This window comes from Hordeum vulgare, chromosome 7H (genome assembly GCF_904849725.1).
Source record: "Hordeum vulgare subsp. vulgare chromosome 7H, MorexV3_pseudomolecules_assembly, whole genome shotgun sequence".
NCBI lineage: Eukaryota > Viridiplantae > Streptophyta > Magnoliopsida > Poales > Poaceae > Hordeum > Hordeum vulgare.
In genome coordinates, this window is record NC_058524.1 from 12051582 (window position 1) to 12123670 (window position 72089).

General features: G+C 43.7%; 3 protein-coding genes across 3 annotated transcripts; 2 read left to right on the forward strand and 1 right to left on the reverse strand.

Annotated features, from left to right (window-relative positions):
- The first annotated feature begins 16784 nt into the window (after window positions 1-16784).
- On the forward strand, window positions 16785-24768 carry LOC123407651 (protein ENHANCED DISEASE RESISTANCE 2-like). The gene is made up of 22 exons (XM_045100833.1): window positions 16785-17290; window positions 18112-18186; window positions 18716-18769; window positions 19265-19330; window positions 19680-19780; window positions 19864-19922; window positions 20011-20127; window positions 20228-20268; window positions 20371-20471; window positions 20550-20645; window positions 21294-21358; window positions 21440-21511; window positions 21612-21767; window positions 21908-22128; window positions 22219-22255; window positions 22362-22495; window positions 22575-22676; window positions 23164-23208; window positions 23608-23748; window positions 23824-23919; window positions 24089-24190; window positions 24278-24768. Exons 1-22 carry the CDS (start codon window positions 16997-16999, stop codon window positions 24392-24394), a joined length of 2292 nt encoding a protein of 763 aa, XP_044956768.1. The 5' UTR covers window positions 16785-16996; the 3' UTR covers window positions 24395-24768.
- Window positions 24769-27074: 2306 nt separating this feature from the next.
- On the reverse strand, window positions 27075-30324 carry LOC123410941 (multiple organellar RNA editing factor 2, chloroplastic-like). The gene is made up of 4 exons (XM_045103865.1): window positions 29847-30324; window positions 29602-29699; window positions 29443-29508; window positions 27075-27546 (listed from the first exon to the last, which is right to left on the reverse strand). The coding sequence occupies exons 1-4, from the start codon at window positions 30245-30247 to the stop codon at window positions 27401-27403; spliced, it is 711 nt and encodes a 236-aa protein (XP_044959800.1). The 5' UTR covers window positions 30248-30324; the 3' UTR covers window positions 27075-27400.
- Window positions 30325-67445: 37121 nt separating this feature from the next.
- Window positions 67446-69590, forward strand: LOC123412474 (chaperone protein ClpB1-like). The gene is made up of 6 exons (XM_045105421.1): window positions 67446-67863; window positions 67931-68037; window positions 68176-68513; window positions 68597-68864; window positions 68949-69146; window positions 69242-69590. The coding sequence occupies exons 1-6, from the start codon at window positions 67446-67448 to the stop codon at window positions 69395-69397; spliced, it is 1485 nt and encodes a 494-aa protein (XP_044961356.1). The 3' UTR covers window positions 69398-69590.
- Window positions 69591-72089: the final 2499 nt, after the last annotated feature.

Consider the following 72089-nt stretch of genomic DNA (forward strand, 5'->3'; position numbering starts at 1 on the left):
CTTGAAGATCCATTTATTTTCTATGGCTTGCCGGTCATCGGGCAAGTCCACCAAAGTCCATACTTTGTTCTCATACATGGATCCCATCTCGGATTTCATAGCTTCAAGCCATTTGTTGGAATCCGGGCCCGCCATCGCTTCTTCATAGTTTGAAGGTTCACCGTTGTCTAACAACATGATTTCCATCACACGGTTGCCGTACCACTCTGGTGCGGAGCGTGTCCTTGTGGACCTTCGCGGTTCAGTAGTAACTTGATCCGAAACTTCTTGATCATCATCATTAACTTCCTCTTCAGTTGGTGTAGGCGCCACAGGAACAACTTCCCGCGCTGCGCTACTATCCTGTTCGAGAGGGGGTGTAATTACCTCATCGAGTTCTACCTTCCTCCCACTTACTTCTTTCGAGAGAAACCCTTTCTCTAGAAAGGATCCGTTCTTGGCAACAAAGGTTTTACCTTCGGATCTAAGATAGAAGGTATACCCAATAGTTTCCTTAGGGTATCCTATGAATACACATTTCTCCGCTTTGGGTTCGAGCTTTTCTGGTTGAAGTTTCTTCACATAAGCATCGCAGCCCCAAACTTTGAGAAACGACAACTTAGGTTTCTTGCCAAACCATAGTTCATACGGTGTCGTCTCAACGGATTTAGACGGTGCCCTATTTAAAGTGAATGCTGCAGTTTCTAATGTGTATCCCCAAAATGATAGCAGTAAGTCGGTAAGAGACATCATAGATCGTACCATATCTAATAAAGTGCGATTACGACGTTCAGACACTCCGTTGCGTTGCGGTGTGCCAGGCGGCGTCAGTTGTGAAACGATTCCACACTTCCTTAGGTGTGTGCCAAACTCGTGACTCAAATATTCTCCTCCACGATCAGATCGTAGACACTTAATTTTTCTGTCACGTTGATTCTCGACCTCACTCTGAAATTCCTTAAACTTTTCAAATGTCTCAGATTTATGCTTCATCAAGTAGATATACCCATACCTACTCAAATCATCGGTGAGAGTGAGAACATAACGATAGCCACCGCGAGCTTCAATGTTCATTGGACCACACACACCAGTATGTATTATTTCCAATAAGTCGGTTGCTCTCTCCATTATTCCTGAGAATGGAGTCTTAGTCATCTTGCCCATGAGGCACGGTTCGCATGTGTCAAATGATTCAAAGTCAAGAGACTCTAATAGTCCATCAGTATGGAGCTTCTTCATGCGCTTAACGCCTGACCAAGGCGGCAGTGCCACAAGTATGTGGGACTATCATTATCAACTTTACATCTTTTGGTACTCACACTATGAATATGTGTAACATCACGATCGAGATTCATCAAGAATAAACCATTCACCAGCGGAGCATGACCATAAAACATATCACTCATATAAATAGAACAACCATTATTCTCTGACTTAAATGAGTAGCCGTCTCGCATTAAGCAAAACCCTGATACAATGTTCATGCTTAAAGCTGGTACTAAATAACAATTATTAAGGTTTAAGACTAATCCCGACAGTAGATGTAGAGGTAGCGTGCCGACGGCGATCACATCGACCTTTGAACCATTCCCGACGCGCATCGTCACCTCGTCCTTGGCCAGTCTCCGCTTATTCCGCAGTTCCTGCTTTGAGTTGCAAATGTGAGTAACAACACCGGTATCAAATACCCAGGAGCTACTACGAGCGCTGGTAAGGTACACATCAATAACATGTATATCACATATACCTTTAACGTTGCCGGCTTTCTTGTCCGCTAAGTATTTGGGGCAGTTCCGCTTCCAGTGACCCTTTCCCTTGCAATAGAAGCACTCAGTCTCAGGCTTGGGTCCATTCCTTTTCTTCTTCCCGGCATCTGGCTTACTGGGCGCGGCAACAACTTTGTCGTCTTTCTTTAAGTTCTTCTTACCCTTGCCCTTCTTGAAACTAGTGGTCTTGTTGACCATCAACACTTGATGCTCTTTCTTGATTTCTACTTCTGCAGACTTGAGCATCGAGTACAACTCGGGAATGGTCTTCTCCATCCCTTGCATGTTGTAGTTAAGCACAAAGCCTTTGTAGCTTGGTGGGAGAGACTCGAGGATTCTGTCAATTATAGCATCATCCGGAAGTTTGACTCCAAGTGAAGTCAGACGACCGTGTCACCCAGACATTTTGAGTATGTGCTCACTGACAGAACTATTCTCCTCCATCTTACAGCTAGAGAACTTGTCGGAGACTTCATATCACTCGACACGGGCATGAGCTTGAAAAACTAGCTTCAGCTCTTGGAACATCTCATATGCTTCGTGTTGCTCAAAACGCCTTTGGAGCCTCGTTTCTAAACTGTATAACATGTCACACCTAACCAGAGAGTAGTCATCACTCCGTGTTTGCGAGACGTTCAGAATGTCCTGGGCTGCTGCGGGAGCGGGAGGGTCACCTAGCGGCGCATCAAGGACATAAGCCTTTTCAGCTGCTTCAAGGATGAGCTTCAAGTTGCGAACCCAGTCCGCATAGTTGCTACCATCATCTTTCAGCTTGTTTTTCTCTAGGAATGCGTTGAAATTGAGGTTGACGTTGGCCATCTACAATATTTATAAAGACAAACCTTTTAGACTAAGTTCATGACAATTAAGTGTTGGGGAACGTCGCATGGGAAACAAAAAATTTCCTAAGCGCACGAAGACCTATCATGGTGCTGTCCATCTACGAGAGGGGATGAGTGATCTACGTACCCTTGTAGATCGTACAGCAGAAGCGTTAGTGAACGCGGTTGATGTAGTGGAACGTCCTCACGTCCCTCGATCCGCCCCGCGAACAATCCCGCGATCAGTCCCACGATCTAGTACCGAACGGACGGCACCTCCGCGTTCAGATAATTAGAGTTTAACTTAATCAAATTATTTGCTAAACTCCCACTCAAAAAATACATCTCTCTAGTCATTTGAGTGGTTCATGATCCACTTACACTAGCTCAAGTCCGATCATCACGTGAGTTGAGTATAGTTTCAGTGGTAAGCATCCCTATGCTAATCATATCATCTATATGATTCATGATTGACCTTTCGGTCTCATGTGTTCCGAGGCCATGTCTGCACATGCTAGGCTCGTCAAGCTTAACCCGAGTGTTCCGCGTGCGCAACTGTTTTGCACCCGTTGTATGTGAACGTTGAGTCTATCACACCCGATCATCACGTGGTGTCTCGAAACGACGAACTGTAGCAACGGTGCACAGTCGGGGAGAACACAATTTCGTCTTGAAATTTTAGTGAGAGATCACCTCATAATGCTACCGTCGCTCTAAGCAAAATAAGGTGCATAAAAGGATTAACATCACATGCAATTCATAAGTGACATGATATGGCCATCATCACGTGCTTCTTGATCTCCATCACCAAAGCACCGGCACGATCTTCTTGTCACCGGCGCCACGCCATGATCTCCATCAACGTGTTGCCATCGGGGTTGTCGTGCTACTCATGCTATTACTACTAAAGCTACATCCTAGCAAAATAGTAAACGCATCTGCAAGCACAAACGTTAGTATAAAGACAACCCTATGGCTCCTGCCGGTTGCCGTACCATCGACGTGCAAGTCGATATTTTCTATTACAACATGATCATCTCATACATCCAATATATCACATCACATCGTTGGCCATATCACATCACAAGCATACCCTGCAAAAACAAGTTAGACGTCCTCTAATTTGTTGTTGCATGTTTTACGTGGTGACCAAGGGTATCTAGTAGGATCGCATCTTACTTATGCAAACACCACAACGGAGATATATGAGTTGCTATTTAACCTCATCCAAGGACCTCCTCGGTCAAATCCGATTCAACTAAAGTTGGAGAAACCGACACTTGCCAGTCATCTTTGAGCAACGGGGTTACTCGTAACGATGAAACCAGTCTCTCGTAAGCGTACGAGTAATGTCGGTCCAAGCCGCTTCAATCCAACAATACCGCGGAATCAAGAAAAGACTAAGGAGGGCAGCAAAACGCACATCACCGCCCACAAAAACTTTTGTGTTCTACTCGAGAAGACATCTACGCATGAACCTAGCTCATGATGCCACTGATGGGGAACGTCGCATGGGAAACAAAAATTTTCCTACGCGCACGAAGACCTATCATGGTGATGTCCATCTACGAGAGGGGATGAGTGATCTACGTACCCTTGTAGATCGTACAGCAGAAGCGTTAGTGAACGCGGTTGATGTAGTGGAACGTCCTCACGTCCCTCGATCCGCCCCGCGAACAATCCCGCGATCAGTCCCACGATCTAGTACCGAACGGACGGCACCTCCGCGTTCAGCACACGTACAGCTCGACGATGATCTCGGCCTTCTTGATCCAGCAAGAGAGACGAAGAGGTAGAAGAGTTCTCCGGCAGCGTGACGGCGCTCCGGAGGATGGTGATGACCTTGTCTCAGCAGGGCTCCGTCCGAGCTCCGCAGAAAACGCGATCTAGAGGAAAAACCGTGGAGGTATGTGGTCGGGCTGCCGTGGAAAAGTCGTCTCAAATCAGCCCCAATACCTCCGTATAATAGGTGGGAGGGAGGGGACGTTGCCAAGGGGGTCGGCCGAGTCCAAGGGGGGAAGGCTCCCCCCCCCCAAACCGAGTTGGACTTGGTTTGGTGGGTGGGAGTCCTTCCCTTCCTTCCCACCTCCCTTTTTTTTCTTTCTCTTTGATTTTTCTTTGTATGGCGCATAGGGCCCTTTTGGGCTGTCCCACCAGCCCACTAAGGGCTGGTGCGCCACCCTTATGTCCTATGGGCTTCCCCGGGGTGGGTTGCCCCCCCCCCCCCCGGTGAACTCCCGGAACCCATTCGTCATTCCCGGTACATTCCCGGTAACTCCGAAAACCTTCCGGTAATCAAATGAGGTCATCCTATATATCAATCTTCGTTTCCGGACCATTCCGGAAACCCTCGTGACGTCTGTGATCTCATCCGGGACTCCGAACAACATTCGGTAACCAACCATATAACTCAAATACGCATAAAACAACGTCGAACCTTAAGTGTGCAGACCCTGCGGGTTCGAGAACTATGTAGACATGACCCGAGAGACTCCTCGGCCAATATCCAATAGCGGGACCTGGATGCCCATATTGGATCCTACATATTCTACGAAGATCTTATCGTTTGAACCTCAGTGCCAAGGATTCATATAATCCCGTATGTCATTCCCTTTGTCCTTCGGTATGTTACTTGCCCGAGATTCGATCGTCAGTATCCGTATACCTATTTCAATCTCGTTTACCGGCAAGTCTCTTTACTTGTTCCGTAATACAAGATCCCGCAACTTACACTAAGTTACATTGCTTGCAAGGCTTGTGTGTGATGTTGTATTACCGAGTGGGCCCCGAGATACCTCTCCGTCACACGGAGTGACAAATCCCAGTCTTGATCCATACTAACTCAACTAACACCTTCGGAGATACCTGTAGAGCATCTTTATAGTCACCCAGTTACGTTGCGACGTTTGATACACACAAAGCATTCCTCCGGTGTCAGTGAGTTATATGATCTCATGGTCATAGGAATAAATACTTGACACGCAGAAAACAGTAGCAACAAAATGACACGATCAACATGCTACGTCTATTAGTTTGGGTCTAGTCCATCACGTGATTCTCCTAATGACGTGATCCAGTTATCAAGCAACAACACCTTGTTCATAATCAGAAGACACTGACTATCTTTGATCAACTGGCTAGCCAACTAGAGGCTTGCTAGGGACGGTGTTTTGTCTATGTATCCACACATGTAAATGAGTCTTCATTCAATACAATTATAGCATGGATAATAAACGACTATCTTGATACAGAAATTATAATAATAACTATATTTATTATTGCCTCTAGGGCATAATTCCAACATTAAGTTCATTTAATCATATTAAGTATGAACTCCCACTTAAATCGACATCCCTCTAGTCATCTAAGTGATACATGATCCATGTTAACTAACCCGTGTCCGATCATCACGTGAGACGGACTAGTCACCATGGTGAGCAACTTCATGCTGATCGTATTCAACCATACGACTCATGTTCGACCTTTCGTGTATTCGAGGTCATGTCTGTACATGCTAAGCTCGTCGAGTCAACCTAGGTGTTTCGCGTGTGTAAATCTGGCTTACACTCGTTGTATGCGAACGTTAGAATCTATCAAACCCGATCATCACGTGGTGCTTCGAGACAACGAACCTTCGCAACGGTGCACACTTAGGGGAATACGTTCTCAAAATTTTAAGAGGGATCATCTTATTATGCTACCGTCGTTCTAAGCAATAAGATGAAAAACATGATAAACATCACAATGCAATCATATAGTGACATGATATGGCCATTATCATCTTTGCCCTTTCGATCTCCATCTTCAGGCATCACATGATCATCATCGTCACCGGCGTGACACCATGATCTCCATCATCGTGTCTTCGTGAAGTCGTCACGCCAACTACTACTATCACTACTACTATAGCTAACCGTTAGCAATGAAGTAAAAGTAGTAAGCACATGGCGTTGCATCTCATACAATAAATTAAGACAACTCCTATGGCTCCTGCCGGTTGTCATACTCATCGACATGCAAGTCGTGAAACCTATTACAATAACATGATCATCTCATACATCATACATGCAACATCACAACTTTGGCCATATCACATCACATGTCAAACCCTGCAAAAACAAGTTAGACGTCCTCTAATTGTTGTTGCAAGTTTTACGTGGCTGATTTGGGTTTCTAGCAAGAACGCCTTCTTACCTACGTGACAGCCACAACGATGATATTCCAAAGCTATTTACCCTTCATAAGGACCCTTTTCATCAAATCCAATCCGACTAGAGTAGGAGAGACAAACACCCACTAGCCACCTTTATGCACGGTGTGCACGTCTGTCGGTGGAACCAGTCTCACGTAAGCGTACGTGTAAAGTTGGTCCGGGCCGCTTCATCCCACAATACCGCCGGAAAAGAATAAGACTAGTAGCGGCAAGCAAATTGACAAATCATCGCCCACAACTTTTGTGTTCTACTCGTGCATAGAATCTACGCATAAAAACCTGGCTCGGATACCACTGTTGGGTAACGTAGCATAAATTCAAAAAAATTCTACGCATATTCAGATCTTCCTATGGAGAGACCAGCAACGAGAGAGGGGTAAGAACATCTTCACACCTTTGAAGATCGCTAAGCGGAAGCGTTGCTAGAACGCGGTTGATGGAGTCGTACTCGCAGCGATTCAGATCTAGTGCCGAACTACGACACCTCCGCGTTCAACACACGTGCAACCCGGTGACGTCTCCCGCACCTTGATCCAGCAAGGAGGAGGGAGAGGTTGGGGAAGAACTCCATCAGCACGACGGCATGGTGTCGATGGAGAGACGAGGTCTCCCGGCAGGGCTTTGCCAAGCACCGGCAGAGAGGAGGAGGAAGAAGGGCAGGGCTGCGCCGAGGGAGAGGGAGAAGTCTATCTCCCAAGGGCCAAAACCCCCTCTCTATTTATAGGAGGAGGGGGAGGGGGTTGCGCCACCCCTAGGGTTCCCCCCTAGGTGGTACGGCAGCCACCAGATGGGAAAGGGGGGCAGCGGCTAGGGTGGGAGGGGGTGGCGCACCACCTGGTGGCCTAAGGCCCACCTGCGCCTAGGTTGCCCCCTCTCCCCACCACTTGCGCATTGGGCTGGTGTGGGAGGCGCACCAGCCACCTAGGGGTTGGTTCCCTCCCGCACTAGGCCCATCTAGCCTTTTGGGGGTCGTTGCCCCCCTTCGGTGGGACACCCGGGGCCACCTCCGGTGGTCATCGGTACGTTACCGGTGACGCCCGAAACACTTCCGGTGTCCAAAACCATCCGTCCTATATATCAATCTTTACCTCCGGACCATTCCGGAATCTCCTCGTGATGTCCGGGATCTCATCCGGGACTCTGAACAACTTTCGGTAACCTCATATAACAATTTCCTATGACCCTAGCGTCATCGAACCTTAAGTGTGTAGACCCCTACGGGTTCGGGAGACAGGCAGACATGACCGAGACACCTCTCCGGCCAATAACCATCAGCGGGGTCTGGATACCCATGGTAGCTCCCACTTGCTCCACGATGATCTCATCGGATGAACCACGATGTCAAGGATTCAATCAAACCCGTATACGAATCCCTTTGTCTGTCGGTATAGAACTTGTCCGAGATTCGATCGTCGGTATACCTACACCTTGTTCAATCTCGTTACCGTAAGTCTCTTTACTCGTTCCGTAGCACGTCATCGTGTGACTACTCCTTAGTCACATTGAGCTCATGTTGATGTTCTACCGAGTGGGCCCAGAGATACCTCTCCGTCACACGGAGTGACAAATCCCGATCTCAATTCGTACCAACCCAACAGACACTTTCGGAGATACCCGTAGTGCACATTTATAGTCACCCAGTTACGTTGTGACGTTTGATACACCCAAAGCACTCCTACGGTATCCGGGAGTTGCACAATCTCATGGTCGAAGGAAAAGACACTTGACATTAGAAAAGCTTAGCATACGAACAATACGATCTAATGCTATGCTTAGGATTGGGTCTTGTCCATCACATCATTCTCCCAATGATGTAATCCCGTTATCACATGACATCTAAATGCCCATGACCAGGAAACCATGATCATCTATTGACTAACGAGCTAGCCAACTAGAGGCTTGCTAGGGACACATTGTGATCTATTCATTCACACATGTATTACTGTTTCCTGTTAATACAATTATAGCATGAACAATAGACGATTATCATGAACAAGGAAATATGATAATAACCATTTTATTATTGCCTCTAGGGCATATTTCCAACAGCGACCGGGGCGCGGAGGGGCGGCGGGGCGGCGGCCGGGGCGCGGAGGGGCGGTGGGCTGGCGGGGCGGCGGCGGATTCCTCCTGCGCGGGGAAGCAACTTCCTCCCGCGCCAAGGTGGAAATGGAGTGCGGGTTGGGGGAGTTTTTCCTCCCAACGCTCACTTCTACATGGTGGGAAGGCGTTTGAGGGTTGGATCTCTAATTTTTTTTACGGGTTTAAGGGTTCTAGTCTACGCCGTTTTTTCGACAAAAACTGTAAAAAAACGGTTATTTTTAAAGGTTTGAGGGTTTGAGGGCTCTACTAGAGATGCTCTTAGCAGTACCCTACCAATACTTGCAGTGAGCAGTTAGAAAATTGGTTGCCATGACACCATCTTACGTAGCTCTACGATTGTCTCTCTGTCTGTGTCGAAATGTATAACAGTTAGCACTTAGCAGTTAGGATGCTGGTTATATTTGCAGTCAGCAGTTAGGATATTGGTTTTCAACTTTACATACATCTATCTATGACTGTCTGTCTGTCTGTCGAAATGTGTTCCTCTTTGTTTCTTTATCTAGGATAGCTAGGAATCATGCTCAGAACTTGTCCCTCTGCTTCGATTTCAGTTGTATTGCTCTGCTTCAATTTCACTTCACCTACTCATTCAGTTGCTTGTTTCTCAATTATTTCTACTACTATGAATACGAATATGAATATGAATGTGCTAGCTAGCTAGCTTATGTAGGTTGGTACGATTTGCAGTCAGTCGCCACATATATATACAGGGCATACTTGTTGGCAGGATGAATATGAATATGTGTTCCAATGTAGTATATAGCTTAGCTTAGCTTAGCTTGATGAATATGAGAATATCCATTGTGCAGCCAATCAGTTCTTTACAGGAATAGGATTCCGTTGGAAATTGTTTGTCATAACACCATGCATGTATAACAATAGGACGACAGTACATACTTGCGAGATGATGGAACACGATGCCTATCCAAATGTCTTCTTGTTAATTTGTTTCTTCAGGATAGCTTCATCCTCTACCGCCTCATCAACAAACAGGACGAAGAAACCCCAGCAACCGTTTCAGAAGCCCCGTCCACACGTCGCCTCCAGCCAATCCGCCGCTACACGCCGCCGACGACGACACGGCCAGCGCCTCCATGGTGGAAGACAAGGCCTCGCCGTCTGATTCCAGCCAGCTGACTCCGACGACCAATGTCACTAATGATCACTCCTCCACCGCCCGTCTTCTTGAAGCCGCCGGTGACGCATGCAGATCAGACATCGGCTTTCCCCCCCCCCCCCCCCCCCCTTTCCTGCATACAGTACATTTTATCTTGAGCCTGTTCCATCTTTCGTTCTGAATGAGAAATGTTTGTGTTTTTTGTTATCCATAAATTGCAGGTTCTGAGTTGTGATTGAGATGGCCAACCTTCCAGACTACAGGCTGAGCAGCAAAGATACGATGAATTCCCTAGATTCGATTCTCCTATGCACGGATTTCCTTTTCATTGGCAACATGGGTGATGAGCAGCAAGACTTGTGCATGTATTCCGGACGGTAATATGGTGAATTTTTCTGCTGACCTTTTTATTTGTCTCAGCAAGTCATCCATCGAGTCGGGTCCTTCTTTTTTTTTAGGAAACAAGAACTTTATTCATTAAAGATAATCAAAACATCGTTTAAGAGTAACGTTACAATTTCAACTGGTGGTTCTTCAAACCAGTCAGAAGCCCGAGAAAATCTAACTAATCTAGCGAGTTCATGAGCTACTTTGTTTGCTTCTCTATTACAGTGTTCAAATCTGGTAGCTACAAAGTCACAAGCATAATGGAAACAGTCATAAAAAATTGCCGCCGCCGCACCGGCCGATCGTCCTCCATCCTTCATTGTCTCGATAGCATCCATATTGTCCGAGTTGATAATTAGACGATTACAACCCACTTTTTACGTCAGAGTTAAGCCAAATTTAAGCGTCATTGCTTCAGTTATTAATATATCCGCACAGTGGTCAATTTTGCTATTTCTCCCTGCAATGAAACTTCCTTTACCATCTCGAAGGACCGTCCCATCGTGCCCAGTAACAGACCATAATCAAAAGACGCATCAAACGTTAAGTTTCACAAAACCTCTAAAAGGATAAGACCATCCCTCCCTTCACATCGGGTCGGGTCCTAGTAAGTAGTAACGCAGCACACGTACGCCCGGTCGGTAAACAACGGTAAACGACAAACCCAGCAGTTTGTTAATCAACACGACCAGCATGGCAGCATGCATGCTTTTTCGACACCACACATTATCCGAAATTAAACGTGAAGCTTATCGTCCATTGCTTTTCCTTGCATGGCATCGCCGTCACCGGCCACCGGCCACCACCCGGGTGTCTGCTTGACTGCTTTGATGCTTTCCTCTAGCTCGTCTCTCTCATCCACTCACCGCATGACCAAGTAGCAGCGCACGCCCAGACCAAGAAACGCATCCATCGTTTCGTCCATCCAAATCCACACACGCACGCATCGGTGGCCAATCATTTTTTCTTTTTTGAAAAAGATGGATCGTCCCCTCACTTCTACATCAATTGATGTATGTAGTCATTTTATTAACTAAGTAAGCAGCCGAGGTTTTAAGTCCTTAAATACAAAGCAAACTATGATAAAAATCGCACACAAGCGGGATATGAGTGTCACATCTGGCGAACTGAAACAAATAGACCACGATATCTATATACCTAGTCTATTAATACCTCGTCATCCAAACCGGCTGAAGACAACCGTAAATTCCTTAAATTTCACATGAATGAGTAATATAAATCTTTGAATCATACTTCCTTCGCTCCTAAACATAAATCTTTTTAAAAAATTTATTACAACCCACTTTGTACGCCAGAGTTAGGCCAAATTTATTACTCATGTACAAGTAAGGAGAAGCTTCCGCGGCAAAAGCAGACCGCCAAGTGCGCACGTGACAGCAGTAGCACTTCCTGTTCATAGCTAGTCCGACCGTAATGGCCGGCCGGCTCCGCACGTGCGCGCTCATGCATGCACGTTGTGAGCCTCGACGAGACTCGAGAAACAGAATCTTCCAGAAAAAAAAAGAGAGAGAGAAACAGAATCCATGGCAGGTTTAAAAAAGAAAAAGAAAAGGAGAAAAAAAGAAGGACAGAAAGACTGCATGCATGATTGGCCAGCACGTATGTACGTGGACGCTCGGCCAGCACTCCACCTGTCGGCATCGGATTATCATTCCGATGATCAACCATTATTCGTTGCCTCCGGTCGGATTTTCTGCTCGTCTTCTATCCATCTCTCAGCATTAATCCATACTATACGTACTCACAAACTACTACGCCAGTAGTAGCCAAAATCATCGTGCGCCCAGCAGCACCGTCACGGTTAATGGCGTTTGACCGCGACGCGATTGAAACCGTGGCCGGCCCGGAGAATCACTGCGGCGATCGCGACCGTCCTCGCGCCCGCATCCACGGCCCCGCGCGCGAGTAGCTTTCCACCGCCTTCTGGCTTGGAACGGACGGGCGATGCCCAGACACACTCATCATCCCACCACTCTTCCTTGCCTGTTTGTCTTTCTTTTTGTCCTTTGTCATCAGACATCCTATCTATGCCGTGTCGAAAAGTACGACAATTGCCTTGTCAGACATGTTTCTTTCCTTACCTTCGCATTGATGCCAATTGAACCGTTCGGCTTGTTTTTACCGTGAGACGGAGTGCTCGGAATGTAAAATGTGGGACACGTCATGGCCAAGATGACCTCAATCTTTTTCGTCGCCAAAAATGCATCGAACTAAGCCATGCACGGTCGGCACCGTTAATTAACCATCATCGAAATATTGAGTTTTTTTTTTCCTTGGTGGCACGACATGCCATCCAAAGTGCAATACACGATAAGATACGTGTGTTTCTTTCTTTCTTTCTTTCTTTGAAGTTGAGATGCACGTTTCAATGGACATACTTGTTTGACGCCTGTGCTTTTTATATATACGCAAACACATTTGCCGCGTAAGTTATGTTCCCCATTTTTCTCAAATGAGAAACGTGGATATCAGGTCGAAGCCACCCCCACCCCATTGATTAATGCTATTTTCTTGTAGGTGACTTTTGCATATATTCTTCCTTACTCTTTTCCCTTCATCTCGTGATCTAGTCCAAATGAGGATAAGTATCATGGTTCTAGTCCAATTTTGAACGAAAACCACGACACTTATTTTCGATCAAAGGAAGTAGTTTATAGGGCGATACACTCATGTGGGCGTATATACATGTAACAATGCACACTTTACAGTTTGCAATGGAAAAAGAAGAATTCAAAGAATTTTTTTCTCTGAAAAAAAGACCCAAACGGGCGGACTTTACAGCGAGTAATTTGGCTTAAACACGAGGTGTGACGGAGAAAGTAGTAACAAAAGAAAAGGAAGGGGAGAAGAAATGGAAACAGAATCACACACAATTAGTAGTTTAGTGGCTTTTACCACTGCAATATGTAATCTTCATATCTACTCTAGCTATGTCCGCCTCGATTTACGAGAGAAACAAAAACAATATTCTTCTCGTCGTCCTCTCCCGCGGCTTTGGCCATCGGGCCTGAAGCAACTTCGAGAGGCTCGACCGCATCTCCTCGCCCGCGGTCAAGCATTTCCGAACGACGGAAAAATCATGGTTTGTCGCGAAGTAGATCGCCGTCGTCGGAGACAAAGCTGCAACGGCACGGGTGGAGGCGTTGACGCAGGAGTACCGACTCGCCCTCGTCCTCTACAACCCCCTCATGGAGTACCGCCTCCACTACAAGCATCCTGGCGGCGACGACGATGATGGGTAGATCTAGTTTTATTTCGTTCTTACGCATTGTTTTTGCACGAACCCTCTTTTGTTTCGTTAAACTCCGGTCATGTAATAATATGTGGCGTGAACTCTAGTTTAAATATATGGCATGTGTATACGTGGTCTGTTCTTTTTCGACGTTCTCCGTCCCATACATTGATGCGGCGTCCCATGGCTTTTGGACGCCGTAGTTATCTGAAAGGAAAAACGCGAAGCTTATCGTTGGTGGCGGCTCCCTCTCATGGCATCGCCGTCACAGGGAGGCCACCGGCCACCACCCGGCGTCTGCATGCTTTGATGCTTTCCTCCGGCTCGTCTCATCCACTCACCGCATGACCAAGTAGCACTCCTAGCCCAAGGAAAGCACCCATCGTCGTCGTCCATGCAGATCCACACACGCTGACACGCACGCACGCTTCCGTGGGCAATCATTGAACCAAAACAGACGGCCAAGTGCGGGCACGTGACAGCGGTAGCGCTTGGTGCTCATAGCCCGACCGTAATGGTCGGCACGGCACGGCACGTGAGCGCTCATGCATGCACGTTGTGAGAGCCAGCTGCCTCGCCGGGATCCGTGCGTCGTCGCGTGCATGCCGGCAACGGCCGGGAGACCCATGTCCATGTCCATGTCCATGTGAGGAAGACACGGAGACCCCGCCATCGCCATGCATGATCCGACGATGGCTAGATACAGTGCTCACTGCTCAGGAGCCAGGACAAGGTGCGTGCGTGGTAGGTTCCAACTTCCAAAAGAAAACAAGATAAAAGAAAAAGGAGGACAAGACATGCATGATTGGCCAGCGCGTGCGTACGTGGACGCCCGGCAAGCACTCCATCCATGATCCATCGGCATCGATGCATTATTTTTTTCTCATGGAAGACAACACACGTATGATTGTATTGGAGTATATTGTTGCGCACTCACCCTGCCGCCTACCCCCTCTCACAATTCGTTGACTCCGATCGAATTGTTGTCACGACAGCGGTCAGATTTTTCTGCTCATCTTCCGTCGACCCCTCAGCATTTGGCGAGTCGTCGAGCGTGCGATTTCCCTCCTGCCGTCACCAACCGCGTCTACTCCTCCTACCAGTTAATTATTAATCAACCAACGCGCGCAGGGAAAATAGCAAACTAAGAGCAATTCCAAAAGGGCGACCCGGATTTTATCCGTTTGAGTCGGTATGCCCGCTTCTTTTTTTAGTTTGGGTTGATCGTGTGTCTAACACGTTGATCTATTTTTGTTCTTGCGACGGGTTTATGATCATTTTTTATCTTTTTTGTTATACATGTTCAAATAAAAAATATAACAACCGTGTTGTATATATCAGCATTCATCGTTAGCAATCGTGCTATGTTAGCAACAGTTGGCTCTCTCAATTACTTCAGGCCAAACCCAGCTATGGCAGATTTACAAAATCTATACATGGACTCAGTGCATGTGGACTCACTCAGAACACCGGGAACTTCGTATGCAAGCATCCGAATGGCATCAATGCATTTCTGATAAAAGGAGGAGCCAATCTTTCCAAGGGCATCCCTCTCGCACTCGAAATAGTTATCGTATTCGACCACCCCCTCTCGAATACGGTTGGACACATGTCCAGCCATACAAAAACGACGTCGAAACATGTGATGTCTGAAGAGCGGGTTTGGGGTCTCGAAGTAGTCCTTCCAGAGTAGGAAATGACCATTCTCCCGGTTGCGGTTCAGTGTCGGACTCGAAACATGTGATGTCTAAAGAGCGGGTTTGGGGTCTCAACGTAGTCCTTCCAGAGTAGGACATGACCACTCTCCCGATTGTGATTCAGTGCCAACGTCGAAACATGTGATGTTTGAAGAGCGGGTTTGAGGTCTCGAAGTAGTCCTTCCAGAGTAGGAAATGACCACTCTCCCAATTGCAATTCAGTGCCGGCGTCGAAACATGTGATGTTTGAAGAGCGAGTTTGAGGTCTCGAATAGTCCTTTTAGAGTAGGAAATGCCACTCTCTCGATTGCGATTCAGTGTCCACGTCGAAACATGTGATGTTTGAAGAGTGGGTTTGGGGTCTCGAATTAGCTCTTCCAAAGTATGAATTAGCCTTGTTAAATGCGAGATGATCACGGCTTGTTAATTAACCTTCATCCAAATATCATGTCTTTTTCACGGTGGCATGACATGCCATCCAAAATGGAACGGGTGATAATGGTTTAATGGTTTTCAGTGCATAAACTTGATCCACATCAATATTGTTTTACTATACAAACACAAATTACTATTGGGCAAGTTAAGTTACTTTTGCGCAAAAGAACTAGGAGGCAACCTAATGGCAAAGGGTCGCAGCGGCGAACCATGTGCCCGGAGTTCGACTCCCGAGAGGAGCAAATTTCTTCCTCATGCGTAGGCGCTAGGGCAAAGTTCTTCTTCCGCTAAGCTCCACCAGCCCGTCCTTGGATTCTGTTCCTTCTATTTGCCTCTCCGATGGATGGTGGTGGAAATGGGAATTCGAGTGGTTTAAATCCGGCCAGTAGTTTTGTTCAGGGCTTTTTAATCTTCACAGCGACGAGGCTTCATCTTTGAGTTGGTCTTCTCGAAACCAATCCTCCTAGTATTTGTCTGCGAGGAAGGGTCAACAAGAAATCGATGAAGATTCCCGCTGCCTTCGTGGAGCGGCAATGTGTCTCTTGTCGGCTTGTCACACATGTGCGAAGATGAAATTTAGTGTCAGACACTTTAGATTGATTCAAGGGTTTCAGAAGCTACATTACAGGAGCGATGACAACATCATATCAACGACTCGTTTCGGTGACAACCGAGGTCGTTCGACGGTCCATGAACCTCATTGTAAATCTCATTATTATTTTGCGTGGACTTGTACTTTCATTTTTATAGTAGAGCCATGGTTTTCTTTAGGTACACTTTTTTTTTGAATGTTTTTTTTTCAGGCACACTTTGTAACTAGAAAAGGAAGAATTCGAAAAACCTTTGCAAAGGGCACAAACGGGTGGACACCACAGCAAGTAATTTGACTTATACACGAGGTGTTACAGAGAAAGTAGCAAAAGGAGGAAAGCTGGAGTAATTTAGTGGATTTAATGACTATAGAATAATTAATTCCGATCTACTCTAGCTATGTCCGCCTCGATTTCCGAAAGAAACAAAAACAAAACTCTCGCCGCCGCCCTCTCCCCGCTCCCCACGCCTCGAGGCCCTCTCCCCACCTCCTCCGCCGCGCCTCGCCGGACTCCGGCCGCCGCCGCGCTTCGCCGGCCTAGCCCAGGCCTCCCCGTATCCTCCTCCCTCCCGCCCGCCTGGGCAATGGCTCACTGACGAGGCCGCCGAGGCGAGAGAACCGCGCGGGGGGGCGATGAGCTCGTCGGCTTCGAGGAGGGAGGCGGCGAGGAGCGGGGAGCTCGGGCGGACGTGCGGAGCGGATGGCCCTCCCCCTAGGCCTGCCCCCGCCCCGGCGCGGAGCGGGGAGCTGCTGCCCAAGGGCGGCTGCCCCGACGCCGCGGCTGCGGCGGTGCCGGTGCGGCACGAGGGGTGGATGGTGCGGTACGGGCGGCGCAAGATCGGGAGGTCCTTCTTCCACACCCGCTACTTCGTGCTCGACAACAAGCTCCTCGCATACTACAAGAAGCAGCCCAAGGACAACAACATGGTAGGTGCCTCAGACCTTCAGAGCTCCGTACCGGAGTTTCTGGTCAGAGTCGGATCGTTTGACCTGTTAGGGCCGCGGTCCACCTTCCGGGGAGACCTCCCGTTGCTCCCCGGCGAGTTTTCAGCGGGGATTCCCCCCGTTCGCGGCGCGCTCTGGCCAATTTGGGCCGAGCGGGGGATGGCGATCGGATGATTCTGTATCGGTTGTAGTTCTACTACTTGCGATGAATAAACTTTGGGCGGAGAGCAGTTTGGTTGCCACAGTTAGGCCGGGATCTGCTGGGTCGAACTGAATGTTTCCTTCGTGCAGTGAGAATCTCATGAGATGGTGTCAATCAGTTGTAAACTCTGAATCTGAGCGAATCTGTTCATTATAATTTGCAAGTGCTCTGTTGGGCCGGGGCTGTTGACTAAGTGCTTTTGATTGAACCTGGGGAGTGCTAACAAATGGCAGCCTCGTGAATTAGCGGGGTTCCTGTGAATCATGTGAGCACCTTGCTTGATCTGCTTGGAGCCCTGGACCTCTTTTAGTGTTCCAATAATTGAGCCTACTGTTCTCTTGTAAGGTGCTGTTTTCATAGATGGACAGCACATAGATGGGGGGTAAGAAGTAAGAGTGCTTGGAACAACTTCCCCTGTTTCTGTGGGAACCGACAAGTTTCAGTTAGCTGCATTCCTCTTTGTTCGAGCCTTAGCAAGAGGGTTCCAGTGCAATGAAAAACATGGCAATTTGATGCCAGTACATTATTCAAGTGGTATATTCCGCAACAGGGGCATGCTACTTGTATTTAACTTTCTGAAGCAAATCTTGTGGATGTGCAGGTGCCACTTAAGTCTCTTCTAGTAGATGGGAACTGCAGAGTGGAGGATAGAGGGCTTAAAACACATCATGGACAAGTAAGTTTGCTCTTCCCTTTTGTTTAGTTCATCAAATAGTAATATGCGTTATAGAATGAGCGTGGCATTTAATGCTGGTCGAGAGTACTAGGTGTATTAGTTCCTTGCACATGAAATTCACTTGTCGTTAGCTTTTAATCTTGAATAAAATTTCTGTTGTGTTAGTTTCCGAAAAAAATGGTATCCTTACTTTTGGGGATTGTACTTCTGAGCAGAACAGGATTGCCAACAAATAGTGTGGCATGTATTTCACCTACAAACTGACGCATTATAGTTTTGATCACTCGTGTAAACTGTTCTGTTAACAGGTAAACCGTACGAAATGAACACAGAACATATCAAATTGAAATTTTTAAAATGGTAATATATTGTGTCTATTTTGGCACAGTTGATCAACTTAGACAAATTATCAGACATTGCTGTCAGGTTAATATCTATATGTGCATATTCCAGCATATGCATGAATTTTGACGTGTATTACGATGTTGCACTGTCATCTACACATTTACTCATTATCTTGCTCTCGCAGATGGTTTACGTTCTGTGTGTCTACAACAAGAAAGAAAAGGACAATCCAATCTCGGTTCGTTACAAATCCGAGCTCTTAAATGTTATCAAAATTTAGAACCATCTGACTATATCCATATTAATTCATGTGTCTTTGCCTACATTTGGAAGATATTTTTCTTTGCTGGATATTGTTGTGACCGCTACAATATATTGCAACGGCAAATAGCAAGGCAGACTAGTACCACCATTTTCCTGAGTATAATTTAGTTGCAAATGAAATGATATACTTCTTTTAGTCTCAAAAGGCAATAATATCCTCATTACGTGGGCCTGCTTATATAGTAAATAATGTTTCCTTTGTTCTAGCTTTTGAAAATGGGACTTAGTATTACTTCTGCTTGATAATGAAGTGAATGTTATGCAATTTATGTGCTGAAGTTTAGCAATTTTGATATGGGGGGCTCCCTTTTTTGGCAATCTTCTTAGTCCAGTATTTTTTCTCATGAGTATATAGTAAACCATTTGCTATTACTGTCCATCATTCATGTTGCTATCATTCTTCAAGCAGATGGGTGCACGTAATATCGAGGAGGCCCTAGTGTGGAAAAAGAAGATAGAGCTCCTTATCGATCTGGTAATCAGGTGTAGTAGGTCCGAAAAACTGTAACTGCATATGTCAATTGCTGTATAAACATTATAGAATCAGACATCATGGGCGTTATTATTATTATTATTTGCTTGTTTGGATTGTGTGCAAGTGAATAACATTTAGTTAGCTAGACTGTAAATACACTCCATTGTTCTTCCCTCTTAGATTCCATAAAGCATTGCCAACTGGTAAATTTTCGGAGTGTGCAATGCACCAACGAATATGTATTAATGCACATTCTGGATAATTTCCCAGAAGAATTCAGTGCCAAATTGCGTAGAACTAAAACAGGCGAACAACACACTCCACTCTGATAAAGATCTTCATTATGCAGCAACAGGACACTATGACAGCTAAAAACCGTAAAGCTTTTGCATCACTGGACTTCGACATGGATCTTGGAGGACCGCTTTCGTTCTCTGACCCTGATAGTGGGCAAGTGAATCTTCGTACCTGTAATTGTAAATTAGTTCTTCCGGTTAATACCTCTATTAATTGGAAATGATATTCTATTGTAGACCTGAAGACGAAGAGGAACCCCGTCCCTTGCTGCTTCGTAGGACAACTATAGGGAAGGGTAGGAAGTTTGGTTACACATTTTCTGCCAAATTCTATTATTTCATATTAATGATTTTTACATCTAAATATGTCATTTCTTCTTCTAGGCCTTCCTGATTCTGTACATGACTGGACCAAAGAGCCTGATATTGGTCTGTCAAATCAGAACGACACCAATCAAGCTAATTCTAGAAAGAACTGGCGGCTGCTTAGATGCCAAAATGGCAAGTTTTTTAGTTCCTTGCATTGATCCGTTACATCCGTAAGAAACCATACCTGGTTCATATGGAATTAAATTTAGTATCTTGTTCTTATCGTTGGCAGGGTTGCGCATCTTTGAAGAACTTGTGGAGGTCGAATACCTTGTATGTACTTTCTTTTATACCGATTTAATGTTGGAGAGGTGCTGAAACCCCTGCTAATTGCTAACCAGAGGATATATTTACAAAAAAAAATGTCATGTGCAGGCAAGAAGCTGTAGCCGATCAATGAGAGCTGTTGGTGTCGTGGAAGCCACATGTGAAGCCATTTTTGGGCTGATAATGAGTATGGATGTAACAAGATATGAGTACGTGTGTGTTCCTTTACTTTCTGTATATTGATATATATGTATGTTGATCTAGGTTTTCTTTACACTCAAATGTAGGTGGGATTGTAGCTTCCAATATGGGAGTTTAGTTGAAGAGGTTGATGGTCACACTGCAATACTATATCATCGGCTACAGCTGAACTGGTGTTCAATGTAAGTACCTTTTCGTTGTATCAACAAATTGGATGATGGTTGAATTGCAAGTCTTTTACCTTGTGCTGGCTTGCTTCTACAACTTGCAACTCCTATTAAAATAACAAGAGTAGGCTGGATAACCCTGGCAGGTCAATGAACTATCTGAGCATGGACCTTGACTCGTTTAAATCTGAATTTGAGACTTCAAAATTTGGCATATAGTCATATACTGTAACATTGTAAGATTAGCATTAATCTGGACTCAGTAGCAAATTCAGTATTTTGCACTGTTTGGTGTCTGGATACTCCACTATCTGGCAATAAGCAGCAATGCTGTATAGTTTACGCCAAGCATATATGTCCGCCGCACTTAAGCCTGCTGCGTAAACCTAAAAGTGAAATGAATGGCATTCCATTGCACAAAAAAGAAATGAATGGCATTGAAGCGGAACCAACTTGCCGGAGGAGCTGGCAGCAGGGGTGAGATATAAAACATACCACATGACATCAATGAATAGGCGACTCGTCTGCTTACTTTGGTAGACGACTGCAATGCTGCATGACTATGTGGCAGAATCATAAGGCCGTGGATTCTAAGATTTTAATATGTAAATCACATTGCATTAGCTCAGATTTTCCGCCTTGTGTAAACAAATGAGCCTGCAGGGTTGTTTGGCCACGAGATCTTTGTTATGTACGATATTGGCGGCGCAACGACGATGGAAGTTATGGTAAGCTTTGGAGTGATTTTATTTCTGGTTACATCATCCGTTTAAAGCATCTTGTTTGATGCTTCATGTTTAAACTTGCAGTTGTGCTGTTTCGATCTACTGAACACCCGAACTGTGGTCCCCAACCAGGGTTTGCGAGGGCTTCTATTGAAAGTAATTTGCCTTCTGCTTGTTAGAAATCCTACTCTTCTTGAGATATTTAAAAGCAGGTTTTGTCACTTCTATCTTTTTCCTGAACTTTCTATTAGTTCAGGTGGAGGTTTCAAGATCACTCCTCTCAAACCCGTGAATGGAAGACCTCGCACTCAAGTTCAACACCTTATGCAAATTGATCTCAAAGGATGGGGTGTGAATTATGTCACATCATTCCAGTACCACTCTGTGCTGCAGATGCTGAACTGCGTTGCTGGTAACAACTCTTGTAACTTTTTATGGCATGAATTGAATACCTGTTAATAAAAATAAAAATCTTGTAAGTCATAACCGCTCATTTCAGTATTTCCTTTTCTTAATAGTCTGTGATTGTTCGACATTTGCATGTATTTACAGGATTGCGTGAATACTTTTCCCAAAATGATGACGTTCACACAATTCCGAGGATTCCTGTGATGAATACTATGGCTAGTGTGGCCACCGTTAAAAAGGATCAGAAACATCAAAAGGCTGACTCAAAGACCAAACAAGCAGACTCGGCTAACGAAAATTCAGATATGATAGATGATGAGTCAGAAGATGATGATGACTTTCAAGCTCCTGAATCTAGCTTGGAGGTGATAACCCTAGACTAGAGCCATTCCTTTGTTTACAAGAAGTTATTTGTTGGTATACTGCACTAAAATCTCATTGCAATTCATGTACAGGAAGATGGCGATGTTGACAGTGACGCAAAGTGCTCTGGTTTGTTTCTTATCTAACTGCATCTTCTATTGTACTATCTTCACAAATTACCTGTATGACCACCCAACTCTAATCTCACGCCTTTGCATCATATTGGGTGATCCAGATCCAATAGATCTGTCCTGCTTTTCGGGCATTATTCGTCAGGATGCAAATGAGAAAAGCCGTAACAGTTGGTCAGTACCTGATAGCAATATCTTCAAAGTCCGTAGCAAGAACTTTTCACATGACAAATCAAAGGTCCAAATGTTCAATGTCTTTTCATGTTTTCGAAGAAGCAGATTATCAAAAGCTTATTATGTTGTTATTTGAGTTTCAGGTATCTGCAGGGAAGTACCTTATGGAGCTTGTCGCAGCCGACTGGTTTAAGGATACCAAGCGCATGGATCATGTTGCCAAGCGTAAAGGATGTGCTGCTCAGGTAAGTAAATTAATATGGTTATAATTAACTGTCTATTTGTATCTCAGAGGATTTTTTTCGTACTTGCAATATGATTGTGTCGACGCATGAACCACCTATTGTCTTAACCTGCAAAGCAGCATTTGGAATACTTTAGTATTACTGTTTTATGTGTGTGCAGAACTACAAGTAAATAAATAGATATTCGTTTTCTCTATTTTCTTAAACCTCACACTATCATTTTCTCTATTAGAAGCTTGATATAGCTTGTGGAACCGTGGAAGCTTGACATAGTTGTACTTTGCACACCAATAGCTAGCTCTTTTATCAAGTAAAATATACTGAATGTCTGTGAAAGCTCGGAACCACATTATTGTGCTAGCATGAGAACCCCGGCACGTTGTTAGCACTGAAAATTTATGCCTCAATGCATGAACATAAGGGAGGTCCTAAATCGCCCAGTTCTACTCTTATGTATTGATTTTTCCTGAACCTTGTACTACTGTAGGTTGCTGCTGAGAAGGGGATGTTCAGCTTTGTAGTAAACATACAAGTAAGCTCCAGTTCTTTCACTCCTCGCATGGTTCATTTCTTTCTGCCCTCTTCTTGGGCTTTTTCTACAGAACAACAGTGACCATACACAGTGCAGAAAGTATCAGTCACTTCCATTTGCACTACAGTTTCTAAATTTTTGGTTTTGACTTTGACGAAATGCTTGCTCAGGAATCTGCATCTGTTTGTAGCTTCCTAGTGGTGATAGTCCCATAAAATATTACAAATGAGAACAGATGCAAAATACTGTTCTGCAATTTTTGTATGGTTTAACATCATACACTGCATGGTTTAAACCTCTATTTAACATCATACACTGCATGGTTTTAATGTGACCATTGTGCGCCCTCTGAAAATAATAATTCTCTTCCGTGTATATTAAGTCAGCATGCTTTTGCAGATTCCCGGGTCAACTCATCACAGTTTGATCCTCTACTTTGTCACAAATTCCTTGAAAAAAGGATCGCTCTTGCAGCGTTTTGCCGATGGTGACGATGATTTCCGGAACAGCAGACTGAAGCTTATCCCATCTGTTCCAAAGGTGTTAATTTTTAATGTATTAGTCGTTCGAGTGCGTTGTTGTTAGCTTTGCTCACCTCTAGCATGTTGTCCTCAGGGATCTTGGATAGTTCGACAAAGTGTTGGAAGTACCCCTTGCTTATTGGGAAAGGCTGTTGATTGCAGCTATATTCGTGGCCCGGAGTACATTGAAGTAAGGCTCTAATTTTACTGACAAAAAATTACTTCCATTGGAAAAATAAATAAATTCAGTACATTGTACCTGGAACAGTTGAAGTTATAACTGAGGCATAAACACTGGGTTCTTCTGGTCATCTATGGCACACCGTGTCTACATTCCTAATGCAGCCATCCTTGTGCAGGTTGATGTAGACATTGGATCCTCAGCAGTAGCCAATGGTGTTCTAGGCTTGGTCTTCGGTGTAGTTACCAGTTTGGTAGTCGATATGGCTTTTCTCATACAGGTAAAAGCACCCCCATCATAGTTGCCAATGTTTCCAAGATTCCCACTCCAAAGGAAATATTTCTCTGACAATCGGCTACACCTGCAGGCAAACACATACGACGAGCTCCCGGAGCAACTCATAGGCGCCGCACGGTTCTCGCACATCGAGCCCTCCGCCGCAGTAGTTCCCGTGCTTGATGACACTTCCTCAGCTGTGGAGTGAATCATTTGTGGCTCTGTGCAGATTCTTTAGTTCTTTCCCCCCCAAAGTCCTTCCATGTCGAGCCGCTGCAGCAATTTGCAGTTTGTAAAGCATCATTGGTGGAGTTCATACGGCAGCCTGCATACAGTTTTCGCTTTTACCATTTCATCCACATCAATGGGTTGCTACTAGTTGGTAGGTGACTATACGGTGCAGTTCTTGTATGTACATACTGCAGGCCTAGCTTAACTGCCGGCTTCTTCAGTTTCTTCCGTTGTAGTGGTGGTAATGTAGCCCCATTATTCATGGATGATACCTCGGACTTGATTCTTTATTGTGTATACTATGCAGCAGAACATTATATGCTACACATTCAGCAAAATTGGTTTAATTCATTGCTTGACAGGGCTGTGAGCTTTCTCTCTTGCGGAGTTGAAGAATTTCACTAGATTCGTACAAGAACTGTTCTGTGCGAATTTGTGTTCATGAAACGGTTATGCAAAGAATTTCTAGTGAAGGCATGTACGGTTTTAGTCCATGAACCTATATATAGCCATATAGGACAGGTTCCGTGATTCAGATGTCTGAATTTTCACTCACAAGGACAATTCAGTTCCGTGGGATTTTAATTTTACAAGTGATTGTTTGCTTGGAACTTGCTTAAAACCAGTCCCATTTCTATGCATCTGAATTCCCAATCTTCTATATCTAAATAGACTTCTCCCACTACCTAATTTTCCTGGCTCCTCGTGAGTCCATGTCATCATCCTCCGCTGGCAACAGAGCTACGCGATGGAACTCTCACTGCCTCCGTGGCCCGAGCTTGCCCGTATGCACTAACTTGCTGCCACTAACCTTCGGCTGCTTCCAGGACGCACTAACTTCACTTGGGATTATTGATTTGTCTTCCATGCTGCTGCTTTTATTGTTGGCGATGTATCTTCCGCCTCCACGATGGAAGCTGAAACGCTCGCACGGCAGCGACTTAATACACATGAAACGGCAGCATTCATACCGTCCATTACCTTGGAAATGCAAGTAGTCGCCGCCTTAGTCTTTAAAAAGACGTCATCAACCACACAAGATTGCTCGCGTCCTCCTACTCTTTGATCCAACCTCCATCCCTGAATTCTCGTAGGTCTGTGCACCTATTTTCAGGCGTTGTTTGTTTTTCTTATTCTGCTCAGTTTGCTCTCTGGGTCGAATTTTTGACAGGTATAATCTAACGAAGCTAGCTAGAGCGTAATCTCTCAAATCTGACATATGCAGTTTGTTGAAAATGGGAACAGAAAATAGTAGCTCTGCCTACTAGATGAGGAAAGAGACCAAGGTGAGGTTAATTTATTTTTGCATGCTGTTGTAGAGTATCTTGGAATTTGATATGTACTTTCCTCAAGTTGTGAAACCCCAGATTAGAAAATCACTTATTCTCTAGAAAACTGACTTTGCCCCTTGCATGTTGTTGAATAGTATACTCTGTAAAACATATTTTTTTCCCCTTGCATGCTGTTAAAGACACTACTCAGCCGATATTCCAATTGTTAATCTATATATAACATCGCTTGATATAAGATATGTGGCAGTTTTAATATAGAAGTTTATTTTGGCTTGAACAGACTACGCAGCAGATATTCCAATTGTTAATCTATAGATAACACCGCTTGATATAATATATGTGGTAGTTTTACTATAGAAGTTTATTTTGGCTTGAAGAGACTACTCAGTAGATATTCCAATTCAGCTTGCAGCAAAATAAGTGTGCATTTTATTTAGCCTCATTCCATAAGCAGCAAGTAAAATGCATTTTATTTAGCCTCAGTTGGTAAGCAGCAATCCAACTTACCACTATAAAACACACATCTATATAACATCATCCTATCGCATTTTGAGCTTACTACTTATCTTTTCAACTACGGGTGGACAAACGAGTTCAAATGGACAATCGAGACAGAAATTAGTCTGCTCTATATTTTCATTTCATTTCTTTCCCTTATTGACAACATACACATTACTTTCTTACCCTTATTGACAACATACACATATCTTCTCCAGGATACCACCTAATTCTGCAAACAATAATTTTCCATGTTCTACCGTTGGTTCAATAAGAGAAGCTCAGAAGAAATACATGAGTGCAATTGTAAATATGACGAGCACAGAAGACCCAATATTTATAACTTGCAAACCCGAGTCCAAGCCTCAACACAACACAAACCCATTCTTATCTGTTGGATACATTGTTGAATATGAAAAGAATGGGATGTCATATATCCATGTCACACTAACTGAGGAAGGCAAACCTACAAACAATATCCAACAGATCCTGTAATAATATGGTTCATGCTACAAACTACTATAGTTGTTACTATTCATGCTTTGACTGATATAGATTTTTATCACATGTTACATATTTGTCCCAACAATAAAAATTTCATTGCCTATGTATGAAATCTACCTATCATTTTATTAATTCAAATTATTTTCTTCTTTGAGATTTCCATGTTACTCCGATAATCTGCAACAAATTTCCGCAGCAACGCGCGGGGCATCAACTAGTTCAACAATGCCCATCTCCAACCACTCAACAGGCAACATACATACCTTTCAAAGAAGATACCTGCATTTCTCTGAAGTTGTATGATTTTAGGGGTGCAAATTTAGCTACGCAGTATGCAGTTTAGGTGACAAAGATTTACAAAAATTCCAGGCAAAAGTAGCAGTTTATCCATCAAACCAGATTTACAAGCGCACAATACTGCAGAGTTGACGGTAACGCACATGACTGCAGAGTTGACGGTAACGCACATGACTGCAGAGTTGACGGTAACGTGCAATTCCAAATAGTTCCAAGCTCCCTAACAACTAGTTTGATACATCCAAGACGCGCGATCACCAACTTGAAGAAAAGAAAACACCTTGCGTTGGCATACAGTGAACATGCAGTTCTTCTATTCCGTAGATGATATTTATACCCGGCGGAAACCACCAGGGCTTGTTATTTGATCTTCAATCGGGCACCTCGGCTCATCACCGTTGCTGGTTCTCCCTCCTCCGCTGGTAGCGGGTTCTGTCGTTATACCTCGGCCTGTCTGATGCTCTCTGCGGCACAGGCTCCACCCTTCTCTGCCTCTCCGGAGACCTCTGAACAATCTCTCCATTCACAAAAAGCTCAGCTGCAAAATTAAATAGATCGCACACCATGAGTACATTACTTTCACAGAGTGATCAGCTCAGCTGCAAATCAAGTAGATCGCACAACATGAGTACATTACTTCATATGAGGAACAACCTAATTTATCCAAATATATGGAAATACCATACAGGCTAGGCAGGAAAAAATAATAGCCGTGAAGGCATTATTCAAGAAGTTCAGCCTACCTACCAAAGTACAGATCAATATCAGAGATTTGCTTACAAGTCCATTAGCATCTAAAACAAGGTATTGCCTAAATCAACGAAGTACAGAAATAATTACCATCCCTTAGGCAGAACCCACAACAAAGGTACACTAAGCTGGTGTTAGCCACCTTTCAATTCAGTGAAATGTTACACCTACTGACTTGTGCTCCTTTCATTGAGGACACACCCGTTAGAGCAAGACATTGCCAATTAAGATGGACCACAAAACAACTTTGGTAAATAATGACCACTGATTCAACTCAAAACAGGAAAAAGGTAGCATATATGTTGACTGTCTCATCTCCTCTGATCAGAACCCCATTTTTCCAAGGTGCTGAACAGTCAGAGAGACGTTTATTCTTAGTCCATAAGCAATCAAAGCAGGACATTGCCTTTGAGACATCACAGCTTTGCCAAGATGGACTAAAGAAACTTCATAAAGAATGACTATTAGTTAAACTCAAAAGAGATCAAAAGGAAGTAAAATGAGTTACTTAATGTTTCGTCTCCACTCATCAGAACCCCATCTATTTTGCCAAGGTGCTGAACAGTTAAGAGTGACAATTATTTTTAGTCCATTAACATTCAAAGCAATACATCGCCAAGTAGGCTTCAACGCTTTGCCAAGATGGACTACTAAGCCACATTTGGTGAAGAATGGTAATGAACCAAACTAAAAAATGGATAGATATCTTTAAATAAGCAACAACCCTAGAGGCGGTAAATGTGTGACCAATGTCTCATCTGAAATGATCAGAATCTCATCTCGCTGAGGAGCTGAACCATCAGAGAGACATCTTTTCTTAGCCTTTAAGACCTCACAACTTTGCAAAAATGGATTAAACAGCATTTGTAAAGAATGACTAGTTAAACTTAAAAGAGATTAAAAGACAGTAAATGAGCTATCCAATGTCTCATCTCCACTGATTAGAACCCCATTTCGCTAAGGTGCTAAACTGTAAGAGATATGTTGTTCTGAGTCCATTAGCATTCAAAGCAAGGCATCGTCGAGTAGGCTTCCTTACTTTGCCAAGATGGACTGCAGTACAAATTTGTTGAAAAGAATGATGACTGGCCAAAACTCCAAAAAAAGATTAATGGTTCAAATAAGCAACACCCCAACATGCGGTAAATGTGCTAGCAGTGTCTAATCCCCACTGATCTGAATGAGATTTTACCGTGGTGCTAATCAAGAGACGTTTTTAACTTAGTTCATCAAACATCCAAAGCAGAGCATTGCACGTAAGACGTCATAATTTTCGAATATGAACTAGAAGAAACATCATTGTAATCAACTGAATATCCTAGCCCAATAGATAGGCCCTTCCATTTCGGAGGTGCATTACTCCCTGACAGACACTGGGTATCTGGGATTCATTCGCATTGCCGACAGACATAGGTGACACTGTCTGTAGTACTCCCTCCGTCCCAAAATTCTTGTCTTAGATTTGTCTATACATGAATGTATCTAGTCACATTTTAGTATTTAGATACATTCATTTCTAGACAAACCTAAGACAAGAATTTTGGGACTGAGGGAGTATATAGGATTCTAAGAATCATTTTGTGCTAGAACTAATCATGTGGAACACCTAAAATGCTATCGATATGACAAGTTGCCGAACTGATCTCCTGAAGGTAATATACAGTGGTTGAGGAAGAACACCTACCTCCATAGTCCTTGTGCTCGGGATCAACATAAGAATCAGGAAGCACGAACAGAACACCAGGAATTCCTGCAACACACCAGACGGGGCATTAGACATATTATTACTTTTCTAGAGAAACGAGAGGGTGAGGCATGATGTACACAGGGAGGACAACCAAACCTTCCAGTTTGTTGGATGTTTCCTCATCGATCTCACACCCGAAACCAAAGTACCGCTCACAGGAGACATTGTAAATCTTCTTCCTGGCTTCCTCCTCGCTGCATCGGCGACAGGACAAAACCAAAGTAAGATTTAGCTACAGAACTACACTACCCTGTCTCACAGCAAGCAGCAAACATGCGTGTGTGTGTGAAAGTTGGAACAGAAATGAGGGGGAACACATCGGGATCGGGTGGGGGTGGTACCTGCCGAGGACCTTGGCGAGGGTCTGGATGTAGCAGTCGATCATCTGCTGCTTGGTGGCGCCCTCGCCGCCGGGCTTGTCCATGACGATGAGCCAGTGCTCGTAGTCGCACCCGGGGAACAGCGGCGCCATCTCGGTGGGCGCGCGGTCCCCTCCTCCGCCCCCACCGGAGCGCGCCGGAGAGTACCCGTCGCCGCCCGGCCGGCGCGCCATCCCGCGGAGGAAGCCGAGGCGGGAGGCGACGGCCGCGAGCGCCGCCGGGCGCAGCAGCGGCTCGTGGGGCGCTGCCGCTGCCGCAGCGCCGCCGCCGCGGCGGAGGAGGGCGGAGATGGAGACGGGGGAGGAGGACGCGCGGCGGGCGAGGAGCCTCCGGGCTCCGGCGGCTGCGGCGGCGGCGGCCATCTGCGTAAAACCCTAGCGGCGGCAGTGGATTCCGGGTGGTGCGAGAGGGGCGTGTGTGTGTGTGTGTGTGTGTGAGGGTGTTGGGTTTTGGGTAGTTGACGACGGGTTTGTTCTTGCTCAGATGGGCCTGTGCTGGGCCAAAAATGGGCTGCTTGTGCGAGCTACACCGGTGGTTAATAAATGAAAATATTTCCCTCATTCTACACCGGTCAATAATCATTAAGGGTTTACTAGGAATATATATGGTGTAGATAAAACTTAGATGGACAGATTATATATGGTGTAGATTATAAAACTTAGATGGACAGATTATTAAAAACTCACAATCTACTCTACCCAGCTAAAATCAGATTATGGATTGCTAATAACCTATTACCTTTGTAAAGCTGGAGATAATTACATTTCTGCCACCGTCATCCTCCTCTTTTAAAAAATAGAGGGCAGACATGCCATTATGCAATTTAAAAACTAGGATTACGGTTTATATAATCCAGCCTCCAAATATGCCCACCTAGATTATCTATATAAACCAGGTTATATAATCTATCTTCATAATTCAGATTATCATAATTTATTGTAGTTTCAAATAGGGCCTTACTAAGATGTTGTACCAATTAGCGACATTTATTTTGGAGGGAGGGAGTACATTTTAGTACTCAATTATAATATGCGCATAAGATCACATATTAGCCATCTCGACCAAAAATAATTAATCCGTAAGGACATTCGTAACAAATGTTTAGGGTTGCATATCACCTTTGATACTTTAAAAAAAATCTTTATAGGCAAGACTTAAAATAATATAAAAACAACATTAAACCAATCATATACATAAAGCTTGTATTAGTACTTTCGTGTACGTCATCATATATGGGTTGGTTATTGTGCAACGGCCAATATGCAAGGGGCGACGAGCACATCTGCGGTAAACCCTAGCCGTTACACTGGATTCCGGGTTTATTTTTTGTTTGTTTGAGTGGGACACTGGATTCCGGGTGGTTCGAGGGGCGTGTGTGAGGGTGATGTATTTTGTGTAGTAGATGACGGGTTTCTTCTTGCTCAGATGGCCCTGGGCTGGGCCAACATTCGGCCGGATATGCAAGCTATTTAAGACATGTTACATTCTGCGGCGTAATCTGAGCATTACTTACAAAATTGTGAACACCTTATTGAAATTATCAATACTTTTTGACAAACACGATCAATTTTTTAGATTTCTGAAAAATCTATGAACTTCTAAGAAAATTTGAACAATGGTAAATCTTTTGAAAAATAAAACAATTTTCTATAACTCGAACATTTTTAAAAATTTCTGAACATTTTATTGTAAAACGCGAACATGTTTTCAGATTCCAGAACATTTTTTGAAGATGCAATTTTTTTTCAAATTGGTGATTTATTTTTGAAAACGGGTACTATTGAATTGCAGAAAAAAAAAATTAAATCTGAGAACAATATGAAAATCTCAAAGATTTTTTTTATAGTTGGCAATTTGTTTTTTCTTAAATGGTTACATTATAGTAAAAATATATTTTTTGTAAAAAGAACACATTTTCATATTCCAGAAGATTTTTTGAAAATACAATTATTTTTAAAATTGGTGAATGAAATTTGAAAAAGGGTACATATTTGAAATGCAGAATACAATTTTGAACCTGAGAACAGTATTAAAATCCCAAATATTTTTTGAATAAGTGAAAACAAATTGAAAATAGATTTTTTCTAAAACTTCTTTCGTTAGAAAAACATAATAATTTTAAATACCAATTTTTTTTTAAAAAATGCAAACATTTTATAAATGAGAAAATTCCTTATCTAACACTATGTTAAATATTGGTTCCCTATTTAACACTAAGAAATATTTTTTCCTTATGTAGCACCGAATGTAAACATTATGCCTTATCTAACATTTTCCCTCTGGGCGTGGCTTGGAGAGAGCACATGCATGCCCAAAGTCCCCCTCTTCTGCTATATGATGTGTTTTGACTTAGAAAATTTTAAAAATATACTTTCGGGATGAAGCGTCGCTGTCTTGAGGCAGATACATAGGCAGAGGCCCGTTTGCTCTCAGGTAGAGTGTTTCTGTCGTGGAAACTCCCCCCAGGGGGAAATCAAAGTCATCGTCATCACCAACGCTTCCTCCTTCATGGGAGGATCAATCTTCACCAACATATTCACCAACACAATCTCAAATCAAATCCTAGTTCATCCCTTGTATGCAATATTTGTCTCAAAACCTCAGATTGGTACCTGGAGGCTACTAGTAGTGTTGATTACATCTTGTAGTTAATGCTTGTTGGTTTACTTAGTGGAAGATTATATACTTAGATCCTTTATTATATTTATTATACCTCTGATCTTGAACATGGTGATGATTTGTGGGTAGTTACTTTTTTTCTTGAGGACATAGAAGGAGTCTTGTTATAACTAATCATGTGAAGTTGGTAATTGTTTGATATTTTGATGGCATGTATGCTGTTGCCTCCTTTAGTGGTGTCATGTGAACGTCGACTACATGATACTTCACCATATTTGGATTGGATCTAAGGGAAACAATGTAGAGTAATAAGTAGATAATGGGTTGCTAGAGTAACATAAGCTTAAATCCTAGTTCATGCGTTATTTCATAACAAGTTAATTTGGATCCACATGTTTCATGCTATGGTTACCTTAATGGAGAAATGGCTAGCCACAACTTATGTTAGTGGCGCCCAAATTTTACGCGATGTTGGGACTATTTTTTTCAAATAGCGAAGGCGTTGGACGAATTGGTTCGCCGGTTTTTTCTAGTTAGTGCTGGCGTGGACTTAGGGCAGAACGCCACCAAAATATGGGCCCTGCTTAGCTGACTAGCTAGAATATATTGGTGACGTCGAAGGTGCTGCGATGCCACATATATACTATATAGTGCTATCGTTTTTTAGTCGTGAACGCCAGCACTAAGTTTGGCCTATATAAACTAGTGTCTATGGGTTTTCAAAATACATTTACTTTCAATTCTTCTTCCTAACTAATTATAGGTCTTCTTAGTTATGGACCCGTTGGCAAAGCGTATTGAAAGTTTGGGACTCCGTCGCCCTAGCCGAGCTTCCGTCTGGCCTTGTTGGCTACATCATGATCTCCCCATGGCCAATGCATCTGGCCCTGTTTGACAAATCATTCCGCCGCATCATGGCGAATTCCATTAATTCCGGTAGCTATGCCACCAGCGTCAAAGATATCAGCCCTGTGCTGCTTTGCGGCTGTCGACGCCGTGTTGATAAGCATATATCGCACACAGAATGGAATCCAGAGTGAGAGTTCTACATCTGCGTCAACCGTGAAAAGGTACATATATGACCAAAAATACATCTTAATCTATTTTCAGATAATTTGCATAATTCAACTCCTCTAGTGTCGCTCACATCAGTATGGGTATATATATATATATATATATATATATATATATGAAAAATATATCCTACCACCCATGGGTAGGACCATAGAAAACAAAGGGAAAATATTGCTTCACATGGATATGGGTTGATCTCTTCCAGAAATACGTAAGCGACTTGCTCGACTCTTCTGACAAGTACCTACTTTGACAGCCCGCAATAGAGGCATACAAACTCCTGTGAACAAAACAAAGACACCAAGTTGTAGAGGGGTTCACCCACTACAGCCACATCAAGGAATCACCCTTATAGGCTCAACACTCCACTTAATATGAGGACCTAAACATGGCATCAAGTCAGAAAATGACATTTCCAGAAAGTGCTCCAAAGTTAAATATGATTCCACCAATGGATTCCTTGGAAGATTCTACCTCAAAAACATATATAATACCTAGGTACTTGCATACAACATGTAGGCACAAAATTGAAGGGAAAAACAACATTGTACCACATAGGCTCAAATAGTGCCATATCACATGTGGTTTTAACTATATCAATCAACTACACTTGCATATGTCACCCCCATAATTCCTATGGTGAACATGAGGGTTAGATCTCATGTATGTGTGCCTTAACACACACCACACACACACACACTTGCAAACATGCAAGCATAACTATGCACCTACACATGCTAGAACACCTACACACACATACACACCTACACATACTAGATCAACCACCACACAAGTATGCACCACATTCAACCCAAAGGTAGGAATAACACCACACTTAACTTATGTGTGTATGTGGCACACACACATGCTACCTCACATATACACACACTTACACATCATGTCTACACCAATCTCCCTAGGCATAAAAGGAAAATATCTACACTGTTTAACCCAAATCAAAGCACTCACTAGTTGCAACAAATAAAGGAAAAGGAAAGAAATAAAGAAAAGAAAGCAAAAGAAATAAAAACAGTAAAGGGGATGACCCTGGGATCGAACCCACGTCTTTTCCCTTCCTTGTCAAACAAGCAGGTTGACTTGCTCCTGTCGAGCTATTGCACCACAAAACACAAAACAATAAAAAGGGGGCCTCTGGGACTCCAACCCACGACCACCTGCGCCAAAACCAACCTATGCACCACTACGCTACCGATCGGATCTTAACAGAGAGGGGGGCGTTGCTCTTTTGAGCATCCCCCTCTGAACCTACCACAGGTCACGGCGGCCAGAACAGGGGATGGCCACCGGCGACACTATGACCTAAATTGACGATGGGGCTCTCTCTGGGAGGAAGAGGGATCCACCAGGGATCCATTCCCGTGCCTACCGCAGCAGGAGGAGGCCCGCTACGGCGGCGCAACAGAGCACTGCACACGGCGGCGACGGCAATAGACACGGCGACGCTACGGCCCTGGTGCTCTACGCGCGAGGGGGAGAGGAAGGAGATGACGAGCTGCTCACCCTGGAGTTCTCGGGGACGACCTGCTACGACGTAGAGGAAGAAGAGGAAGCAGAGGCACGGCTTGACGGCGCTCTGCTCTGGCCCGATGGAGTCGCCGTGGAGGAAGCTCCAGAGAGGGGGATCCACCACTCTAGCGACGGGAATGGGACGCGGAAGCAACCCCATGCTCGCGGACGACTCTGACGCTGCGGGGAGAGGCTGCCATCGACGAGAGGGACGCGGATCGACGGCGGCGACACTCCGAAACTCCCTGAAGCAGGAACTTACCTGACGGGGGAGAGAGGGAGAGAGATGGTAAGAGAGGTGGCGGCGGCTAGGAGGAACCCTAGAGGCCCAGACATTGAGGAGGCTTTATAGGGGAAGGAGGAGGAGAGGGACGCGCTCGAGGCGCCCATGTGCGTCGAGGAGAAGCTACAGTGGAAAGGGGAACGAGAGAGAGAGGCTGACGCGTGGGGCCGGTGCCTCGCTGGAAAGGAGGAAGAAGACGGACGCGGGAGGAGATGGGCTGTCGCGCGAAGGAAAGAAGAAGTTTGGCCGGCAAGGGGAGAAGGCCCACTCGGTAGGCGCCAAATAGAAGAAAAGGAAAAACCCTTTGGGTTTTTCCATTTAAAACAAAGCCACAGCAAAATAAAACTCCTAGGGAAATCTATGGTCCTAAAAATAAAAACAAAATGACCCTGGGCATAAGGCAATTATGCCCCAAATAATAAAAATGAAAAGGGAAATTTTGGAGCAACAAAAATAATTACAAAACAGATCTATCAAATCTGTTTTGCAGTTATTTTCACAAATAATAAAGTTTTTCCAAAACTCTAAACCACCTTTCTAAACTCACAAGAATTATATCTAAAGGCACAACATTTAAAATCAGGGTTTCAAACATGTTTCAACATGGGCCTTTTTTCCAAATAAAAGGAGAAGGAGCTATTTTGGAAATCTGGTTTTGAAAACAAGCATGGTTTGAACCCAAGGTTGCAACCACCACATCATCAGTTCACATCACATCAAACCATCACATCACATCATGGAACAACCACACAAGGAAAAGAGACAAGCATGCAAGGGAAGGCATGAGTACAAGAAATGGCATGGAAACCAACATGAAATAACATATGAAATGATGACTCCAATCACCATGACATCATGGACCCAAACATGAAGGTTCCAAATATGGAAAGTTACATACGGGGCATTACAGGTTTGTGGGACAGATCGTGAAGACGTACCACTACATCAACCGCGTTTATTAACACTTCCACTTAGCAATCTACAAGGGTATGTGGATCCGATCTCCCTCTCGTAGATGATCATCACCATGATAGGTCTTTGTGTGCGTAGGAAATTTTTTGTTTCCCATGCAACGTTCCCCAACAGTGGCATCATGAGTTAGGTTCATGCGTAGATGTAATCTTGAGTAGAACACAAATTTTTTTGTGGGCATTGATGTTCTATTTGCTGCCCTCCTTAGTCTTTTCTAAATTGGTGGTATTGTTAAATTGAAGCGGCCCGGACCAACCTTACTCGTACGCTTACGAGAGACCGGTTTCATTAACTAACATGCAACTTGTTGCATAAAGATGACTGGCGGGTGTCTGTTTCTTCAACTTTAGTTGAATTGGATTTGACGATGCGGTCCTTGGAGAAAGGTAAAATAGCAATTTGCATATCACCATTGTGGCTTTGCGTAAGTAAGATGTGATCATACTAGATACCAATAGCAGCCACGTAAAACACGCAACAACAAATTAGAGGACGCCCAACTTGTTTTTGCAAGGTATGCATGTGATGTGATATGGCCAAAGACATGATGTGATATATTGGATGTATGAGATGATCATGTTGTAATAGTTAAATATCGACTTGCACGTCGATGCTACGGCAACCCGCAAGAGCCATAGGGTTGTCTTTAAACTAACGTTTGTGCTTGCAGATGCGTTTACTATATTGCTAGATTGTAGCTTTAGTAGTAATAGCATAGACAGCATGACAACCTCGATGGCGGCACATTGATGGAGATCATGATGATGTAAATCATGGTGTGGCGCTGGTGGCGATGAAGATCATGCCGGTGCTTTGGTGATGGAGATCAAGAAGCACAAGATCATGGCCATATCATGTCACTTATGAATTGCATGTGATGTTAATCCTTTTATGCACCTTATCTTGCTTAGAACGACGGTAGCATTATAAGGTGATCCCTCACTTAAATTTCAAGATAAAATTGTGTTCTCCCCGACTGTGCACCATTGCGACAGTTCGTCGTTTCTAGACACCACATGATGATCAGGTGCGATAGACTCAACGTTCACATACAACGGCTGCAAAACAGTTGCACACGCGGAACACTCGGGTTAAACTTGACGAGCCTAGCAGGTGCAGACATGGCCTCTGAACACAAGAGACCGAATGTCGAGCAGGAATCATATAGTTGATATGATCAACATGGAGATGTTCACCACTGAAACTATACTCAACTCACGTGATGATCGGACTTGAGTTCATGGATTTGGATCATGCGCCACTCGAATGACTAGAGGGATGTCTATTTGAGTGGGAGTTCTTAAAGTAATATGATTAATTGAACTAATTATCATGAACATAGTCAAAAGGTCTTTGCAAATTATGTTGTAGCTTGTGTTGTAGCTCTACTATTTTTATATGTTCCTAGAGAAAATTTTGTTGAAAGATGATAGTAGCAATTTTGTGGACTGAGTCTATAAAACCGAGGATTGTCCTCATTCCTGCGCAGAACGCTTATGTCTTTAATGCACCGATCGGTGTGCTGAACCTCGAGCATCGTTTGTGGATGTTGCGAACATATGACATACACGTTTTTGATGACTACGTGATAGTTCAGTGCATAATACTTAACGGCTTAGAATTGAGGCACTGAAGACGTTTTGAACGTCACGGAACATATGAGATGTTCTAAGAGATGAAATTGGGATTTCATGCTCGTGCCCTTGTTAAGAGGTATGAGACCTCCGACAATATTCTTTATCTACAAAGTAGGGAGAAAAGCTCAATCGTTGAGCATGTGCTCAGATTGTCTGAGTGCTACAATCGCTTGAATCGAGTGGGAGTTGATCTTCCAGATGAGATAGTGATGGTTCTCCAAAGTCACTGCCACCAAGCTAGTAGAGCTTCGTGATGAACTTTAACATATCAAGGATACATATGATGATCCTTGAGCTATTCGCAATGTTTGACACTGCGAAAGTAGAAATCAAGTAGGAGCATCAATTGTTGATGTTTAGTAAAACCACTAGTTTCAAGAAAGGGCAAGGGTAAGAAGGGATACTTTATGAAACGACAAAACAGTTGCTGCTCTAGTGAAGAAACCCAGGGTTGAACCCAAACCCGAGACTAAATGCTTCTGTTATGAGGGAAACGGTCAAGAGGCGGAACTACCCTAGATACTTGGTAGGTGAGAAGGCTGGCAAAGTCGAAAAAAGTATATTAGATATACCTGATATTGATGTGTACCTTACTAGTATTCCTATTAGCACCAGGGTATTAGATACCGGTTCAGTCGCTAAGTGTTAGTAACTCGAAGTTATAGCTATGTTTTAAAAGGATACTAGCAAGGGTGAGGTGACGATGTGTGTTGGAAGTAATTCTAAGGTTGATGTGATCAAACATCGCATGCTCCCTGTACCATCGGGATTGGTGTTAAACCTAAATAATAGTTATTTGGTGTTTGCATTGAGCATGAACATGATTGGATCGTGTTTATTGAAAAACAATTATTCATTTAAAGAGAATAATGGTTATTCTATTTGCTTGAATAGTTACCTTCAATGGTTTATTGAATCTCGATCGTAGTGCTACACATGTTCGTAATATTGATGCCAAAAGATACAAAGTAGTAATGATAGTACCACTTACTTGTGGCACTGCCACTTAAGTCATGTTGGTATAAAATGCATGAAGAAGCTTCATGTTGATGGATCTTTGTACTAACTCATTTTTGAAACGTTTGAGACATGCAAACCATACCTATTTGAATAAACGCATGAAGAAACTTCATGCAAATGGATCGTTTGGACTCACTTCATTTTGAATCGCTTGAGACATGCAAATCATACCACATGGGCAAGATGACTGAAGGCCTCGTTTTCCAGTGAGATGGAACAAGAAAGTAACTTGTTGAAAGTAATACATTTTTTATGTGTGGAGTCCAATGAGTGCTGAGGCACACAGTGGATATCGTTATGTTCTTACTTCACTGACGATTTGAGTAGATATAGGAGTATTTACTTGATGAATCACAAGTCTGAAATATTGAAAAGTTCAAAGCTATTTCAGAGTGAAGATCGTCGTGACAAGAGGATAAACTGTCTGCGATATGATCATAGAGATGAATATCTGAGTTGCGATTTTTGGGACACAGTTAAGACAATGTGGAAATTGTTTCGCAATTCATGCTACCTAGAAACACCATAGTGTGATGGTGTGTCCGAACGTCATAGCCGCGCCCTATTGGATATAACGCATACTATGATGTCTCTGATCTAAATACCACTATCGTTTTGGGTTAGGCATTAGAGACAACCAGATTCACTTTAAATAGGGCACCACGTAATTCCGTTGAGATGACACCGTATGAACTATGGTTTGGAGAAACCTAAGCTGTCGTTTCTTGAAAGTTTCGGGCTACGACGCTTATGTGAAAAAGTTTCAGTCTGATAAGCTCGAACGCAAAGAGGATAAATGCATCTTCATAGGATATCCAAAATAATTGGGTATACATCCTATCTCAGATCCAGAAGCAAAGTGTTTGTTTCTAAAAACGGGTTCTTTCTCGAGGAAAAGTTTCTCTTGAAAGAATTGAGTGGGAGGGTGGTGGAACTTGATGAGGTTATTGAACCTTCACTTTAACCAGTGTGTAGCAGGGCGCAAAATTTGTTCCTGTGGCGCCTAAGCCAATTGAAGTGGAAACTGATGATAGTGATCATTAAGCTTCAGATCAAGTTACTAAAAACCTCGTAGGTCGACAAGGTCGCTTACTGCTATAGAGTGGTATGGTAACCCTGTCTTAGAGGTCATGTTGTTGAACAAGAATGAATCTACGAGCTATGGAGAAGAGATGGTGGGCCCGGATTCCGGCAAATGGCTGGAGGCCATGAAATCCGAGAGAGGATCCGTGTATAAAAACAAAATATAGACTTTGGAAGAACTACTTGATGGTCATAAGACTATTAAGTAAAGATGGCTCTTTAAAAGGAAGACATACGATGATAGTGAAAAGTCACCATTAAGAAAAGCTCGACTTATCGCAAAGATGTTTCCGACAAGTTCAAAGAGTTGACTATGATGAGACTTTCTCACTCATAGCGATGCTAAAAGTCTGTTGGAATTATGTTAGCAGTTGATGCATTATTTATGAAATATTGCACATAGGATGGCAAAACATTGTTTCCTCGACGGTTTCCTTGAGGAAAGGTTGTATCTGATACAACCAAAAGGTTTTGTCGATCCTAAGGATGCTAACAAGTATGGAAGCTCCAGCGATCCTTCTATGGACTGGTGCAAGCATCTCGGAGTTGGAATATATGCTTTGATGAGATGATCAAAGCTTTTGGGTTTATACAAGGTTTATGAGAAACTTGTGTTTCCAAACAAGTGAGTGGGACCACTATAGAATTTCTGATAAGTATATGTGGTTGATATATTGTTGATCGGAAGTAATGTAGAATTTCTAGAAAGCATAAAGGGTTGTTTGAAAGGAGTTTTTCAAAGGAAAACCTTCATAGAGCTACTTGAACATTGAGCATCAAGATCTATAGAGATAGATCAAAAGGCTAAATAGAACTTTCAATGAAATGCATGCCTTGACAAGTTTTTGAAGGAGTTCAAAATAGATCAACAAAGAAGGCGTTCTTGGCTGTGTTGTAAGGTGTGAATTTGAGTAAGACTCAAAGCCTGACCACGACAGAAGAAAGAGAAAGAACGAAGGTCATCCCCTATGCCTTAGCCGTAGGCTCTAAAGTATGCCATGCTGTGTACCGCACCTGATGTGTGCCTTTCCATGAATCTGTCAAGGGGTACAAAAGTGATCCATGAATGGATTACTGGACAGCGGTCAAAAGTTATCCTTAGTAACTAGTGAACTAAGGAATTTTTCTCGATTATGGAGGTGATTAAAGAGTTCGTCGTAAAGGGTTACGTTGATGCAAGCTTTGACACTAATCCTAATAACTCTGAGTAGTAAACCGGATTCGTATAATGGAGCGGTCATTTGGAATAATTCCAAATGGCACTTAGTAGAAGCTTCTACAGGATAACATAGAGATTTGTAAAGCACACATAGATCTGAGAGATTCAGACTCGTTGACTAAAACCTCTCTCACAAGCAAGACGTGATAAAATCCCAGAACTGTATGGGTGTTGGATTCGTTAAAATCACATAGTGATGTTAACTAGATTATTGACTCTAGTGCAAGCGGAAGACTGTTGGAAATATGCCCTAGAGGCAATAATAAATTAGTTATTATTATATTTCTTTATTCATGATAACCATTTATTATCCATGCTATAATTGTATTGATTGGAAACACAAATACATGTGTGTATAAATAGACAAAACACTGTACCTAGTAAGCCTCTAGTTGACTAGCTCGTTGATCGAAGATGGTTAAGGTTTCCGGACCATAGACAAGTGTTGTCACTTGATAACGGGATCACATCATTAGGAGAATGATGTGATGGACAAGACCCAGACTGTAAACATTTTATTGCTACTGTTTTCTGCATGTCAATGTATCTGTTCCTATGACCATGAGATCATGCAACTCCCGGACACCGTACGAATACCTTGTGGGTTATCAGACATCACAAAGTAACTGGGTGACTATAAAGGTGCTCTACAGGTATCTCCAAAGGTGTTTGTTGGGTTGGCATGGATCAAGACTCGGATTTGTCACTCCAGGTGACGGGGAGGTATCTCGAGGCCCACTCGGTAATAGAACATCACAACAAGCCTTGCAAGCAATGTGATTAAGGAGTTAGTTCGGGGTCTTGTATTATGGAATGAGTAAAGAGAGTTACAGATAACGAGATTGAACTAGGTATGGAGATACCTACGATCGAATCTCGGGCAAGTAACATACCGAATGACAAATGGAATAGTATACGGGATTAGATGAATCCTTGACATAGAGGTTCAACCGATAGAGATCTTCGTATAATATGTAGCAGCCAATATGGACATCCAGGTACCGCTGTTGGCTACTGACCGGGGAGTGTCTCAGGTCATGTCTGCATAGTTCTCAAACCCGCAGGGTCTGCACACTTAAGGTTCGGTGACCTTTTGGTATAGTTGAGTTATATGTGTTGGTGACCGAAGTTTTGTTCGGAGTCCAAGATGATATCCTGGACATCACGAGGAGTTTTGGAATGGTCCGGAAACGAAGATTGATATATGGGAAGTTGGTATTTGGATTCCGGAAGGTTTTCGGGCATTGCCGGGAGTGTACCGGGAGTGACGAATGGGTTCTGAGGGCCCACTCGGTGGGCCCACCATGCCCCAAGGGGTCCACATGGGTTTATTGGATGCGAAATAAGGCATAATGGGCTGACAAAGTCATCCAAGGAAAGCCCATGAGGAAAAAGTGGGAAATCCAAAAGAGGTGAGAAATTAAGGAAGGAGTCCTAATCCAAGTGGGATTAGAGGAGGACTCCTCCCTCCCACACTTCGGCCGACGCCTTGGAGGCTCCCTTGAGCCTCAAGGTAGCCCCTCGCTACTGCAATAAAAGACCTTCCAACGGCGCCAGAAACAAGCGTGCTGACGGGAGACTATTCTTGTCTTGATACTCTTCAGCAACGACACTAGGAATCTTTCTGCTACGGCTACGCCTTTAGGGACTTCCTTGGCAAATATGTAAAGGATTATCCCGTGGCCTTGGAGCCTTGCGTTGGTGTTCCCTCGAAGCGGAAAGGGTGATGTAGCACAGTGGCGGTAAGTATTTCCCTCAGTTTTGAGAACCAAGGTATCGATCCAGTGAAGGATTGTCACAAGTACCTGCACAAACACAAAGAGCTTGCATCCAACGCTATGAAGGGGTTGTCAATCCCTAATATATTGTTTTCCAAGTGAGAATTGAAAGCAAAAAGAAACAAAGCAAAGTAAAAGAAAAAGTGGAAACGATAGGTGTGAATGGACCTGGGGGCCGTAATGTTCACTAGTGGCTTCTCTCATGAAAGCAAGTACACGGTGGGTGAACGAATTACTGTCGAGCAATTGATAGAACCGCGCAAAGTCATGACGTTATCTAAGGCAATGATTATATCTATAGGCATCACGTCCAAAACAAGTAGACCGATATTTTCTGCATCTACTACTATTACTCCACACGTCGACCGCTATCCAGCATGCATCTAGTGTATTAAGTTCATGAGAACAAAGTAATGCCTTAAGGAAGATGACATGATGTAGATGGACAATCTCATATCTACGATAAAAGCCCATCTTGTTACCCTTGATGGCAACAACGTGATGCGTGCCTTGCTGCCCCTTCTGTCACTGGGAAAGGTCACCACACGGTATGAACCCAAAACCAAGCACTTCTCCCATTGCAAGAATCATAGATCTAGTTGGCCAAACAAAACCCAAAACTCGAAGAGACTTACAAGGATATCAAATCATGCATATAAGAAATCAGCAAAGACTCAAATATATATCATAGATAATCTGATCACAAATCCACAATTCATCGGATCTCGACAAACACACCGCCAAAGAGGATTACATCGGATAGATCTCCATGAAGATCATGGAGAACTTTGTATTGAAGATCCAAAAGAGAGAAGAAGCCATCTAGCTACTAACTACGGACCCGTAGGTCTGAAGTGAACTACTCACGAGTCATTGGAGGGGCGATGATGTTGATGTAGAAGCCCTCCAACTCCAAAGTCCCCTCCGGCAGGGCACCGGGAAGGGTCTCCAAATGAGATCTCGTGGAAATGGAAGCTTGCGGCGGCGGAAAAGTGTTTTCGTGGATTCCCCTATTTTTTCTGTATTTTAGGGAATATATAGGCGAAGGAGCTAGGTCAGGGGGGCGCTAGGGAGGCCACAAGCCTGGTAGCCGCCGCCCCCTGGTGGCGGCTACAGGGCTTGTGGGCCCCCTGTGGCTCTCCTGCCTTGGCCCTCAAGTCCCCTGATCTTCTTCCGTTCTGGAAAAATTTATTTCGGGGATTTTATTCCGTTTGGACTCCATTCCAAAATCAGATCTGAAAAGAGTCAAAAACACAGAAAAAACAGGAACTGACACTTGGCACTGAATTAATAAGTTAGTCCCAAAAAAGATATAAAAGGTACATAAAACATCCAAAGATGACAAGATAGCAGCATGAAACCAACAAAAATTATAGATACGTTTGAGACGTATCAAGCATCCCAAAGCTTAACTCCTGCTCGTCCTCGAGTAGGGAAGTGATAAAGAATGAATTTTTGATGCTTTCATGCTATCTAGCCTAGATGTCCTTTGTAACTCCTCTTATGTGACGTGAATGTTTAGATCCATTAGATTCAAAACAATAGTTTGCTATTCATGTGGAAACAATAATACTTCAAGCAAACTAGCAAGGTAATCATGAACTTTCAAAATAACAAGGCCAAAAGAAAGTTATCCCTACAAAAGCATATAGTCTTGCTATGCTCTATCATCCTTGCACAACGAATTTAAATCATGCACAACCACGGTATTGGCCAAGTAATTGTTTTCACACCTTTACTTTCTCAAACCTTTTCAACTCTCATGCAATACATGAGCTTGAGCCATGGTTTTAGCACTATAAGTGGTGTGGAGTGTGGTGGAGGTTGCAAGACAAACAAGGAGAAGATGGTCACATTTACTAGGCATATCAATGAGTTGTGGAGATGCTCATCAATATATATCAATGTGAATGAGTAGGGATTGCCATACAAATGATGCACTAGAGCTAAGAGTATGTGAAAGCTCTTAAAGAAAACTAGTGGGTGTGCATCCAACTTGCTTGCTCGCGAAGACCTAAGACAAATTTGAGGAAGCCTATCATTGGAATATACAAGCCAAGTTATATAATGAAAATTTCCCACTAGCTATATGTTGGTGACAAAACGAGAGACTCTCAATCATGAAGATCATGGTGCTTAATAAGCACAAGTGTGGAAGGATAGTAGCATTGTCCCTTCTCTCTTTTTCTCTCATTTTTTTGATGGGCTCTTTGGCCTCTTTTTTTTGGTGGGAATCTTTGGCCTCTTTTTGTATATGGGATTCGCTGGCCTCTTTTATTTCCTCACATGGTACAATGCTCCATCTATGATGATCATCACACTTACAACTCAAAACTTAGAACAATGATGACTCTATATGGAATGCATTCGGTAGTGTACCGTGACAATGATCTAGCATGGCATAGATATTAGTGGAAACATCTGCTAGCTATCTTATGATCATGCAATGGCAATGTAGACGTGGTGGCACATGTCATGGTGGTAGTTGCATGGAAATATATCTCGGAATGACTTTCAAAAAGGCATAGTAGGTAGGTATGGTGGCTGTTTCGAGGGAGGCTAATGGTGGGTTTTGTGCACCGGTGAAAGTTGCACGACACAAAGAAGATAGTGATGGTGGAAGGTGAAAGTGCATCTAAACCATGGACTCAACATTAGTCATGAAGAACTCATATACTTGTTGCAAAAGTTTTAATAGTAATCGAAACAAAGCATTCAACGAATACTCCTAGGGGAAGGGTTGATAGGTATAAACCATCGCGCGATCCCGACCGCCACGCAAAGGATGACAATCAATAGACTAATCATGCTCAGACTTCATCACATAGCGGTTCACCATACGTGCATGCTACTTGAATCACTAACTTCAACACAAGTATTTCTAGATCCACAACACCTTACTAGCATAACTTCAATATTACCACAAGCACAACTCAAAACTAATCGAGATGAATCAAACTTCTCTAACTATTCAATGCACATGAAGGTGGAAGTTTTCATATCCCTTTGGATAAATACCCCTTTTTGAGACTACTTTCATAGCATAGATCACTACCAAGCCACGCGCTTCCGTTCTCTAAAAGATATAAGTGAATCACATAGAGCAAAATCAACTAGCTCAAAATATATAAGTGAAGCACATGTGAGCTGAATTGTCTACCAAAGGATATAAGTGAAGCTCGACAAAATCACGGTAAGTGCATGTCTCTCTCTGTAGGTCTGCAGCAAGGGTTATCGTGACACAACAAAAATGAAAGTCTCCTACGATACAAGACGCTCCAAGCAAAATACATAACATGTGGTGAATAAAAATATAGCCCCAAGTAACGTTACCGATGGATTGAAGACGAAAGAGGGGATGCCTTCCCGGGGCATCCCCAAGCTTAGGATTTTATGGCATCCCTGAATCATCTTGGGGTGCCTTGGGCATCCCCAAGCTTGATCTCTTGCCACTCTTTATCTCTTTGTCCATAAGAACTTCACCCAAAACTTGAAAACTTCACAACACGAAACTTAAACAGAAACTCGTGATAACATTAGTATAAGAAAGCAAACCACCACTTCCTTAGGTACTGTAGCAAACTTAAATTCTACTTATGTTGATGTTGGGTTACTGTATTTTCAATCTTCCATGGCTAAACCGCCCGATACTATCCATAGTTTCATCAAAATAAGCAACCAACTCAACAAAAACAGAATCTGTTAACAGCAGACCAGTCTGTAGCAATCTGTATACTTCGTATACTTATGGTACTTCAACAATTCTGAAAAATTACGACAGTCTGAAGAATTTGCGTAGCAATCAGAAGCAAAAAGAATCAACTCAAAATCTCTTACAGAACAAAAATGAAAATTCTTTTGGTGATCAGAAAGTTTCTGTCTTTTCCAGCATGACCAAACGATCATCCCCAAGACTAATCATAACTGTTTTACTTGGCACAAACGCAAAAGAAACACAAAAACCACAATCATAACAGAATTATGAAAGTGTGGAAAACACAAAACAGAAAGAAAAAGGATAGATTCGTTGGGTTGCCTCCCAACAAGCGCTATTGTTTAACGCCCTTAGCTAGGCATTGATAAATCAATGATGCTCACACAAAAGACAAGAATTGAAGCACAACGAGAGCATCATAAAGCATGTGAAAATCACATCTAAGTCTAACATACTTCCTATGCATAGGTATTTTATAGGAGAACAGATTGTCAAGACAACCAATAGTTGCCATATGCAAGGAAGAAGAAAGAGACAATAGCAATCTCAACATAACGAGAGGTAATTTGGTAACACGAAAGTTTCTACCACAATATTTTCCTCTCTCATAGCAATTACATGTGGGATCATATTCGAATGCAACAATGTAACTATCACATAGGATATTCTTTTCATGATCCACATGCATGCAAAGTTGACGCTCTTCAAAAACAGTGGGATTATCATCAACTAAAGTCATGACTTCTCCAAACCCACTTTCAATATTATTTCAAATATCATATTCATCATCAGGTTTAAACAAATTTTCAAGATCATAAGAAAGATCATCACCCCAATCATGATTATTGCAATAAGTAGTGGTCATAGCAAAACTAGCATCCCCAAGCTTAGGGTTTTGCATATTTTTAGCATGATTGTCACTAATAGAATTTATAGTGAAACCATTGCAATCATGCTTTTCATCCAAGGAGCCCTCGTGAACCACTTCACAAATTTCTTCCTCACAATTTTCAGATTCACGGATCTCAAGCAAAACTCCATAAAGATAGTCAAGTGCCCTCGACTCACTAGCAATTGGATCAACATAATTGGATCTCTTAAAGAGATTAGCAAGTGGATGAGGATCCATATCACTAGATTTTTAGCAAGCGAAGATGCAAGCATATTAAAGGCACATGGCACACAAGCGAACAGAAATCAAGCGAGAGAAAAGGGCGAACGAAAAAGGCAAACGAAAAAAAGGCAAATTGGTGAAGTGGGGGAGAGGAAAACGAGAGGCAACTGGCAAACAAATGAAATGCAAGAGATGAGTTTGTGAGACCTACTTGGATAGATCTCTCCTTCCCCGGCAACAGCGCCAGAAATACTTCTGCTACTGCAATAAAAGACCTTCCAACGGCGCCAGAAACAAGCGTGCTGACGGGAGACTATTCTTGTCTTGATACTCTTCAGCAACGACACTAGGAATCTTTCTGCTACGGCTACGCCTTTAGGGACTTCCTTGGCAAATATGTAAAGGATTGTCCCGTGGCCTTGGAGCCTTGCGTTGGTGTTCCCTCGAAGCGGAAAGGGTGATGTAGCACAGTGGCGGTAAGTATTTCCCTCAGTTTTGAGAACCAAGGTATCGATCCAGTGAAGGATTGTCACAAGTACCTGCACAAACACAAAGAGCTTGCATCCAACGCTATGAAGGGGTTGTCAATCCCTAATATATTGTTTTCCAAGTGAGAATTGAAAGCAAAAAGAAACAAAGCAAAGTAAAAGCAAAAGTGGAAACGATAGGTGTGAATGGACCTGGGGGCCGTAATGTTCACTAGTGGCTTCTCTCATGAAAGCAAGTACACGGTGGGTGAACGAATTACTGTCGAGCAATTGATAGAACCGCGCAAAGTCATGACGTTATCTAAGGCAATGATTATATCTATAGGCATCACGTCCAAAACAAGTAGACCGATATTTTCTGCATCTACTACTATTACTCCACACGTCGACCGCTATCCAGCATGCATCTAGTGTATTAAGTTCATGAGAACAAAGTAATGCCTTAAGGAAGATGACATGATGTAGATGGACAATCTCATATCTACGATAAAAGCCCATCTTGTTACCCTTGATGGCAACAACGTGATGCGTGCCTTGCTGCCCCTTCTGTCACTGGGAAAGGTCACCACACGGTATGAACCCAAAACCAAGCACTTCTCCCATTGCAAGAATCATAGATCTAGTTGGCCAAACAAAACCCAAAACTCGAAGAGACTTACAAGGATATCAAATCATGCATATAAGAAATCAGCAAAGACTCAAATATATATCATAGATAATCTGATCACAAATCCACAATTCATCGGATCTCGACAAACACACCGCCAAAGAGGATTACATCGGATAGATCTCCATGAAGATCATGGAGAACTTTGTATTGAAGATCCAAAAGAGAGAAGAAGCCATCTAGCTACTAACTACGGACCCGTAGGTCTGAAGTGAACTACTCACGAGTCATTGGAGGGGCGATGATGTTGATGTAGAAGCCCTCCAACTCCAAAGTCCCCTCCGGCAGGGCACCGGGAAGGGTCTCCAAATGAGATCTCGTGGAAACGGAAGCTTGCGGCGGCGGAAAAGTGTTTTCGTGGATTCCCCTATTTTTTTCTGTATTTTAGGGAATATATAGGCGAAGGAGCTAGGTCAGGGGGGCGCTAGGGAGGCCACAAGCCTGGTAGCCGCCGCCCCCTGGTGGCGGCTACAGGGCTTGTGGGCCCCCTGTGGCTCTCCTGCCTTGGCCCTCAAGTCCCCTGATCTTCTTCCGTTCTGGAAAAATTTATTTCGGGGATTTTATTCCGTTTGGACTCCATTCCAAAATCAAATCTGAAAAGAGTCAAAAACACAGAAAAAACAGGAACTGACACTTGGCACTGAATTAATAAGTTAGTCCCAAAAAAGATATAAAAGGTACATAAAACATCCAAAAAAGACAAGATAACAACATGAAACCATCAAAAATTATAGATACGTTTGAGACGTATCACCCCTCCCCTCCTCCTATATACACTAGAGGTTTTAGGGTTTTTGAGACATGATTTTGCCACGTGCAACCCTAAATCTCTACTTCGTAGTTCTTCCTCTAGAATGGTTTTCTGCGGAGCTTGGACGGAGCTCTGCAGGAATAGATCACCACCACTGGAGCGCCGTCGTGCTGCCGGGGAACTCAGATACATCCTCGTCTTTCTTGCTGGATCAAGAAGGCGGAGATCGTCATCGAGCTGTACATGTGCGGGACGCGGAGGTGCTGTCCGTTCGGCACTTGATCGGGACGGATCGTGGGATGGATCGTGAGACGGTTCGTGGGACAGATAGTGGGACGGTTCTTGGGACGGATCGTGAAGATGTACCACTACATCAACCGCGTTTATTAACGCTTCCGCTTAGCGATCTACAAGGGTGTGTGGATCCGATCTCCCTCTTGTAGATAAGCATCACCATGATAGGTCTTTGTGTGCGTAGGAAATTTTTTGTTTCCCATGCAACGTTCCCCAACACGTATTCTTTTTCACCCCTTGCAACACACATGCACATTGGCTAATACATGCTCAATCAAAAGGAAAAAAATAACGAACAAATTGGCGCCACATATCCACTTGGATTTTATCCTAGGTTTAGACTAGAGTTAGAATATAGGGAACAAAAAATCCGCTAGGGCCCACCCGCCCATGCACCACACCCCGTACATTCTCTGTCTCTTCCTCTTCCCACCGTTGTAGATACATCGTCTTCCTCGATCAACTGATATATCTTCAACAATATTTTTGGGAGTCATCTCTGACACAGAATTTTCTAGGTAGCAAACTTCACGAAGCTTAAGAATTTTCTCTCAAGCACACATAACTATGTTAGAAGTTTAAAGCAAACTTCTCTGAAGATTATTGCAATCTTCTCGAACCTCCAGGGACCATATTTCTCTATGGTCACTAGCAAATATGTTCCTCACTGTTTCTATCCCATAATCTCCAAAACCTGCAGGTGCACTTGATTACACCAACAAACATATTAACTCCATATCACTTGACAATCATAACGATTATTTGAGACGATGTGGATGTAGTGTATATATCTATTTCGAGCGAATTGTCAAGACTTCATATAAATGCTAGACAATGTTTCCTACAAATGAAAAATAAATGAGAATTGCGAACAAAAAACTTGAGGATAAAACCTTCATAAATACCTCACATAGTGTAGGAATTTCAATTTTCTTACATACAGGCGAGAGTAGACAACCATACATTCTAGAAATTGTTATCGAGATATTTCTTAGACAATAGGCAGTGCAGAGATATTAAAGACAAATATGTAAATATTATAAAATAAACATACATACATATTCAAAAGAATTCATCTGGACGCACCATGTTGAAATATATAAACAAATTTGTATTTTCATATGATGTTCTTGTATGTAGAGGATTATGTTCGGTGAATGGTATTCTTAATAGTTAATGTATAAAAAAGCAAAAAAAATACTAACATAATTTTGTAAAATAACGTTTAGATTTTGTGACATCGTCTTATTAGGGAGAAGTAACATTTTTTCTTTATATCTATGTATAATTATAGATATAAGAAAAACTAGCCAAAAGTAAAACTATTTAATATAAATAATTAATGGTAATTCATGAACATAATTTAGTAAAAAAACATGTACCCAGTCCCTTATTCGCGGATGGGGAAGGAACTTATTGTGTGTTGATCAAGGAGGGGGTGACCAAGAATATGGCCGCTTGTTTGGGAAGACATTAAGATGATCGCCATGAACATCGTTAAAGACGGACCTCGGTAAGGACCCGGGAAAAGATCGTCCAACTAGCCAATCGATGAGTTCGTTCAAGGTCTGGAGGACCTCCTCTAGTGGATGGCCCTGCCATCGACCAATGTTGCGCAACCCAGTGCAGGGCCACTCACGGTGCCGCACTAGCTGGTCTTCAACCCGCTTGGAGTAGAAGAGACAATGAAGCCCCTATCTTCCTATGTATGCAATTGAAATGGTTGCTCCAAAAATATGTATTGGGTGTCAGCAATCATAGAAGACTATGTGATGGTTGAGTATGTGAACTTGCTAAATTAAAAGCTCTTACATGGTTTCTTTTCTCAAATATGATGAATTGTGATTGTCTCAGTGACTAAGAACACAGTTTGTTCATTGTCAATAAAGTTTATGCTTTATACTCCAATGATTGTGGATGGATTGTTACTTGCTTTGAGAAGTTATATGATAAAAACTTGTTGTTATGTTAACATTCATGATGCTCTCATGTACATATTTTTTTTACCGAGACCTATTTCTCTAATTATGTGGACATTATTATCGAGTTTGGCTTTCGCTTGAGGACAAGTGAGGTCTAAGCTTGCGGGAGTTGATATGTCCATTTTGCATCATAATTTATTATTGATATTTATATTGTTTTTGGCAATTATTCTATTTTATGATACAATTGTAATGCCTTTTCTGTCTTAATTTACAAGGTATATCACAAGAAGAGAAATTGTCGAAAACTGAAATTCTGGACATGAAACCGAAGAAAAAGGCTGAAAAATCTTTTGACTCCAAATGACCTGAAACTCAATGAGGATTTTTTTGTGGTATATATCTCAATTTCTGGAGCAAAGAAGTGCCATTGGGGGGGGGGACCTATGGCTCCCAAGCCAATAGGGCGCGGTCACCCCCTGGGCGTGGCTTGGAGAGAGCACATGCATGCCCAAGGTCCCCCTCTTCTGCTATATGATGTGTTTTGACTTAGAAAATTTTAAAAATATACTTTCAGGATGAAGCATCACCGTCTTGAGGCAGATACATAGGCAGAGGCCCGTTTGCTCTCAGGTAGAGTGTTTCTGTCGTGGAAACTCCCCCCCCCAGGGGGAAATCAAAGTCATCGTCATCACCAATGCTTCCTCCTTCATGGGAGGATCAATCTTCACCAACATATTCACCAACACAATCTCAAATCAAATCCTAGTTCATCCCTTGTATGCAATATTTGTCTCAAAACCTCAGATTGGTACCTGGAGGCTACCAGTAGTGTTGATTACATCTTGTAGTTAATGCTTGCACTAGTGGAGAAAGAGGTATTAGAACCGGTTGGTAAGGGCCTTTGGACCCGCATACACATCCGGTGCAACGTATCCGGGACTAAAGGCCCCCCCCTTTAGCACCGGTCTCTTACAAACCGATGCTAAAGGCCTCCACGTGGGCGCCGAAGAGTGCGCGCAGGCGGAGGACCTTTAGAACCGGTTGGTAACACCAACCGGTCCTAATGCTTTTTTTTTATTTTTTTTCCTTTTCTTTTCAGGGTTTCCGATTCCGTATTTCGGTGTTTCCGTGTTCCGTATTTTCAGGGTTTCCGTTTACGTGTTTCCGGTTCCGTATTTCCGTTTACGTCTTTCCGATTCCGTATTTCCGATTCCGTGTTTTCGATTCCGTGTGTCCGTGTTCCGTTTTTTACGAACACGGAATCGGAAACACGTATCCGGAAACACCGATTCCGTGTTTGCGGTTAAATGTTGATGCACCAAATAAAAGTACATATATACATGTAACACGAAGTACTCGATCGATTATCATTACATAATTTGAAGTTCGTTTCCTATAGCTGTATACTTGCATAGAGAAGGGAGCTGGCTATTGGTTCATAGGATGGAAAAATTCTCCGCCTTCATCTATGACTTGCATGAGGAGAAATCCTGCCAATTCCTCTGCAACTGCCTTGCAACGTTGGATTGGTCTGAGCATCGCCCGCTTTCGTTGCAGCTTTAAAAGAAGTAGATGAAAACAATTAAGTTATGAACAAAACTAAACATAATTGATGGCAACATAAATAAAGTTGTGAAGATCCGGTTACATACCTCTAGATTTCTGGAAGTACGGGATTTCTCATTGATAATCCTGTGAATGTACTCGCAAACGTAGTATCCACAATAATCAGTGCCCTGTGGTTGTTGCGGGACGCCCTATATACGAGAACATAATTCAGTCAAATTACTAATAATCAAGAGAATGGTAATGGTATTGAAACCAGGGTACGTAGTACTACTTACTTTGTTAATCTGAAAGTGGAGCTTGTCTGCCCATGTACCGGGTTCTTCCTTGACGAACATTTTCCAAACCCTGGCCGACAAAGAAAAATGAATACAAGAGTTAATTATTACTTACTTGATATCAGGAAATGAACGAAAAAGAGGCCGATGAACGAAAGAGGCCGATATATATATACCTTTGAAGCATCTGACGCGCGCTCTTCCATGTGTCAGCGTCCCAGGTTAACGGGTCCCAGACTTCAACTTGTCCTTGATCGATTCTAATGATGAACAATATGAAGTGGGACCTGCGCACGTGTACACACGCAGTCATGCATACTCATCAATTACACTTAACATCAGGTAAGCAAAATGTAATGTGTACAAGACAGTAACACTCACTTGAATCCGTAGGGCCAAAGTATTTCTTTTTTGGTACTTTGTCGCTTCAAAAACCTTAGCAAATCATCCGGTGTATCCTTGTTGAACTTTTTCTATTGTCTCTTGATGAAACGAATACGGGTCAATGAACCCAAAGTCCCAGATTCCTGCCAGCTTGCATTCACGAATCTTCATTCTGCATAGTAGCGTACAAAAAGAATGTCGTGAGTGATAATTATACGGGCAATGAACGCGAGCTTAACTAAATAATTAAATTACACAAATAAATCACTTACAAACAGTAGCAGCTGAGGATAGCTTTGTCGAGGGCACGTTGATTGTACATCTGGAAAAAATCATCGAACCCAACCTCCACACCGTACTCTCCGAAGTAGTGTTGATCCTGAACTGTCGCCATGATACAGTCTTTCTTTTGCCTTGCGGCCTCCAAGTACCAAACATGTAAATTCCATAGTTGGGTTGTTAGAGCACTAGGATTTTCGACCAGAGGGTGCTCGGGCTTATATTTATATACCACATCAACAATAGCGTAACCTACGTCGCCCATGCGTGGACCGGACACTGAAGCCTGGTCAGATAACACCTTGAGCGGGGCAATTGGCTGTGCTTCTTGTTGTCCGAGCTGGGGAACTTATTTCCCGCATTTCGTCTGCTCCGCCTGCTTCATCTGTGCGGTGTGCATCTTTTCAATGTACCGTTCATAGCCTAAAAGGGGCGGCGGTGGCGGCGGTTCAGGATAATATAAGTTGTCGATGGTGCGCTCAATTTTCCACTTTGGTATGTTCTTCAGAGTTTCCTTCCAGATGTCTGGAGGGGGCTTCAGGGGAAACCGTGCGAACCATGCTTTGTTTTTGGCTTTCACGGCCTCGTCTAGTTCCTCCGGAGTCATCAGGCCTGGTAACTTTGGGGGAGTCTTGACTTTCTTGGGTTTCCTTTCTCTCTTCTTGGGAGGAGTCCTGTTTCTTCTGAACTGCAGCTTCCGCTTTGCCGTACCCGTAGTGGGCGCATCCGTCGGCTCACGGGAGTGCACGGGCGATGGACTCTCGGCCTCGGGCTCCCAATCTTCGTTGTGGGGTGGACTTGGAGGTGCGTTGGGGGGTGGACTTGGAGGTCGTGCATTCTCTATACGAAAGTGAAAAAACTATTAAAAATAGGCTTACATGTGGTGCAACATTCAGTAATTGTTGGAGGTGGTGCATTTGTACCTGGAGGAGTCGGTGGACTTGGCGCCGCGTTAGGAAACACGATGTGTTTCTTCTTCCACAAGATGATACCAAGCTCCATTTCTCCCAGTGTCTTCTCGCCTTCACCTCCAGGAATATCAAGCTCAATTGACTGGCATCCCGGCGTAATTGTTGACAACCCGACACGAGCATGGGATGCTGGAATCTGACCACCATGGTAGGTTGCTCCAGGTTGATTCGGTAAAGCATAGCCTGACGCCACCATGAAGGATATGTTCCCCATTGGCATATGTATCTCACAGTTTGTCTTCTCCGTGATATCATCCACGGGGTAGTGAGGCGCCGACGGTTCGACTGCAGGACCGTCTTCTAGCTGCAGCTGCGTGGAACCCACGCTGCTTCTATGCTGAGATGGGACGGCATCTGCTACAGGATCGTCTTCTAATTGCTGCTGATCAGCGTCAGGTGCAGGATCTTCTTCCTCCTCTTCAGTGTCAGGTACAGGGTGTCCCCCTTTCTTCAAGAGAAACGCCACCTTTTCTTCTAATGTCGATATCCGTTCCAGCGCCTTCCTCTTGCTTCTACCACGGCTTCTGTAAGTGCCAAGGTCCGCCGGAAACCCTTGGTTCCACGGGGTAGTGGCTCCAAAGCCTCGTGTTCGTCCCCACTTTTTGGGGTTCCCGAGTGCCTTCGTCAGCTCGTCGTTCTCTCTATCGGGAACAAAAGTTCCTTTTCGAACAGCTTCTATTGCCTTCTCTAGATCTGATACGACTTGTGTTATTTTTTCCGACCATGGTCCCTCCGCAACAATCATCCCAGTCTCAGCGTCCAACGTTGCCCCATGCGCGAACAACCAGAACTTGGACCTATCGGGCCAGTCATGTGTCTGTGGAATGATATTTCTTTTCAGAAGCGCATCTTCATAGCGTCGCCACCTAGGCAGGGCAGTCATGTAGCCACCTGACCCCAAAATATGGTGATATTTCTTCTTCTTCGCATTCTCCGTATTTGTGGCTGATCGGGATGTAAAGACACCTGATTTCTTGTACGCCTTAAAATCAGGCCAAGCGTCTCTTATCTTCACTAGGTGCCCAATGAAAACTGGATCTTCGTCCTTATATTTCTTCCACAAGTCTTTCTTCCACCTCTGGAATTGTGTGGCCATCTTCTTCAAAGCCCACTCCTCGACTTTCTTCTTCTTATCTTCCGCTACGTTGAAATTTAGCCAGACCGTGTCGCAAAGCACTCTTTTCAATCTGTCATCGACATAAGTAGCTCCAACGTTGGCGCCGGTCTTCGGCTTATTCCATTCTATTAAGTTGATCGGGACCGGGTCTCTTACAACAACTCCGCACTGATTTACAAATTTGCCATAAGTTTCTGGGGGTTCCAGTGGTTTGCCATCAGCAGCAACTTTATCGATCGAGTACCTTGCAGTATCTTTCAACCTTGCGGCCGGGCCTCGTTTCGACTTTGTCTCAGTACTTGCGCTAGCTGTTCCGGAGGGCGCCTAAACGGGAAAATAATGATTCGTTACTAAGCGCAATACAAATTAATTGTTGCGTCAACAGTGACTTGAGATATACATTGGCAGAGTTTGTTCCGGAGGGCACTTCTGCATCGTCGACGTTGTCGTCGTCGTCATCTACTACATCTTCTATATTCTCAGCTCCGTCACCGGAGTCGTTCAAAAATTGATTGCTAAACGCCTGTCCACCGTCGTCATCATGATATATGGCCGTTGCATCTTCAAAAATCATCTGGCACATGTATCTTTCCTTCTCCGCCTCACCCATTCCCGCGAGCTGATCGGCGTGCGGATCATGTGGTTCTTGGGGATCCATAGCTCAACACCTGCTAGTAACAAGAATTTAACTTAGCAAAATTATTTACGGAAAAGTTTTACGGAACCGGAAAGTTTACGGAAAAGTTTTACGGAATCGTCGGAGTCGTAATCGTCGGAAAGTTTACGGAAAAGTTTTACGGAATCGTCGGAGTCGGAATCGTCGGAAAGTTTTACGGAATCGTCGGAAAGTTTACGGAAAAGTTTTACGGAATCGTCGGAGTCGGAATCGTAGGAAAGTTTACGTAAAACTTTCCGACGATTCCGACTCCGACGATTCCGTAAAACTTTCCGATAAACTTAGCAAAAAAATTCTAACTAATAATTTTTTCCAACTTAGCAAATATTCCAACTTAGCAAATATTCCAACTTAGCAAATATTTCAACATGCAATTATTGCTAACCCTAAACTAACAAGAATTTACCGGAGAGGTCGACGACGGCGGCTAGGGGAGACGACGGCGCCGACAGCAGGGGAGGCCGGGGAGACGACGGCGCCGGAGCAGCGGAGGCAGACGGCGTGGGGGCGGCGGACGACGGCGTGGGGGCGGCGGAGGCAAACGGCGTCGGGGCGGTGGACGACGTGGGGCGGCGAGGCGGACGTACGGCGTGGGGGCGGCGAGGAGGCTGCGCGCGGCGGCGTCGAGGTCGACTCGGCCGAGGTGTCGAGGGCGCGCGGCGAGGCGGACGACGTGGCGGCGTCGAGGTCGACGCGGCGAGGAGGCGGCGTGCGGCGGCGTCGAGGTCGAGGCGGCGCGGAGGTCGAGCACGGCGGCGGCGGCGTGGAGGCGGACGTCGGGCGGCGGCACCGGAGAGGTCGAGGCGGACGGCGACGGCGGCGAGGAGGCGACGGCGACGAGGAGGCGAGCACGGCGACGGCGGCGAGAAGGCGAGCACGGCGGCGGCGGTGTGGATGCGAGAAGGGCGGCGTGGAGGCGACGACGGCATGAAGGCGACGGCGGCGAGAAGGCGAGCACGGCGGCGTGGCGGCGTGGACGCAAAATCAGAGCAGGGCTTCGCCCAGGAAGGAGAGAAGATGCGCGAAGATTTTTCGGCAAAGGGACTAGAAAACGCGCGAAGATTCAGAATGCGCGAGCGAACCCACCTTTAGGACCGGTTGTTATTAAAAACCGGTCCTAAAGGTTTTTTTCCTTTTTCTTTTTTTCTTTTTTCTGTTTCCTGTTTTCTTTTTGTTTTTGTTTCCTTTTTCTTTTTCATGTTTCTTCTTTTATTTTTCTTTTTTGTTTCCTTTTTCTGTTTTCTTTTACATTTATTTATAAAATCAAAGTAGACTCAAAAAATTGTAAAATCAAATATTTATAAAAACATATTTATATTTTCTCATATTTTGTGTAAAAATTGTCTAAATGTCATTTAAAACAATAAAAAAATAAAAAATAAGATATTTATCAAACTAATTTGAAAATATAAAGATATTTTTTTGTTTCCTTTTTCTTTTTCCTGTTTCTTCTTTTATTTTTCTTTTTTGTTTCCCTTTTCTGTTTTCTTTTACATTTATGTATAAAATCAAAGTAGACTCAAAAAATTGTAAAATCAAATATTTATAAAAACATATTTATATTTTCTCATATTTTGTGTAAAAATTGTCTAAATGTCATTTAATTGTCCAAAATAGACTCAAAATTTTTGTATAAACAAAAGCTTTTGTAAAATCAAATATTATAACAACATATTTATATTTTCTGATATTTTGTTTACAAATTGTCTAAATGTCATTTTAACACTTAAAAAATGAAAATGATATTTATCAAAATGGTCAAATTTAGTGGAAACTGGTCAAATTTTTGATATTTATCAAAATGGTCAACACAATTACATAAAAGGTTTAATACATTATTACACATCACCAACAACACCCCCTATCTATTTTTCTTCTTGCCTTTCTTCTGATTGCGCCGTAACCATGGAGTATCTTCATCATTTAACGGGATGCTTGGATCATCTTTGACTTTGAAGGAAGGAATTTCATCAAATTTATTGTATTCTTCTGACATGTCTGTCTTGTCCTCGACTCCCACGATGTTTCTTTTTCCTGAAAGAACTATGTGGCGCCTTGGCTCATCGTCTGATGTATTTGCTTCCTTATCTTTTCTTTTTTTCGGTCTGCTAGACATGTCCTTCACATAGAAAACCTGAGCCACATCATTGGCTAGGACGAATTGATCATTGCCGTACCCAAGATTCTTCTGATCCACTGTTGTCATTCCGTACTTCGGGTCTACCTTCACGCCTGACAGGTTGAACCATTTGCACCAGAACAAAGGGACCTTAAAGGAAGGTCCGTAGTCAAGTTCCCATATCTGCTCTATGTAACCATATTATGTGACCCTTTGCCCGTTGTCGTCTTTTGCATCAAACCGGACACCACTGTTTTGGTTGGTGCTCTTTTTATCTTGGTCTGCCGTGTAAAATGTGTTACCATTTATCTCGTACCCTTTAAAGGTCAATACAGTCGAAGATGGTTGCTTGGCCAACAAGTATAGCTCATCTTCAACAATGTTGTCATTAATGAGACGTCTTTGCAACCAACCGCCGAAAGTCTTCGCGTGTTCTTTAGCAATGAAATCTTCAGGTTGCTCCGGGTATTCCGAGCGTAAAATATCCTTGTGTTCCTGGATATATGGAGCCGCCAAGCTGGAATTAACTAGAACTGTGTAGTGTGCTTGAGTGAAAGATTGCTCGTCCATACATGTTGTTGATTTCTTTCCTAGCGTGCCTTTTCCACGCAGTCTCCCCTCATGGCGCGACTGAGGAACACCGATCGGGTTCAGGTCAGGAATAAAGTCAACACAAAACTCAATGACCTCCTCTGTTCCATAGCCCTTGACCATGCTTCCTTCTGGCCTAGCACGGTTTTTAACATAATTCTTCAAGACTCCCGTGAACCTCTCAAAGGGGAACATATTGTGTAAGAATACACGACCGAGAACGGAAATCTCTTGGACTAGGTGAACTATGAGGTGCGTCATAATATTGAAGAAGGTTGGTGGGAACACCAACTCGAAGCTGACAAGACATTGGACCACGTCCTTCTGTAAACTTGGTAGAGTTGCTGGATCGATTGCTTTCTGAGAAATTGCGTTGAGGAATGCACATAGCTTCACAATGGGTACTCGCACGTTTTCTGGCAGAAGCCCCCTCAATGCAATCGGAAGTAACTGGGTCATGATCACGTGGCAGTCATGAGACTTTAGGTTTTGGAACTTTTTCTCTTCCAGGTTTAGTATTCCTTTTATGTTCGACGAGTAGCCAGACGGGACCTTGATACTGCTTAGGACTTGGAAAAAGATCTCCTTCTCTTCCTTGGTAAGAGCGTAGCTGGCAGGACCTTTGAAATTCTTTGGATTCATCAGGTCGTCTCGTTCGTGCATACGTTGGTGGTGCAACCGTGCTTTTGGTGTATCTCTCGACTTCTTCCCATGCACGCCCAATAAGTTTAGCAGGTTCACGCAAATATTTTTCGTCACGTGCATCACGTCGATCGCAGAGCGAACCTCTAGGAATTTCCAATAGGGTAGTTTCCAGAATATAGATTTCTTCTTCCACATGGCTACGTGGTTGTCGGCGTCATTCGGAACAGATTGTGCGCAAGGACCCTTACCAAAGATTACTTATATATCTTTGACCATGTCATATATATCAGTACCTTTAGGGAGGGTTGGCTTCCTCCGTGTATCTGCCTCGCCTTTGAAATGCTTTCCTTTCTTTCTTACGGGATGCCTGTTTGGAAGAAATCGACGATGCCCCGGGTACACATTCTTGCCTATATGTATACTTTCAGTCTCGCCTAAACAGTGTGTGCATGCGCTGTATCCCTTGTTTGACTGTCCTGAGATGTTACTAAGAGCGGGCCAATCATTGATGGTTACAAACAGCAACCCTCGTAGGTCAAATTCCTCCTGTTTGTACTCGTCCCACACACGTACACCTTCGTCAGCCCACAACTCTAAAAGTTCATCAACTAGTGGCCTCAGGTACACATCAATGTTGTTGCCGGGTTGCGACGGGCCTGGGATAAGCACTGGCATCATAATGAACTTACGCTTCATGCATAACCAAGGAGGAAGGTTATAGATACATAGAGTCACGGGCCAGGTGCTATGACTGCTACTCTGCTCCCCAAACGGATTCAGGCCATCTGTACTTAGACCAAACCTTAAGTTTCCTGCGTCACGTGCAAAGTCCTCGTACTTATCGTCGATGTTTCTCCACCGCGACCCATCAGCGGGGTGTCTCAGCATATCGTCTTCCTTACGGTCTTCTTTGTACCATCACAGCAACTTGGCATGCTCTTTGTTTCGGAACAAACGTTTCAACCGTGGTATTATAGGAGCATGCCACATCACCTTGGCAGGAACCCTCTTCCTGGGGCGATCGTCGCCCTCAACATCACCAGGGTCATCTCGCCTGATCTTATACCGAAATGCACCGCATACCGGGCAGGCATTTAAATTCTCGTGCTGACCGCGGTAGAGGATGCAGTCATTGATGCATGCATGTATCTTATGCACTTCCAATCCTAGAGGGCAGACAACCTTCCTTGCTTTGTACGTACTGCAGGGCATCACGTTATCTCTTGGAAGCATCTTCTTCATTATTTTCAGCAGCTTTTCAAATCCCTTGTCAGATATTCCATTCTCTGCCTTCCATTGCAGCAATTCCAGGGTGGTGCCCAGCTTTTTCTGGCCATCTTCGCGATTTGGGTACAACAATTTTTTGTGATCTTCTAACATGCGCTCCAACTTCAACCTCTCGTTTTCACTTGCGTAGTTTATCTGTTCTTCACGAATGACCTGACGAAGATCATCATCAGACTCATCAACAATGTCCTCAAGTTCAGGCTCGTCTTCCCCCATTTCAGTATCACCGTGTTCACCGAACATAGGATAGTTATCATTATCCTCTTCTTCTTCATTGTCTTCCATTACAACCCCTCTTTCTCCGTGCTTGGTCCAACAAAAATAACTGGGCATGAAGCCTTCTTGCAACAGGTGGGTGTGTATGGTTCTTGAGTTAGGGAAATTCCTCTTATTCTGACATTTTTTACATGGACAAAAAATAAATCCATTCTGCCTGTTTTTCTCAGCCACATTGAGAAAACTATGCATGCCATTAAGGAATTCGGGACGACATCGATCACTGTACATCCATTGCCGGTTCATCTGCATTATATAAATTTATCAAAAACCATTATGCTAAATCATCATGACTAAATTAATTAATTAATACAAAAAGTTCATCACACGTTAAAACCAAAGTAGCGTAGTGACCATACATATATAGTTCTCATAAAAATACACACTGAAACCAACCATAAAAACTCTCTCTAATTAATGCATTTAAAAACAACAACAAATGCGATCAAAATTGCAACAAAGGTAACAATTGACCCGACGGCATAATGATACCAAGCCTCTTTACTAATTGCATATTTTCTAATCTTTCTAATCTTCACGCGCATTGAGTCCATCTCGCTCTTGTGACCATCGACGACACCGGCAAGAACCTTTTCCAAGGTCATCTTCTCTCTTTCAGTTTTTTCCAACCTTTCTTCAGTTTTTTTCAATCTTTCTTTCAGGCCAACATTTTCTTGTTCAACTAAGTGTAACTTCTCAACAATAGGGTCGATTGGCATTTCCGGTTCCACTACCTCCTAGATAAAAATATCTATGTCAAGTTGGTCGGCGTAATTAATTGTCATATAATCAGGAAATGAAAATATGTAGTTATAAAAGATAATATACCACATCCGAATCATAGACTGGACGGGGGCCAACGGGGACGGATATCAAAACCATGGCGCTATACATATAAAAAAAATCTTACACAATAAGAAAATTATATACAAGTAAATATGTAAATCATACAAATCAAAATTTGTTTTGGTAAATAAAAACAATAGGCTCACCAAGGTTGTGTCGGTGACGGGGCGATCGACGGCGGTGAGGAAGGGGACAAGGCGCGCGACACTAAAAAAAACCACAAATCATAATTAAATTTGAGCTCAAATTGCATATGTATACATAACAAATGATGAACTCTCTCTAGCTTAGGCATTTCATCAAACACCTAGCTAGCACAACAAAAATGAAATGAGCAAGAAAACGAGCAAAACTTGCAATGCCGGAAGAGGGAATGTTGATGCTAACCGTAGGACCGATGGGTGCCAACAATCTTGACAAATGGTGGAGAAAAATGGGGATGGATTAGAGCTCCCAAGAGGAAGGAGAGAGCAAAAATGGAGTTGAGCTCGAGCTGGAAAAAATGGAGCTGAGCTCGGGGTGGAATATAGGGGAGGGCTTTAGGACTGGTTTGTGTTAAAAACCGGTGCTAAAGGGTCTGACAGCGAGGCCCCGCAGTTACTGCAAAAATAAGAAAACCTTTAGCACCGGTTTGTGATACAAACCGGTTCTAAAGGGTCTGTCCACTGGGCCCCCCTCCCTGGGTCCAAAAACCTTTAGGACCGGTTTGTGTTACAAACCGGTCCTAAAGGCCTTGCGGCCATTTGCTGCAGGGAGGGGGCCCAGCGGACAGACCCTTTAGAACCGGTTTATATCCAATCCGGGTCCAATGTGGTTGGCTCAATGCCTTGTTTTCTACTAGTGTTGTTGGTTTACTTAGTGGAAGATTATATACTTAGATCCTTTATTATATTTATTATACCTCTGATCTTGAACATGGTGAGGATTTGTGGGTAGTTACTTTTTTTTCTTGAGGACATAGAAGGAGTCTTGTTATAACTAATCATGTGAAGTTGGTAATTGTTTGATATTTTGATGTCATGTATGCTGTTGCCTCCTTTAGTGGTGTCATGTGAACGTCGACTACATGATACTTCATCATATTTGGATCTAAGGGAAACAATGTAGAGTAATAAGTAGATAATGAGTTGCTAGAGTAACATAAGCTTAAATCCTAGTTCATGCGTTATTTCATAACAAGTTAATATGGATCCACATGTTTCGTGCTATGGTTACCTTAATGGAGAAACGGCTAGCCACAACTTATGTTAGTGTCGCCCAAATTTTACGCGACGTTGGGACTAATTTTTTCAAATAGCGAAGGCGTTGGACGAATTGGTTCGCCAGTTTTTTCTAGTTAGTGCTGGCGTGGACTCAGGGCAGAACGCCACCAAAATGTGGGCCCTGCTTAGCTGACTAGCTAGAATATATTGGTGACGTCGAAGGTGCTGCGATGCCACATATATACTATATAGTGCTATCGTTTTTTAATCGTGAACGCCAGCACTAAGTTTGGCCTATATAAACTAGTGTCTATGGGTTTTCAAAATACATTTACTTTTAATTCTTCTTCCTAACTAATTATAGGTCTTCTTAGTTATGGACCCGTTGGCAAAGCGTATTAAAATTTTGGGACTCCGTCGCCCTAGCCGAGCTTCCGTCTGGCCTTGTTGGCTACACCATGAGCTCCCCATGGCCAATGCATCCGGCCCTGTTTGACAAATCATTCCGCCGCATCATGGCGAATTCCATTAATTCCGGTAACTATGCCACCAGCATCAAAGATATCAGCCCCGTGCTGCTTTGCGGCTGTCGACGCCGTGTTGATAAGCATATATCGCACACAGAATGGAATCCAGAGTGAGAGTTCTACATCTGCGTCAACCGTGGAAAGGTACATATATGACCAAAAATACATCTTAATCTATTTTCAGATAATTTGCATAATTCAACTCCTCTAGTGTCGCTCACATCAGTATGGGTATATGAAAAATATATCCTACCACCCATGGGTAGGACCATAGAAAACAAAGGGAAAATATTGCTTCACATGGATATGGGTTGATCTCTTCCAGAAATACGTAAGCGACTTGCTCGACTACTCCATTAGACAACCGAGACGACAGATAGATGAGATGTAACTAAAAAACGATGTGATGAGAGGCGAAATGAAGAAATTCAAGATGTTTTTTATATGCACTTTTAGTCCGTTGCATGCCTGGCCTCTTTCTTCCAGCTCGTATGATGGCATCATTTCTTCTCGTAACCGTCATCACGCTGATGATGTTTTTAGTCTATATTTAGTAGTAAATTATAACTTTTATTTTTAATTATCGTTATATAATGTATATATGTAAGCAGACCAGATTAATTAGTGAAATTTATGTTGTTCTCATCTATATGTATAATCTTCTATTTTTTTATTTTAATATTGCATATATATATATATATATATATTAAAAAAATCATAATTAATGAAATAAATAATACAACAAACAGTAAACTATAACAAAATACATAGCAAATGAAGTTGACCACGTGGGCCAACGCTACCAAACACATCACCTCCTGTTAAATCCAACCGTCCGTATACACACCCGATCTATTCCCCACACAAACACCGTCAAATCAATCCCAATCACCCGACTGCACCGCCGCCAGCAACGACCAAGGCCCCGGCTGCCGTGGTCATCTCCGACTCCACACCGCCGTCGTCTCCGTCTCCACCTCCACCGCTGCCGATGTCGTCTCTGCGCCTCCACCGCCGGCACTTCAAGGACCCGTCAGCCCCACGCCTCCACCGATGTCGTCATCTCCATCGCCGTCCCCTCGCCATGGTCTCCGTCGCCGTCTTCTCCACCGCCGCCGTCAACGAGCCACCAGCTCTGTCGTCTCAATCGCCCGTGAGTAATTGTAGTGTCGAATTTAGTGTAGCCGTGTATATAGTGTAAAACCATAGTGTAAATTTTTAGGATAGTTGTATAGTGCAGATTTTAGTGTAGTTTTGTTGTTTTCGATTTTAGTATGTACTTCTGTAGTGAAGAATGTAGTGTATATAGTGTAACTTTTTAAAATAATTGTAGTTTCAGATTTTAGTGTAGTTGTGTAGTGTAGCTTTTTAGGGTAATTGTAGTTTTAGATTTTAGTGTAGTTGTGTAGTGTAGTTTTTTAGGATAATTGTATCTTCAGATTTTAGTGTAGTTGTATATTATAGTTTTTTAGGGTAAATGTAGTTTCAGATTTTAGTATAGTTGTGCAGTATAGTTTTCTTGGGTAATTGTAATTACATTGTCTACATTGTACTTCCTCCGTTTCTAAATATAAGTCTTTTAAGATATTTCACTAAATGTCTACATACGGAGCAAAATGAATGAATCTATATTTTTAAATATGTCTATATACATTCATATGTAGTCTATTAATGAAACCTGTAAAAAGAATTATATTTAGAAACGAAGGGAGTATAGGTGTCGCTGGTACAGTCAGATGGCTACGAAGTTTCATGATGTGCAATAGGAGGGGACTAAGTACTATGCAAGCATCACCAAGGATAATGTTGTCCATCATCTTGAACACTGGGATACCTCAGAATTAGCGACGGGCATCTATAATGCAAAGGCGATTAAGTATCATAAGAAAAAAAATGACTCTTAACTTCTTTAATTATTATGAGTATGTGCAGTTTCTCACGACCGAGAACATAAGAATATGCAATAGGGCTGAGGAAAAGGAAAACCTCCAGGCTAGCTTGTGGGGAGATAGATGGGCAGGGGGACGAATATGATCGGACGGGTATGCGTGAGTTCATCAGACGGGTCCGCAGGTCACGTGGAGCCCAGATCGGACGATTGCATGCGGACGTGTCCGAGTAGGGTTAGTGTTTGATTTGAATCCATCACCGAGTCCCAGACCGTGTTTGAAACAAAAGTCAGATTTCGATCGATTCAGCCGGCGACACCTCAAGAAATCTATCAAACCCAGTTTTCTATTGGCCAGCCGCCGTGACTGATTATCCGCTCCTCTTCTTCGATGGGGGAGGGGCACGCGGCATCGATCAGAATGTTAACCGTTAGCGCTGTTGGTTTGACCTTGGTAGCGTTGAATCTCTACAAGCGAGAGCTCAAGTCCTTCTTCCTGTCCAAGCCGGCCATCATCACCACCTTGGACGCCGGCAGGTTAGATCCCGTCATCGGCCGCGACGACGAGATCGACCGAATCATCTGCATCCTTTGCCGCCGGACCAAGAACTGCGCCGCCCTCGTCGGGGCTGCTGGCGTCGGCAAGACGGCCATTGTCGAGGGCCTGGCCCAGCGTATCGCCGCTGGGGCGGTCCCTGACGCGCTCCTTGGGGCCCGTGTGGCGGAGCTCGACGTCGGGGCGATGGTCGCTGGGACCATCTTGCGCGGCATGTTCGAGGATCGCCTCAAGGATGCCATCAAGAAGGCGGAGGATTCCGCCGGCAAGCTGATCCTCTTCATTGACGAGTTGCACATGATTGTTGGTGCTGGTGATCGTCGAGGCGGCACCGGCGACGCCGCCAACATCCTCAAGCCGGCGTTGGCCCGTGGTCGCATCCGCTGCATAGGCGCCACAACAACCAAAGAGTACTGCAAATACATCCAGAAGGATGCGGCGCTCGAGCGACGGTTCCAAAGGGTTGATGTCGATGAGCCGAGCGAGCAGGCAACCGTTGCCATCCTGCAGGGGTTGAAGCAGCGTTACGAAGACCACCATGGACTGAAAATTCACGACGACGCTCTTTCTGCCGCAGCACAGCTCGCTGGCCGTTATATTACAGGTAAGTTCATAATTTGCTTTTGTAGGTTTGTGCATTTTGAAGAAATTGGGGATTTTATTGTTTTCAGGTCGCCGGTTTCCTGATAAGGCAATTGATCTGATGGACGAGGCATGCACTTCAGTGAAGTTGCGTCAACCAAAAGCTAAAGATAAGAAAACTAGCACTATAAGTGCAGTAGAGGAGGTAACCGTTGGTCCATGTCATATTGCACAGGTAAATTAACATTCTTTGCTAACAGTATCTGTGTGAGTAGCTTCCATTAGTTCAGTGTGAATGTATGATGTTGATGCCATATTCTATTGTTATATGAAGGTTGTGAGCCGATGGACTAAAATTCCGTTCACTACACTTGGTCGAGAGGAGGAGAAGTTGAGCCACCTAGTAGACAGATTGCATGAGAGAGTTGTTGGACAGTATGAAGCGGTTAATTTGGTTGCGCAAGAAGTTCTACGTTCTAGGGTGGGCTTTGATCAATCTGGCCAACCAATCGGCTCTTTCCTCTTTTTGGGGCCGGCTGGTGTTGGAAAGACAGAGCTTGCAAAAGCGCTTGCCGAGAAGTTGTTTGACAACGAGAAGATGTTGGTCCGCTTTGACATGTCTGAATTTGTTGATAGTGGATCTGTGTCGCGTCTCTTTGGAGGACCTCGAAGGTTTAACTTGTACACTCTTTGCGCATGTATTTCTTTCCTAAACTTCCTTCTCATGTCTCACATTTCCATTTGACTTTCTGAAGCTATGAGGAAGATGGACAGCTTACTGATAAAATAAGGAGCCAACCATATAGCGTTGTTCTTTTTGATGAGGTGGATAAGGCGCATCCCTCGATATTCAAGGTTCTCATTCAACTCCTTGATGATGGAGTGTTGATTGATGGAAAAAGACGGAACGTATATTTCAAGAATACTATCATCATCATGAGCTCAAATCTAGGAGCAGATAGCCTGTCAGGTGGAATGGCCGGAGAAAACATGGAAGCTGCACGAGATCTTCTCATGAAACAGGTATGTCTATCCCAAACTGTCGCTTGTAAAGTCCCGGTGGCCAGTGGGCACCCTAATGATCAACATATTTACTGGTTATTGCAGGTTGAGAAACGCGTTAACCCTGAATTAATCAACAAACTGAGTGAGACAGTGATATTTGAGCCGCTTTCACATGACGAACTGAGGGAGATCGTGAAAATCCATATGAAGAGTGTTGTTGCTATGGCAGCTAACAAGGGCATCTCTTTGTTTGCAACAGATGCTGCCTTGGACGTCATTTTGTCAGAATCGCACGACAAAGTAAGTACATGTTATTTCTACCAAACCAAATCGTACTTACTTATTTACGTAGTCTTTCGTATGTCCCGCTTACAATGTATATATGGACATTGCAGGTGTATGGCGCAAGGCCTATCAAGAAGTGGATGAAGAAGAATGTGACGAGGGTTCTTATTGACATGCTGGTAAATGGAGAAGCATGCCAAGGATCGACCATCTCGATTGATGCTGCCGACGACAAGAAGGGGCTGAAGTACCAGGCACTGATGTAGCAGGGTAGCAGGAGGTGGCAGATCCACCGAGGCCAGCTATATATGAGTTTTGCCGTTTGCATAGGCAACTGACAGATTAGACCAAATTAATATGTGTGTTTTTAGTCATTCACAAAGCGCTTGTTTTGCGTGCTATTCATTACCTGTAGCAAAATGGTATGTAACTATGTTCTTCTGCACGTGGTATGATGGATAGTAGCCGTCACTGTTGGGTAACTAGTAATTTCAAAAAAATTCTACGTCAGACAAAGATCTATCTAGAAGAAACCAGCAACGAGCAAAGGGGTAGAGCATCTTCATATCGTTGGAGATCGCATAACGGAAGCGTTACTATGAACGCGGTCGATGGAGTCGTACTCGCGGCGATTCAAATGGCGGAAGATCCGATCCTATCCGAACACCGAACATACGGTGTCTCCGCGTTCAACACACCTACAGCCCGGGGACGTCTCCTCCTTCTTGATCCAGCAAGGTGGGAGGAAAAGTTTGAGGGAGAACTCCGAAAGCACGACGACGTGGTGGCGATGGAGTATGCGGCTCTCCAGCAGGGCTTCGCCAAGCACCACGGAAGAGGAGAAAGAGGTGGAGGTAGAGCTGCACCATGGGATGATCAAATCATGTGTGTAGCAGCCCCAAAACCTTGCATATATATAGGAGGGAGGGAGAGGGGGTGCGCCACCCCTAGGGAAACCCTAGGAGGTGGTGCGGCTACCCTAGAGGAGGAGGTGGAGGCGCCCTAGGTGGCTTGCCACCCAAGGCAGCCCCTAGGGTTTGGCCTTGGGCCCCTTCCCTTGCGCCTTGGGCCTCCTCCCCTTGGCGCACCAGCCCACCAGGGGCTGGTTCCTCTCCCCTTTCAGCCCATGTGGCCCTCCGGGATAGGTGGGCCCTTTCGGTGGACCCCCCACCCCCCGTACCCTTTCGGTGGTCCCGGTACAATACTGATAAACCTCGAAACTATTCCGGCGATCGAAACTGAACTTCCATATATAAATCTTTACGTCCGGAGTATTCCGGAACTCCTCATGACGTCCGGGATCTCATCCGGGACTCCGAACAACCTTCGGTAACCACATATATGATCTTAATGCCTAGAATGTAAGCAGCTTCTCCTAGGTCCTTCATAGAGAAACTTTTATTCAAGTAACCTTTTATGCTCTCCAAAAGCTCTACGTTGTTTCCAATCAGTAATATGTCATCCACATATAATATTAGAAACGCCACAGAGCTCCCACTCACTTTCTTGTAAATACAAGATTCTCCAACCACTTGTATAAACCCAAATGCTTTGATCACCTCATCAAAGCGTTTGTTCCAACTCCGAGATGCTTGCACCAGTCCATAAATGGATCGCTGGAGCTTGCACACCTTGTCAGCATTTTTAGGATCGACAAAACCTTCGGGTTGCATCATATACAACTCTTCCTTAAGGAAACCGTTAAGGAACGCCGTTTTGACATCCATCTGCCAGATTTCATAATCGAAAAATGCAGCTATTGCTAACATGATTCTGACGGACTTAAGCATCGCTACGGGTGAGAAGGTCTCATCGTAGTCAACTCCTGGAACTTGTGAAAAACCCTTTGCCACAAGTCGAGCTTTATAAACGGTCACATTACCGTCAGCGTCCGTCTTCTTCTTAAAGATCCATTTGTTCTGAATAGCCTTGCGGCCCTCAGGCAGTATCTCCAAAGTCCACACTTTGTTCTCATACATGGATCCTATCTCGGATTTCATGGCTTCTAGCCATTTGTTGGAATCTGGGCCCACCATTGCTTCTTCATAATTTGCAGGTTCATTGTTGTCTAACAACATGATTGATAAGACCGGATTACCGTACCACTCTAGAGCAGCGCGTGATCTCGTCGACCTGCGTGGTTCAACAGAAACTTGAACTGGAGTTTCATGATCATCATCATTAACTTCCTCCTCAACCGGCGTCGCAATGACAGAGGTTTCCCCTTGCCCTGCGCCATCATCTAGAGGGATGAGAGGTTCGACAACCTCGTCAAGTTCTATCTTCCTCCCACTCAATTCTCTCGAGAGAAACTCCTTCTCGAGAAAAGTTCCGTTCTTAGCAACAAACACTTTGCCCTCGGATTTGAGATAGAAGGTGTACCCAACTGTCTCTTTTGGGTAACCTATGAAGACGCATTTTTCCGCTTTGGGTTCCAGCTTTTCAGGCTGAAGGTTTTTGACATAAGCATCACATCCCCAAACTTTAAGAAACAACAACCTTGGTCTTTTGCCATACCACAGTTCGTATGGTGTCGTCTCAACGGATTTTGATGGTGCCCTATTTAAAGTGAATGCAGCTGTTTCTAATGCATAACCCCAAAATGATAACGGCAAATCAGTAAGAGACATCATAGATCGCACCATCTCTAACAAAGTACGATTACGACGTTCGGACACACCATTACGCTGTGGTGTTCCAGGCGGTGTTAACTGCGAAACAATTCCACATTGTCTTAAGTGAGCACCAAACTCGAAACTCAGATATTCACCCCCACGATCAGACCGCAGGAACTTGATCTTCTTGTTACGATGATTTTCCACTTCACTCTGAAATTGCTTGAACTTTTCAAATGTTTCAGACTTGTGCTTCATCAAGTAGACATAACCATATCTACTTAAATCGTCAGTGAAGGTGAGAAAATAACGATATCCGCCGCGTGCCTCCACGCTCATTGGA

What these genes read in the sequence shown, in the direction of transcription:
- LOC123407651 (XM_045100833.1), top strand. Translation starts at nt 16,997, where the DNA reads ATGAGCTCGTCGGCTTCGAGGAGGGAGGCGGCGAGGAGCGGGGAGCTC. An exon ending in TAGAGCTCCTTATCGATCTG is followed by an intron (nt 19,331 to 19,679) that starts GTAATCAGGTGT and finishes TTCATTATGCAG; the next exon opens with CAACAGGACACTATGACAGC. An exon ending in GATGCTGAACTGCGTTGCTG is followed by an intron (nt 21,768 to 21,907) that starts GTAACAACTCTT and finishes ATGTATTTACAG; the next exon opens with GATTGCGTGAATACTTTTCC.
- LOC123412474 (XM_045105421.1), top strand. Translation starts at nt 67,446, where the DNA reads ATGGTCGCTGGGACCATCTTGCGCGGCATGTTCGAGGATCGCCTCAAG. An exon ending in CGCTGGCCGTTATATTACAG is followed by an intron (nt 67,864 to 67,930) that starts GTAAGTTCATAA and finishes TATTGTTTTCAG; the next exon opens with GTCGCCGGTTTCCTGATAAG. An exon ending in GAGATCTTCTCATGAAACAG is followed by an intron (nt 68,865 to 68,948) that starts GTATGTCTATCC and finishes TGGTTATTGCAG; the next exon opens with GTTGAGAAACGCGTTAACCC.
- LOC123410941 (XM_045103865.1), bottom strand. Translation starts at nt 30,247, where the DNA reads ATGGCCGCCGCCGCCGCAGCCGCCGGAGCCCGGAGGCTCCTCGCCCGC. An exon ending in CTCGCCAAGGTCCTCGGCAG is followed by an intron (nt 29,700 to 29,846) that starts GTACCACCCCCA and finishes TCGCCGATGCAG; the next exon opens with CGAGGAGGAAGCCAGGAAGA. An exon ending in CGAGCACAAGGACTATGGAG is followed by an intron (nt 27,547 to 29,442) that starts GTAGGTGTTCTT and finishes TTAATTTTGCAG; the next exon opens with CTGAGCTTTTTGTGAATGGA.